Genomic DNA, 72089 nt, shown 5'->3' with positions numbered 1-72089 from the left:
TCATATACAACAATAAATAGGGACGGTCCGCTTCCGTCACCTGCTCACCTGCCGACTCCTCTAGCTCCTGCCAAAGACGCCATGCAGAAACATATCGAGACCAAGTACTGGGGTTAACAGAACACCTCACCAAATTCAACGCTGCACGGACACTAGATCCCACAACCACCGGGGCCAATCGGTCTCCAACTGCTCCGCGTCCGGCGCTAGTTCCCGAAAACGATCCCACTGGAAGCGAGACAATGCATCAGCTATTGAATTCTGAACACCCGGTACATGAACAGCACAAAACCAGACATTAAAATCCAAACAGCTGAGCACTAGATGGCGCAAAAGAGACAGAACTGGCAATGAAACAGCTGACAAGTTGTTAATACAATGCACTACACTTAAGTTGTAACAGAAGAAACGCACTTTCTTGTTCCTCAGCTCAGAGTCCCAAACCTCCAAAGCCACCACAATAGGAAACATTTCCAGCAATGCCATGTTTCTTGTCAAACCTGCATCCTTCCATGATTCCGGCCACTCTCCCACACACCATTTTCCACCGAAATAGGCCCCAAAACCATAAGAACCTGACGCGTCTGTAAACAAAACCAGATCCACATTAGAAACGACTTGATCCATCCAAACCGACCTGCCATTATAAGATTGAAGAAAATCCGCCCAAATGGACAAATCCGCCTTGTGTTCCGAATTCAATCTTACAAAATGCAACGGATGTTTAATGCCTGCTGTCGCCTGAACCAACCTACGTGAAAAAACTCTTCCCATAGGTAAAATCCTGCATGCAAAATTTAACTTACCCAAAAGAGATTGTAGTTGGCGCAGGCGCAATTTCTTTGCCCGCAAAGCCTCTTGGACACAAGACTTCAGATCTAACAATTTGTCCTCTGGCAAGCGGCATTCCATCCTGATGGAATCCAATTCAATGCCCAAAAACTTCAAAACCGTGGAGAGGCCCTCCGTTTTCTCCGGGGCCAACGGAATGCCAAAGCGAGATGCTACCTGTTCAACCGTCGTAAGCAGCAAAGAACAAACTAAGGACCCAGCTGGCCCAATACACAAAAAGTCATCTAAATAGTGCAATACGGAGTCCAAGCCGGATTCCTCCCTAACTACCCATTCAATAAAACAACTAAACTTTTCAAAGTAGGAACACGAGATCGAACATCCCATCGGTAGACAACAATCCACGTAATAATTACCGTCCCAAAAACAACCAAGTAAATGAAAACTGTCTGGGTGCACAGGAAGCAGACGAAAAGCGGACTTAATGTCCGTTTTTGCCATGAGAGATCCTTTTCCCAGCCTCCGCCCCCAGTCCACGGCCTTGTCAAAAGAAACATACGATACTGATGCCAAATCTGGATCAATACCATCATTAACTGAACTACCATGAGGATAAGACAAGTGATGGATTAACGGAAACTTGTTAGGCTCCTTTTTGGGCACAACGTCCAGAGGAGAAACACATAAACACGGCAACGGAGGTTCTAAAAAAGGACCAGCCATGCGACCCAACTTAATTTCCTTATCCAATTTTTCCTTAACAACTGCCGCATGCATCCGAGCCGAAATCAAATTCTTAGGCCGCACCGTACGTGGCACAACTGCCGACGGAATTCTGAAGCCAAAATTAAAACAATCCCTCAACACCACAGCTGCTTCCTTATCTGGATACCTACTTAGAAATGGAAGCATCCAATCTATTCTCACTGGTGTCCTCCCTTTTTGAAAAAGAGTCACTTGATTTTTTCTTTCCTTTCTTAAAGCACTTGGAATGGCTGTGACACCCTCCGCAGCCTGAACATTCGTGCTTAAACTTAGTCTGTGCCAAAACGGCATTCCCGCTCATTAAACTGCCAGCACAGCCCCTTCCTGGAGCCTGACGAGGATGCCGCCGAATTGGCAGAACCCCCGCTACTCCCAGGAAAGGACTGCGAGGCCGACTTTGGTGCTGTCATCAATCGTAACCACAAACTAATCTCCTTGTGGTCCCACCGTAAACTCGGACGGACTGCCTTTCTTTGCCTAAACTGTTCATCATACCTCAGCCAGGCCATCCCGCCATAAACACGGTAAGCTTCACTAATCGAATCTAAATAACAAAATAATGCAGAACAGTTTGTCGGGGTAAAAGAGAATATATATTTTTGTAACTTTTATACTTTTGTAACTTTTATACGCTTTTTTGCTAATGTACTAACCACCATTTTGTGTCTTATAACAATAAGCTTTCCTTGCTACGTATTACTCAAATCGAAACTTAAACTAAGACAGTTCCAGTGTTGCCAAGACTTATTTCAGAGAAACGAAACAAGATTATAAGCTGACGGCTGCAATATCTGCCCAGAGACTGAGATAAGGAGATGTGGACCAATCAGGAGTGGCCAGACACTGGACTTTCATGGCTTACCCCACCCCGGACAACCCCTATCCCCTCCCCATTATGTAGTGTATTTAGGTTTGTGTATGTAGGAATAAACACAGAACATTGCTGAGAACGTTGTCTGTAGTAGTCTTTTGAGCGTGCTCTGAGTTTGAACCAGCTTGTTGTCTGACTCATTCTTTGAATGGTTGACCCATGCTCATAGCCTTAATTTGGAGTGACTGGAGGACGAGTGGAATGTCATCACGACCCTCACAAATGGCGCCCAACGTGGGGCGTGGCTAGTGGTACGCCGCCCTCCCGGACCCATATCGCTGATTTCCCTGGTGGTGACCACGGCGGCTGAATTTGAGGCCTGATCAACCTCCATCGAACACGGTAAGTTGAGATGTATTTTATATGTCTCACTTGCCTGTGTGTCAGCCGCAGCGGTTCCTGTTGGGTTGTCAGGTTGGATCTGGGTGGGTGATCGGTCGAGTGGTGAGACCTCAGGCGTCCCGCACCACGTCCTGAACCAGCAAGTGTTAAAACGAGTGACGTCGCATGCCTGCGCGTGCTCGTGTGAACACCATCTCCTCCTCCTCCGGTCACTGAACTCTCTTTAGATAGCTGCCTCCCGTAACTGATAGTCGAGGTTTCAAAGCATTCCTGAATTGTAGTGTAAGGGAGAAAGGATCTGTGACGAATTGAGGTGTACTCTTCGTCTTATACAGAGAAACCTCATAAGGAGGGGTTCTGCTGTCAGGATCTGTGACGAATTGAGGTGTACTCTTCGTCTTATACAGAGAAACCTCATAAGGAGGGGTTCTGCTGTCAGTCAGGGTGCCATGGTGAGTCGTACTGTAAAGTCGCCATTCAAGGTTAGGAAAAAGGGATAGATGAGGGGTCTCTGTCTTATCAGTGTATTGAGGAGTACTCTACACTGACGGGTGGCGACCTGTAGACTGCACCAGTGATCTGAGTCGCGACAGATCATTGCATTCTATAAGAAAATGTTGCGTATATTCAAATTTGAAAGATCTCGTAAGTTGCGGAATGCTGCTGTGGGAGTTAAGCCAATTAGTGGAGTTACGGGAAGGCAAGAAGGCAAGAAGAATGTTAGGAATTTGTATAACATGATAAGCTTATCCAGTACAGGCAGGCTTTAGTTTTCAGTGTAGAACGAATATGTCACACAGAAATTGGGAAAGCTGGGTGAGGACTTTTGCACCAGGCTCAAGCACATCTTAGAGTAGCGAGTGATTTGAAGTCTGAAGGCTGGAAAGAGGTAGATGGTGTGGGGGGGACAGAGAATGCCGAGCCTTTGTTCGGATACATGAAAGCTGCAGACTGTGATTTGTTATGTGCCCCCAAAATGGCCGTTGCACCTTTGATGCCTGTCACTACACCGAGCCCTCAGCCACCGCCCTATAATGGTGCCAACAACAAATCACCGGAGGGGTGGACGTGTCGGGTGTGTGGAGAGCAAAACCCACCCTGGGCGGAGTTCTGCTGTGTCTCTGGGGCGGGCCGCCCATGGCACGATGCCCAGCCTGCCTCCAAGAACAATCCCACTCCACCTCCTCCCTCCAACGGCCATCTTGCTACACCTCTTACTTGTTGTGGGGGGCCCGGAAAGCCCCAATCCGGCCTATATCCACTACTAGATCCGTCCGGTGCATATTACCAGCCACCAGCACAGGTGGAAAAGCCTGCAGTCCCAGAGCACCCATCTGAAACTAATGTGACACCCTCTGCTCCAGTCCACGATGCTGAGACGCTTCCCCTGTTTCCTATGGGAGTCACCCACAACCCTGGGGATATCCTCCTCAACTCCACAGAATTTCAGGCCAGACTGCTCTCCCTCCGCCAACATACTGTTACTCAAGACGATACGGAGCCAGATGAGGGATGGGCTCAAGATACTCCAGCCCCCCCTCCTTTACCCCATACGTCTCCTATGGCATCCTCCACCCCACATCCATTACCCGTACTCCGGCCCTTGCTCCAAGCAACTGCTGAAAGAACACCACCCCCCAGCCTCTCAGAAGTTTGGGACCCCTGCCGCTCCCGTAATCTAGTAGACCCATCAGGACGCCCTGTCACTCTGTCAATAGGCTATGGTGACATCCTTACACATCGGGTGGGGGCCATAGTCAACCCTGCAAACACCTGTATGAGCCATGTTGGAGGATTGGCTTGCAAAATTTCCCTTGCTGCTGGTTCTACTCTGGCTGCAGAATGCCAGGCTCACTTAGCCGAAAACGGAGAGCTTTCACAAGGCCAGACCTTAGTCACCCGTGCGGGTAGACTGCCCGCTGATGTCATCATACATGCAGTGGGTCCTATTTATGACTCCCGGAATCCTGAAAAGTCACGTTCCACTCTCGCATCTACCATCCGTTCAGTACTCCTTCATGCAGGAAAATTGAGTCATCAGGATATGCCCAGACGCACTTTAGCGATACCACTCATATCTTCTGGAATTTTCGGCTACCCACTCGGGCCGTGCATGGAGGAACACGTACTGGCCCTCAAGGAAGGCATAGAGACCCTCCCTCATGGATTGGACTCGATACGCATTGTCTGTGTCCGTAGTCCAGCAGTTCATGTTGCTATGCCTTTGGCTCTTGAGCTACTAGTGGCAACCTCCTCCCCGACACCGATTCCCAATGCGGTTCTGTTGCCTGAAGAATCCTCCCTAGCGGCCACCCCAAACACCACCAAGGAACAAGCGACGCTGCCCGGTCCTCAACAAGTTCCTGGACCTTTAGGGATGATTAAATATCAACCCTTTACCCCAGTACAAGTAGACACTCTGGTCTCAAAGCTTCCTGATCCCGATAAATCTCCCATGCAGTATGCTAGACGCTTGGACACAACCAGAGCCATTTATGGTGCAACCTGGGCTGATTTGGCAGGTATCACATCTGTGAAGGCCAAGGAATATTTCTTGCCTACTATCGAAAAGGCCATGGATTCCACAAAAGCAGGATCCCTTAGTACGTATGAATCCGGCCTAGAATACATGAAACAGTTAAAAGCCTGGGCTCAGAATCGCTTGTCAGATCAAGCTGGGTCTGTACAAGATGTTCAACAAGACCCTGATGAATCTGTGGAAAGATATGCTGCAAGACTCAGCATGCATTTTGAGGATCTCGGATACAGTCCTCACGTCAAGACGCAGGCCGCCCTGTTGGTTCAGGCCCTAGTAGATGGCCTACAAGACGCTCTCAGAGATGAAGTCCTGAGAGTACGGCCCGAGATTCGTTCCTCTTCTTTCAACAACGCGGTGGACATCGTTAAAGCTTTCCAAAAATCAATGCTAAAAATTAAAAAGGATACTAAGCCAAAGAAGAAAACCGCTCCTGCCATGGTATATCAAGCTCAAGAAAGCTACCCACCCCTTGGCAACCAACATGGAATCAAGTGGGTAATGGTTAAAGGCACAGGTGATGATACTCCTCCCACATATAGAAAACAAGACAGAAGAGATGACAAGGGACCATCTAGAAACAGAAGACAATCTCGTGATTCTGAAGGACGAATGTTGTATTGGGAGTGTGGTAGCCTTGACCACATCCTCAGAGACTGTCCAACCCGCAGACAGTACCATGACCGGTCGTTCCGTGACGGTCCACACAACCATGGACCTTCCCGTGAACCATCTCATCCACGCCAATGACGGCTCGGTCAACCAGTGTCCACTTTCCCGGCTACGCATCTCACGGCCGCCTGTGGGACTGTCACTTTACAGGTGGACCATCAACCACTGGAGTTCCTGGTGGACACTGGGGCGGCCACATCTGTCATTTCCTCTGCACAGCTCCCTCCTTCTGTATCCCTATCACCGGATACCCTCACCTGTGTTGGGGTGGAAGGCCAACATATTTCCTCTCCACTCACAGTCCCTGTGTCTGCAGGACCGTTCACCGGAGTACTCACAAGATTCTTGGTCTCTGAAACTTGCCCTGTCAATCTGTTGGGAGCCGATCTCTTAGAGCGGATGAAGGCAACAATTACCTTCGGAAACCATGGTATGGAGCTTCTTTTGCGGGACCCTCATTCCGAACAAGGGACTGAAGACCGCTGTGTTCTTAAAGCCTTCCCTCTCATGATGATGACCATACAACCTCACACTCTTCTTGATACCTCACAGTTCCCTCACTCTCTGTGGTCCAGTGGGCCAGAGGACGTCGGCCTCCTGCAGGTTCCCCCGGTCCGAGTACACCTCAAGCCTGGACACAGGTACCCACCGTTGCCCCCTCAAGGCTGCACAAGAACAAAGCTTGGGTACCCAAATCGCTTCCCTCCTGGAATCAGGAGTCCTTGTCAGATGTGTATCTCCATGCAATACACCCCTCTTTCCTGTAAAAAAGAAAACCGTTCCGGGAGAGTCTCCAAGATACCAGTTGGTTCAGGATCTCAGAGCCGTCAATGCAGCTACCATTTTAGAAACTCCAGTGGTACCTAACCCAAACACCCTCTTGTCTCAGCTGCCTCCAACGGCCACTTTGTTTACGGTGTTAGATCTGGCCAACGCCTTCTTCAGTATACCCTTATATGAAGATTCGTGGTTTCTTTCTGCCTTCACCTTTCAAGGAGCACAGCTTACATGGACCAGGACTCCGCAAAGAGCCCAGAACTCTCCTAACCAATTCACTCATTCTATGAAGTCTATTCTGGAGCCATGGGTTCAAGAGAACCCTCAGGTCACCCTTCTACAGTATGTGGATGATCTTTTACTCTGTGGCACTGAAGAAAATTTGCCAGAGATGTCAGCATCCCTTCTCTGGTTTCTTCACTCAGCTAACTGTAAAGTCTCGAAAGGCAAAGTCCAATGGTGTCTGCCCAAGGTCATTTTCCTCGGACATTGTATATCACAAGGTGCTAGACATCTGACTGAAGAAAGAAAACAAGCCATCATGGATATCACCTTCCCAACCACCTATTCCGCTATGCAGACTTTCCTTGGCCTCATCACTTACTGCAGGCAATGGATCCCTGATGCCTCAAAGCTCATGCAACCTCTGTACGACTGTCTCAAGAATGAAGGCTCAGTTTGGCTTCATGCTGAAGATCCACGTGTTTCTCATCAACACAGACTATGTTTTGACCGCTTTAAACAGGCTGTTGTCTCTGCCCCGGCCTTGGGCTTACCAGACTATACTCAGCCATTTCACCTTTTTGTCTCGGAATCGGAAGGTCATGCCTCTGGAGTTCTAGCACAACGCTATGATCTTAAGTATCGGCCTTTGGGCTACTACTCAGCCCGCCTGGACCCTGTCGCCCGAACTGCCCCCACGTGCCTTAAGGCGGTCCACGCTGCTCACATCCTCCTTGACAAGTCAGCTGATATCATCCTTGGACATGATCTAGTTATACAGGCCGGCCATGATCTCTCAGCTGTTCTGCAACAAACATCTCCGAAACATCTAACCAACCAAAGACACCTGCGGCTGCAGTGTTCCCTATTGTTGCCCTCCAATATAACATTTACCAGATGTCTGACTATCAATCCTGCCACTTTGCTTCCACCTTCTAGGGGGGAAGGTGAAGAGGGTGAAGGTCCATTGGTGGAACCTCATGATTGTATAAAAATTTTGCAGGAAGAGACTTCTGCTCCAGAGAATATGGTGGCACATCCGTTTCGCAGACCCTCAAGGGAAGTTCCACACGGGATATGCTGTCACAACGGACCTAACAGTCCTCAAGGCTGAAGCTCTACCACCATACATGTCTGCACAAGAAGCTGAACTTGTGGCTCTCACAGAGGCCTGCCACCTGGCAGCAGGAACAAAGGCGAATATATATATACCGATTCCAGGTATGGACATGGAATTTGCAATGATTCTGGACTCTTGTGGAAGTCTAGAGCATTCATCACAGCTGCAGGTACACCAGTGAAACATGTCTCATGGATTAAGGCCCTAATGAAGGCCCTGGAACTACCCATTCAGGTTGCTGTTATCAAGGTCAAGGCTCATGGAAGACTAGAATCCAGAGAAGCCAGGGGCAACCACCTAGCTGACCAAGCAGCCAAGACTGCAGCAGTGGAGAATGTGTCATCAAAGTGGCAGAAAAAGGAAGAAGAGATGGGGGAGACCCTGCTAACCGTAGCTGTGGCGCTCACTAGAGCAAGAGCCAAAGAACAGCCGGCGGAAGACCATACAAGTCCAGCGGAGACACGAGTGGAATCCAGGGGGGTCAGGATGCCTGAAGAAAAATTGTGTGAGGAACAAAGGAAGACCCCCCACTGAAGAAGTCAAGCAATGGAAAGCGGCAGGAGCTGTGCTGGCAGGTCGCAAAGATTCAAAGGTCAACTCGACTCTTTACCAAGTGGATGGGAAGCTTTGCTTGCCTAGACGCATGTACTCAGCTGTGGCAGCATGGGCTCACGGGCCTACACACAGAGGAAAGAATCAAGCCTTGGCATGTATCAAGAAACTGTACTTTGCACACGGAATCTCTTCCACTGTGACTGCGTACTCAAAATCCTGCTCTGTCTGCGCTACCTGCAACCCAACGTGTACGGCACGGGTCCCTCTCCAACACCTGGCTAAACCAGACTACCCTTGGCAGAGAATGCAAGTCGACCATATCCAAATGCCTAAAGCAGGAAAATAGGAGTACGTTTTGGTAGCCGTGGATATGTTCTCAGCCTGGCCCGAGGCCTACCCGGTTGTCAACATGACTGCTAAAGTCACAGCCAAGAAACTGATCACCGAAATTGCCTGCAGATTTGGAGTTCCCCAAGTCATAGAATCGGATCAAGGACCAGCTTTCACAGCAAATATCTACGAAGAACTCTGGAACATGTTGGGAACAGATTTGGGCCTCCACACTCCATACCATCCTGCCAGTTCAGGCAAAGTGGAGAGAATGAATTCCACACTCAAGACCCAGCTCTTGAAAATGACCTAAGATCATCCCCTCCCCTAGCCCGACCTACTCCCTATAGTATTGTATCATATCACACACACTCCTCAGGCCAAACATGGGCTGACTCCCTATAAAATTTTGTTTGGGACCCCACCCAAGATAGGAGAGATTAGGCCCCAAGAGTTGTCTGAAACACATGATAGAGTGGTAAAATTTGTGATTGCCTTGTCTAGAGAATTGACTAACACCCGCTCTCCAGTATCTGCTTCTCTCCCAGAATCTACAGGTGATGCAGTACATGATTTCATCCCAGGCGATCTAGTGTATGTGAAGAAGTTTGTCCGGAAAGACTGCCTCCAGCCGCGGTTCGAGGGACCGTACACTGTGCTTCTCACCACCCCGACGGCTCTGAAGCTTGAGGGCAAGAGCACCTGGATTCACGCCTCCCACTGCAAGAGAGACAGAACGAGTCTATAAAAGATGACTACCTTCTTCTATATCCTTTCCATATGCTTACTGTCTGTCCCAGGGTGGACAGCTACCACACAGGGGTAGATACCTCCTTCTTCTCAGGTTGGTTGGGAGGGTTCAAGGGATTCCTCCAACAAGTTTGTCTAGTAATGGGAGGTCTACTAGTATTGGGCCTGGTGGTCCTGTGCTGCATAGTCCCCTTATAACAGGAAAGCTATAACCAATGCTGTCCCAATCTCCGGGACCTTTCTGAATCAAGAGAAGATATGGAGAAATACACTCCTTTGAACAAGCCTGACCAGCCCCCCCATGATAAAGTTTAATTGAGAGATTTAGTTTAGGGTCAGTTGGGAGAACTCCATGTGTCACCCAGGGTAGGGCTCAATTGTTCGGGGGCGTCCCATAAGGGGGCAGCTTCTAAGATGATTGGGTGAAGAAATCCACCTTCCCTCTCCCCACACATGGACAGTCTCAAAGGCCCCGAAGCAAGGGAAAGCTTAGTGTTTAGGGGGGAATGTCGGGGTAAAAGAGAATATATATTTTTGTAACTTTTATACTTTTGTAACTTTTATACGCTTTTTTGCTAATGTACTAAACACCATTTTGTGTCTTATAACAATAAGCTTTCCTTGCTACGTATTACTCAAATCGAAACTTAAACTAAGACAGTTCCAGTGTTGCCAAGACTTATTTCAGAGAAACGAAACAAGATTATAAGCTGACGGCTGCAATATCTGCCCAGAGACTGAGATAAGGAGATGTGGACCAATCAGGAGTGGCCAGACACTGGACTTTCATGGCTTACCCCGCCCCGGACAACCCCTATCCCCTCCCCATTATACCAAGCAATGTGAACTGAGGTCTAAGATGGTAGACATGCAAGAAATAGGAGCATGTTCACACTAGCAAAAAGAAGCAAAACCTACAAAAGACAAAAATATATCTCATACCCTACCATCATTATATATAAATGTAAAGCAAAGTTGCATAATAAATATAGGGTACTTAGTGAACTATTTTTGATCAAAAAAAGTATACAAGCCGTCCCACCAGCGGCAAGGTGACCCTAAATTGGGACGGTACCTATACTGCCTATATTAAAAACCTTACTGTATATCAAAGTTAAAGTAATGCATATAAAAGGGTAGACAAATAGGACCAGGTCCCAACTCCAGACCACCTAGGCCCGTGGTAAGCTACATATATACTAATCAGCTCAACAAAGGGGATGCCACACCCTTAAATTGCACAGAATGCAAACAAGACAAAAAACCAAGCAATGTGAACTGAGGTCTAAGATGGTAGACATGCAAGAAATAGGAGCATGTTCACACTAGCAAAAAGAAGCAAAACCTACAAAAGACAAAAATATATCTCATACCCTACCATCATTATATATAAATGTAAAGCAAAGTTGCATAATAAATATAGGGTACTTAGTGAACTATTTTTGATCAAAAAAAGTATACAAGCCGTCCCACCAGCGGCAAGGTGACCCTAAATTGGGACGGTACCTATACTGCCTATATTAAAAACCTTACTGTATATCAAAGTTGAAGTAATGCATATAAAAGGGTAGACAAATAGGACCAGGTCCCAACTCCAGACCACCTAGGCCCGTGGTAAGCTACATATATACTAATCAGCTCAACAAAGGGGATGCCACACCCTTAAATTGCACAGAATGCAAACAAGACAAAAAACCAAGCAATGTGAACTGAGGTCTAAGATGGTAGACATGCAAGAAATAGGAGCATGTTCACACTAGCAAAAAGAAGCAAAACCTACAAAAGACAAAAATATATCTCATACCCTACCATCATTATATATAAATGTAAAGCAAAGTTGCATAATAAATATAGGGTACTTAGTGAACTATTTTTGATCAAAAAAAGTATACAAGCCGTCCCACCAGAGCAAGGTGACCCTAAATTGGGACGGTACCTATACTGCCTATATTAAAAACCTTACTGTATATCAAAGTTGAAGTAATGCATATAAAAGGGTAGATAAATAGGACCAGGTCCCAACTCCAGACCACCTAGGCCCGTGGTAAGCTACATATATACTAATCAGCTCAACAAAGGGGATGCCACACCCTTAAATTGCACAGAATGCAAACAAGACAAAAAACCAAGCAATGTGAACTGAGGTCTAAGATGGTAGACATGCAAGAAATAGGAGCATGTTCACACTAGCAAAAAGAAGCAAAACCTACAAAAGACAAAAATATATCTCATACCCTACCATCATTATATATAAATGTAAAGCAAAGTTGCATAATAAATATAGGGTACTTAGTGAACTATTTTTGATCAAAAAAAGTATACAAGCCGTCCCACCAGCGGCAAGGTGACCCTAAATTGGGACGGTACCTATACTGCCTATATTAAAAACCTTACTGTATATCAGTCCTATTTGTCTACCCTTTTATATGCATTACTTCAACTTTGATATACAGTAAGGTTTTTAATATAGGCAGTATAGGTACCGTCCCAATTTAGGGTCACCTTGCCGCTGGTGGGACGGCTTGTATACTTTTTTTGATCAAAAATAGTTCACTAAGTACCCAATATTTATTATGCAACTTTGCTTTACATTTATATATAATGATGGTAGGGTATGAGATATATTTTTGTCTTTTGTAGGTTTTGCTTCTTTTTGCTAGTGTGAACATGCTCCTATTTCTTGCATGTCTACCATCTTAGACCTCAGTTCACATTGCTTGGTTTTTTGTCTTGTTTGCATTCTGTGCAATTTAAGGGTGTGGCATCCCCTTTGTTGAGCTGATTAGTATATATGTAGCTTACCACGGGCCTAGGTGGTCTGGAGTTGGGACCTGGTCCTATTTGTCTACCCTTTTATATGCATTACTTCAACTTTGATATACAGTAAGGTTTTTAATATAGGCAGTATAGGTACCATCCCAATTTAGGGTCACCTTGCCGCTGGTGGGACGGCTTGTATACTTTTTTTGATCAAAAATAGTTCACTAAGTACCCTATATTTATTATGCAACTTTGTTTTCCATTTATATATAATGATGGTAGGGTATGAGATATATTTTTGTCTTTTGTAGGTTTTGCTTCTTTTTGCTAGTGTGAACATGCTCCTATTTCTTGCATGTCTACCATCTTAGACCTCAGTTCACATTGCTTGGTTTTTTGTCTTGTTTGCATTCTGTGCAATTTAAGGGTGTGGCATCCCCTTTGTTGAGCTGATTAGTATATATGTAGCTTACCACGGGCCTAGGTGGTCTGGAGTTGGGACCTGGTCCTATTTGTCTACCCTTTTATATGCATTACTTCAACTTTGATATACAGTAAGGTTTTTAATATAGGCAGTATAGGTACCGTCCCAATTTAGGGTCACCTTGCCGCTGGTGGGACGGCTTGTATACTTTTTTTGATCAAAAATAGTTCACTAAGTACCCTATATTTATTATGCAACTTTGCTTTACATTTATATATAATGATGGTAGGGTATGAGATATATTTTTGTCTTTTGTAGGTTTTGCTTCTTTTTGCTAGTGTGAACATGCTCCTATTTCTTGCATGTCTACCATCTTAGACCTCAGTTCACATTGCTTGGTTTTTTGTCTTGTTTGCATTCTGTGCAATTTAAGGGTGTGGCATCCCCTTTGTTGAGCTGATTAGTATATATGTAGCTTACCACGGGCCTAGGTGGTCTGGAGTTGGGACCTGGTCCTATTTGTCTACCCTTTTATATGCATTACTTCAACTTTGATATACAGTACGGTTTTTAATATAGGCAGTATAGGTACCGTCCCAATTTAGGGTCACCTTGCCGCTGGTGGGACGGCTTGTATACTTTTTTTGATCAAAAATAGTTCACTAAGTACCCTATATTTATTATGCAACTTTGCTTTACATTTATATATAATGATGGTAGGGTATGAGATATATTTTTGTCTTTTGTAGGTTTTGCCCCTCCCCATTATGTAGTGTATTTAGGTTTGTGTATGTAGGAATAAACACAGAACATTGCTGAGAACGTTGTCTGTAGTAGTCTTTTGAGCGTGCTCTGAGTTTGAACCAGCTTGTTGTCTGACTCATTCTTTGAATGGTTGACCCATGCTCATAGCCTTAATTTGGAGTGACTGGAGGACGAGTGGAATGTCATCACGACCCTCACAAGCTCTCCAGAGTTTTCTCCCCAATGACACTCGCTAGTGTGGTAAACGCCTGCAGCCAATTTTGAAAAGTGCGAGGAATCAGACGATAACGCCTGCGCTCCTCCTCATCCTTCTTACTCTCATCTGGATTTACCCTGTCCAAATGAAACTTTTCCAATGGTAGCAAAGAAAAAATTTCCACGTACTCATCCTTCCATATTTTTTCTCACACCTCCTGCTTTAAATGAGCTCCCAAGGGGCCATCAAAGCACATATAAACCTCGCCCCTCGCTCTGTCATCCAACCGCACTGTATCCACTGGAGTCGCCGCAGTCGCTGGTGCTGCAACCGTCTCATTAGCTGCAACTGGTGCGGGAATCCCTCTACTCACAACTGCCGGGGTCTCCGCAACCGCCCCTGAACCTCCAGCACCACCCTGCCAAACTCCGCTAGGACCTGCCGCAGGTGACAAAAAACCCCGCACCTTGCTAAGAAATTCCGACACAACATCGCTCACCCGTTCACTACCCATCGCCCTGTCAGCCGCCAAGCCCCTCTGAAAATACCGCTCCCTCTGATCTACATCATCCGCATTCCCCCGAGGCGCATTTAAACCATGTGACTTACTAGGCCGACTACGAGGAAGCCTCGGAACAGCCGTTTCGTGTCCTCCGCGGCGATCGTCCCCACTCTCTTCACTGCCAGATGAAATCTGGCCCTCTTCTTCAGAGGCAGAGTCAGGCTCGGGGACATCGCCAGGTAAACCCGACGGAGTCAACCCACCGCTAGACCTGGACCTCCTATCCACAATAGCGTGCTGTCTGGGAGGAGGAGAGACTTCAGCTGCATGCCTGCAGCCCGCATCCCTAGCAGCAATCTGCCCTCTCCCATGGACATTGCACCGGTCCTCGGTGCTACCGACATCCCGGGTGGGTCGTCTCCTTGCCCCCCCGCACTGGTCTTCCCGATCTCCGCCGGGGTCCTGCTGATCCTGACGCCTGGGCCCGGTGCGGTTGCACCTGCCGTTCTTCTGGGTCAGCTCCAACTGACTGGTACTCCTTTGCTTTCCCCGCTGCATGGGCCCGGCGCGACTGTGCCTGCCGCTCACCTGAAATAGCTCCGGCTGACCTATTCACCCTCCTGCCTCCTTCTGCTCCCTAGGTCGCTGGGCCCGAAGTGGATTCCCCGGCCGTTCATATAATGTATCTCTCCCTCCCACAGCAGCAGAGGCCCTGCTCTCCTGAGCAGCCCGCACTTCCTGGATAGTGGTGCCAGATGACCGGGATGACCTCACAGGGGGGGCAGAGCCAACGACGTCACTCACCCCGGCCTCTGAACGATGCTGATGCTGAGAGATTCTTCCAGAGCGGCGTGCGGCAGATGGGGACGGGGGTTGTGCCTGTGATCCGGAGGGGTCCCTGGAGGGGCTTTGCAACCGGCGCCTGTTCCGGGGAGTCCCTTCCGGGCTGAGTCTCTCCGGCGGCCTGGACCTCCTTGCACCTCTCTGAGGTGCTGCGGGTGAAGCCACCTCTCCGGCCGTCCCTTCAGTGTTCCATCGCTGCAGCTGATCCTGGAGCCACAGCTGTCCCCTGCTCTCAGCCAAGGAACGGATCTCCTGGAAAAGAGCCTCCATTCATCTGGACCTGACGTAGATTCAGGTATGTTAACTTTTCCCGAATGGACTACCCCCACCACCCCTCACCTTATATACTCCCCACAGAGATACTTCCCACTAGCCAATCAGATAACCCCGTACTATCCCCCTGCCCCTATACTCCTTCCCTACAAATTCGCGCCCAAAACTCTATTCCTTACATTAACCCCTTACCACCCCAAATTACGGCCTAGCAGACCTCCTGAGTCATGCGGCCCTCCCCTTAAGGCCCCTATGGGGGGATGCAGTCCGGGCCATACTACCTCTGGAGTAGTCCAGGCAACACGCACTTTCATATGGACTCTCCTTCCTCTGACGTGTTGTCACATGTGGCGGGAATGGATGCACTATTTGGCATCTGGGGTTGACCGGGCAACACACGCTCTCCCTGATTGAATTTCGCTCCTCCCTCCTCTCGCATGTGACTGCACGGCGAGAAAGCGAGGTGCAGCAGGGAGCCCGCCCTGCAGGTGAGCGTGGCGTTTTTTACCGCAATCGATATCTGGTGTATAGGGCTATATACTCCTCATTCTATAAAGGGTTAACATCTCCATGTAACATTCTCATGCAATCATTTTAAATAGCATTTGATGTGTAACGTAGTGGATTAGCTGTCCAATTACATAAATACCCAGTCTCTGTCTACTCAGTATACCCTTTTGAAGAAGCTTTGAAGCGAAACGCGCGTTAGAGGGTTTACTGCAGTGAATATGAATTGCTTGCTGTCCTTTGAGACTTATTTATGTTCAATAGCACTGTTTTAAGGATTTTTCAGTCTGCTGACTGTGTGGTTATATTGAGCACTTGTTCTGTTTATAGTTATACTTTTTTCTGAGTACCACTCCTCAGCATTCTGTGTCATCCTGTTGCCACTACCCTTATGGAGTGAATCCACGGGAATATAAAATCTTTTTTCTATATATTGATCTTTGTGAACAGTTTTATTGTGCGACCATAGTATTTCTATTTGATGAACACTAGGTGGATCATACATTGTGTACTTCTGGCACTATTACTTAGGTATAAGAGTGAACTTTCACTATTTATATTACATATTTATACAGCCGAGTGGATCCCCCTTGATGTTCATTACTGTTCAGGGCATTTATATGTATATATTTGGATTCTCATCCTTTATATGTTTTTTCTTCATATTGGTCTTTAGTGGCTCCATGTGCAATTTATATTTATATTTGTAACCTGTCCAACTTTCTAGGACAAGCATGCTAATTTGCATTCATCCACCATCTCTGTAGTATCACTTTTTTAATGTTGTCTAATTGATTGTTGAATAAAGATTGACTGATTTTTGTACATGGGAATTCTCTTTTTTGGCTTTTTGTATGAGAAGATAGTATATAAGAGTGGACACTGTCCTAATACATTTGAGAAGGTTTGGAAGCTTTGGTGTGACCCATACCCTACTGATCCTACCTCTCAATTCAGTCTGGGAGATAATAGTTTTCCTTGTATTTCCCCTATAAACACTTGTGTAATGTGTATTGCTCTATTCTTTAAACTTGACTGACATGATGTGTATGGAGATGTATATAAAGAGCTAATAACAGATATGATGTTGTTGAATAATTATGTATTTTCACTCTGGAACCATTGTTATTCTTTTTTTCCTGTTATGCAATCTCTCAATTACTTGAATTAAAAAAAAAGATAATGTTGGAGAGGTGACGTCTAAGAAGGAAAAGAGATTTAGACATGGTCTATTCCAACTTGGATGGAAGACACCCCTTGCCAGAAAAAGAGCGAAAACTAACACAGGACACAAGCAGAGGTGCACATGAATGAAAGTGATCAGAGAGACATCTGCGTTTTAATTTTAAGATTACGCTAAACTCCTTTGTTTCATCAAATATTGGTGAACATCTCCTTTAATATTGGAAGTGGCTGGTGTGAATTGTCAACTCTGATCATGGACCTAAAGGAAGTTGTTCTTCATTTGTATCTGGATCCTCAGTGAAATGTAAGACATGTTTAAATAATTCTGAAGCCCCCACTACTTTCCTACCAGAATGGTTTTATACCAGGGAGTGGAACTGATTCATTTGAGGAAAGTGTTTAACAATATTAGGAGACGGAGACCACCGCTCCATCCTGGCATCAAAGGCCACAAAGACTTGTAACAGGGTGGTGTAGGATGTAGCATACCTGGCGGCGTTCTTGCATGGTGTTCCATCTCTCATCATGCAAGATCGCAAACTTCATCTCCCGCCCAGCTTCCTGGTCTGGCTTCTTTCCTTGTGCTCTGCTCTGCTCCACTTTGGCTGCATAGGGCGACGCCCGCTGAACTTCCTGTTTCTTGTACCTGCTGCGGACACGCCCCTGTTGCACCTTCAGCCTATTGCTGTCCATCTTTGGGTATTTATACCACCTTCTTCCTCTAGATGGCGCCTGAGCATTGTTTCTTGTCAGTTGGCTTTTTGAATCTGACATGCCAGGTCCTATCCTGTTTTCCTGCCTGTTTTCCAGTTCTGTGTCTGAACTGTGGTCTGTTCTTGTGAACACGCTTCTTGCCTGTTCTTTCGCCTTCTAGGGGCCGTATTCCTAGATCTGCCTGTCTGTGCCTTGCGGTATCTGTTCCCGTCTGAACAGAGTCCTGTTTGTGTCTCTGCCTTGCGGTATCTGTTCCCGTCTGAACAGAGTCCTGTTTGTGTCCCTGCCTTACGGTATCTGTTCCCGTCTGAACAGAGTCCTGTTTGTGTTCCTGCCTTGCGGTATCTGTTCCCGTCTGAACAGAGTCCTGTTTGTGTTCCTGCCTTGCGGTATCTGTTCCCGTCTGAACAGAGTCCTGTTTGTGTTCCTGCCTTGCGGTATCTGTTCCCGTCTGAACAGAGTCCTGTTTGTGTTCCTGCCTTGCTGTCTCTGTTCCCGTTCCTCTGTTCCCTGTTGTCTGTGCCTCGTTTCTACTTTAACCTTGTCTCCCTTTTCCCTCTATGTCTGTTTTCTGCGTCTTTCTGCAGAGTCTGAACCCGCTCCTAAATTCCTTCTCGTCGTCTCTGTACCTCTGTTGTGAATTTAGTGTACGCTCGCTACTTCTATGTAAGTACTGTGCGTGCTTCTGGTTCTGCCTTTCCTTCTCCGTCTGTTCTTTGTGAACAGAGTCCTATCCCCTTGCCTTGTTTACCGCTCTGCGGTGTCCGCTCTGCTCCTGCTTAGCTTGCCGCTCTTGCGGTTTCTGCTCTGCTCCTGCCTTGTTTACCGCTCTGCGGTGTCCGCTCTGCTCCTGCTTAGCTTGCCGCTTTTGCGGTTTCTGCTCTGCTCCTGCCTTGTTTACCGCTCTGCGGTGTCCGCTCTGCTCCTGCTTAGCTTGCCGCTCTTGCGGTTTCTGCTCTGCTCCTGCCTTGTTTACCGCTCTGCGGTTTCCGCTCTGCTCCTGCTTAGCTTGCCGCTCTTGCGGTTTCTACTCTGCTCCTGCCTTGTTTACCGCTCTGCGGTGTCCGCTCTGCTCCTGCTTAGCTTGCCGCTCTTGCGGTTTCTACTCTGCTCCTGCCTTGTTTACCGCTCTGTGGTGTCCGCTCTGCTCCTGCTTAACTTGCCGCTCCTCCGGTTTCTGCTCTGCTCTTATCTTGCTTACTGCTTCTGCGGTTTCCGCCCTGCCCTGCTTCTGCCCGCTGCTCCGGCAGTCCTGTCCTGCCCTGCTTGTGCTCGCTGCTCCTGCAGCCCCGTCCTGCTCTGTTCTTGCCCACCGCTTCGGGCGTTCCCTCTCTGCTGTGGTTGTCTACCGCATCTGCGGTTCTGTGACCCAGTCTGTACTGGGTCTTAACCTCTCTGTGCTCCAGCCCGTCCTTTCGGCCAGTACCTCCCTGCCTGCATACTCGCCTGTATCCACCCATCTGCATACCTGCCGTGTTTGCTTACATCCACCAGTCTGTGCCAGCCTAACCTGCCTGTTCCAGTAATCCCAGTGTGGGTCAAGCCCCGTGTCCGGAGTTTGACCTGGAGTAGCACCTGGTCCCTCTGCCCGGTTTCTCCCTGGTGCACTGGCGTCGTATGCCGTCGTGCCACCTTGGTCGGATCGGCCAGATACTTAGTCACGCCCCTCCAGGCACTCTCCGGTCCATGGTCCAGTGGAACCACAACACCCGCACATGCCAGTCAGTCCGGGCGTGTGCATAACAGCATGCTCAGGCCATGGTTCCCGTTGAGCCCCACGGCCTTCGCTCTCTGAGACGTTTTCCAGCTAATACGTGCATTAAAAATAAATAAATAATTTATTTTATTTTTTTTTCTCTAGCTGAGTTCCAGGCTAATTTCGCACCCGTCCAGATGGAGCTTTCTGCACCCATTCCTGCGGATCCGCCCCAGTACTATGGGGATCCAAAACAAAGTCGTGCATTTGTGGAGCAATGCATGCTGCACTTCAAGTTCTACCCTCTTTCTTTTCCTTCTGATTGGTCTAAAGTGGCATTTATAATTGACTACCTAGCGGGGGATGCCTTGAAGTGGGTCACCCCCCTATGGGAAGCTTGGGATCCTATCGTCCTTGACCTGCAGGCCTTCCCGGTGGCCTTCCTAATGGTCTTCGATGACCCCAACCCTGGAGTCCCTGCTGAAGCTGCACCTGCTCCCGCGGATCCACCACGGTACTACGGGGATCCAAAACAATGCCGTGCGTTTGTGTGGCAATGCTTGCTGCAGTTCCGGTTCTATGCTAATGCTTATTCTTCTGATCGGGTTAAGGTGGGATTTATAATGTCCAACCTAGCGGGTGATGCCTTGGAATGGATCAACCCCCTATGGGAAGCACAGGATCCTATCGTTCTTGACCTACAGGCCTTCCTGGTGGCCTTCCTTTTGGCTTTCGATGATCCTAACCCTGAAGCCCCTGCTGAAGCTTCACTTCCCTGTATCCCGGAGCAGCCCCGACGGGTAATGTGCATAGGTAGCGCACAAGTTCTACTGCCCGAAAAGACTGTTGCTTGCCCTGAATCCACTCAGGATGACTACACTCTCCGGAATACTGCTCCCAACCTCAAGAGGCAGTCCAGACGTGCTAGACGCAGAGGCAAGCCGTCACGCCAGGGTCTGTCCTCCCTGAGACCTCCTGACCCCAACCTTGAAGTCCCTACTGAAGCTTCATCTTCCTGTATCCCGGAGAAGCCCCAGCGGGTGATGTGCGTGGGTGGTGCACCAGTTCTCCAGCCAAAAGAGACTGCTACCCATCCAGAGTCCACACAGGAGAGCTTCCTGCACCTGGCATCAGATTCTACACCCACTTTAACCAGTGTGCATGTCCAAGGATGCTCCGAAGCTGTGTTTACCTCCGAGTCTGTACACCTCTACTACCTGGCGGAGGACCCCTTGTTGCCTCCTGAATCCTCCGGGATACCACTCGATGACAATTGGAGAGAGACTTCCCTACACCCGGTATCCGAAACTTCGTCCGCTCAGTCCTGTGGGCCTGACAATGGGTGCCTCAAAGTGGTAGTTACTCCCGAGTCTCTACACCCCTCTGACCAGGCGGAGGACCTCCAGTTGTCTCCAGAACCCTTCGGGGTGCTACCTGGTAGCGAAAGGACAGAGACTCTCCTATTCTCTGTACCTGATACCTCGCCCGCTTCTTTCAGTGAGTCCGACCTAGTGTACTCCGAAGCAGAGGTTACCCCCGAGTCTCTACACCCCTCCGACCAGGCGGAGGACCTCCAGTCGTCTCCTGAACCCTTCGGGGTGCTACCTGATAGAGAATGGACTGAGACTCTCCTTTACTCGGTACCTGATACCTCGCCCGCTTCTTCCAGTGAGTCCGACCTAGTGTATTCTGAAGCAGAGGTTACCCCCGAGTTTCTACACCCCTCCGACCAGGCGGAGGACCTCCAGTCGTCTCCTGAACCCTCCGGGGTGCTACCTGATAGCGAATAGACAGAGACTCTCCTTTACTCGGTACCTGATACCTCGCCCGCTTCTTCCAGTGAGTCTGACCTTGTGTACTCCGAAGCAGAGGTTACCCTCGAGTCTCGGTATCCCTCCAACCTGGCGGAGGACCCCCAGTTGTTTCCTGAATCCTCCGGGGTACCACCACATAACAAAGAGGCAGTGTCTTCTCTACACCTTGTACCTGATACTTTGCCCATTTCATCCTGTGAGCTTGACAAGATGTACCCCGAAGCAGAGGCTACCCCCGAGTCTCTGCACCCCTCCAACCCGGCAGAGGACCTCCAGTTGTCTCCTGAACTTTTTGGGGTGCTGCCTAAAAATAAATGTAGAGAGACTTTTTTGTGTGCTGTTTCTGGTACTTCACCCGTTTCATCTGTTGCTGAAGATGGCTGGATGGGAAGTCGCATCCTAGCCATCCAGATTATGAGACCAGTTTTGTCTCCTCCTGTGGACAATAGAAGTAATCTCCTTGAAGAGAGGGATTGGCCCCCAAATTCCCTGCGGAAGATCCTTGCAGGCCTAAAGAAGAGGGGGCGCAAGGGGGGGGGGGGTACTATAGCATACCTGGCGGCGTTCTTGCATGGTGTTCCATCTCTCATCATGCAAGATCGCAAACTTCATCTCCCGCCCAGCTTCCTGGTCTGGCTTCTTTCCTTGTGCTCTGCTCTGCTCCACTTTGGCTGCATAGGGCGACGCCCGCTGAACTTCCTGTTTCTTGTACCTGCTGCGGACACGCCCCTGTTGCACCTTCAGCCTATTGCTGTCCATCTTTGGGTATTTATACCACCTTCTTCCTCAAGATGGCGCCTGAGCATTGTTTCTTGTCAGTTGGCTTTTTGTCTCTGACATGCCAGGTCCTATCCTGTTTTCCTGCCTGTTTTCCAGTTCTGTGTCTGAACTGTGGTCTCTTCTTGTGAACACGCTTCTTGCCTGTTCTTTCGCCTTCTAGGGGCCGTATTCCTAGATCTGCCTGTCTGTGCCTTGCGGTATCTGTTCCCGTCTGAACAGAGTCCTGTTTGTGTCTCTGCCTTGCGGTATCTGTTCCCGTCTGAACAGAGTCCTGTTTGTGTCCCTGCCTTGCGGTATCTGTTCCCGTCTGAACAGAGTCCTGTTTGTGTTCCTGCCTTGCGGTATCTGTTCCCGTCTGAACAGAGTCCTGTTTGTGTTCCTGCCTTGCGGTATCTGTTCCCGTCTGAACAGAGTCCTGTTTGTGTTCCTGCCTTGCTGTCTCTGTTCCCGTTCCTCTGTTCCCTGCTGTCTGTGCCTCGTTTCTACTTTAACCTTGTCTCCCTTTTCCCTCTATGTCTGTTTTCTGCGTCTTTCTGCAGAGTCTGAACCCGCTCCTAAATTCCTTCTCGTCGTCTCTGTACCTCTGTTGTGAATTTAGTGTACGCTCGCTACTTCTATGTAAGTACTGTGCGTGCTTCTGGTTCTGCCTTTCCTTCTCCGTCTGTTCTTTGTGAACAGAGTCCTATCCCCTTGCCTTGTTTACCGCTCTGCGGTGTCCGCTCTGCTCCTGCTTAGCTTGCCGCTCTTGCGGTTTCTGCTCTGCTCCTGCCTTGTTTACCGCTCTGCGGTGTCCACTCTGCTCCTGCTTAGCTTGCCGCTCTTGCGGTTTCTGCTCTGCTCCTGCCTTGTTTACCGCTCTGCGGTGTCCGCTCTGGTCCTGCTTAGCTTGCCGCTCTTGCGGTTTCTGCTCTGCACCTGCCTTGTTTACCGCTCTGCGGTGTCCGCTCTGCTCCTGCTTAGCTTGCCGCTCTTGCGGTTTCTGCTCTGCTCCTGCCTTGTTTACCGCTCTGCGGTGTCAGCTCTGCTCCTGCTTAGCTTGCCGCTCTTGCGGTTTCTGCTCTGCTCTTGCCTTGTTTACCTCTCTTCGGGCGTTCCCTCTCTGCTGTGGTTGTCTACCGCATCTGCGGTTCTGTGACCCAGTCTGTACTGGGTCTTAACCTCTCTGTGCTCCAGCCTGTCCTTTCGGCCAGTACCTCCCTGCCTGCATACTCGCCTGTATCCACTCATCTGCATACCTGCCGTGTTTGCTTACATCCACCAGTCTGTGCCAGCCTAACCTGCCTGTTCCAGTAATCCCAGTGTGGGTCAACCCCCGTGTCCGGAGTTTGACCTGGAGTAGCACCTGGTCCCTCTGCCCGGTTTCTCGCTGGTGCCCTGGCGTCGTATGCCGTCGTGCCACCTTGGTCGGATCGGCCAGATACTTAGTCACGCCCCTCCAGGCACTCTCCGGTCCATGGTCCAGTGGAACCACAACACCCGCACATGCCAGTCAGTCCGGGCGTGTGCATAACAGCATGCTCAGGCCATGGTTCCCGTTGAGCCCCACGGCCTTCGCTCTCTGAGACGTTTTCCAGCTAATACGTGCATTAAAAATAAATAAATAATTTATTTATTTTTTTTTTCTCTAGCTGAGTTCCAGGCTAATTTCGCATCCGTCCAGATGGAGCTTTCTGCACCCATTCCTGCGGATCCGCCCCAGTACTATGGGGATCCAAAACAAAGTCGTGCATTTGTGGAGCAATGCATGCTGCACTTCAAGTTCTACCCTCTTTCTTTTCCTTCTGATTGGTCTAAAGTGGCATTTATAATTGACTACCTAGCGGGGGATGCATTGAAGTGGGTCACCCCCCTATGGGAAGCTTGGGATCCTATCGTCCTTGACCTGCAGGCCTTCCTGGTGGCCTTCCTAATGGTCTTCGATGACCCCAACCCTGGAGTCCCTGCTGAAGCTGCACCTGCTCCCGCGGATCCACCACGGTACTACGGGGATCCAAAACAATGCCGTGCGTTTGTGTGGCAATGCTTGCTGCAGTTCCGGTTCTATGCTAATGCTTATTCTTCTGATCGGGTTAAGGTGGGATTTATAATGTCCAACCTAGCGGGTGATGCCTTGGAATGGATCAACCCCCTATGGGAAGCACAGGATCCTATCATTCTTGACCTACAGGCCTTCCTGGTGGCCTTCCTTTTGGCTTTCGATGATCCTAACCCTGAAGCCCCTGCTGAAGCTTCACTTCCCTGTATCCCGGAGCAGCCCCGACGGGTAATGTGCATAGGTAGCGCACAAGTTCTACTGCCCGAAAAGACTGTTGCTTGCCCTGAATCCACTCAGGATGACTACACTCTCCGGAATACTGCTCCCAACCTCAAGAGGCAGTCCAGACGTGCTAGACGCAGAGGCAAGCCGTCACGCCAGGGTCTGTCCTCCCTGAGACCTCCTGACCCCAACCTTGAAGTCCCTACTGAAGCTTCATCTTCCTGTATCCCGGAGAAGCCCCAGCGGGTGATGTGCGTGGGTGGTGCACCAGTTCTCCAGCCAGAAGAGACTGCTACCCATCCAGAGTCCACACAGGAGAGCTTCCTGCACCTGGCATCAGATTCTACACCCACTTTAACCAGTGTGCATGTCCAAGGATGCTCCGAAGCTGTGTTTACCTCCGAGTCTGTACACCTCTACTACCTGGCGGAGGACCCCTTGTTGCCTCCTGAATCCTCCGGGATACCACTCGATGACAATTGGAGAGAGACTTCCCTACACCCGGTACCCGATACTTCGTCCGCTCAGTCCTGTGGGCCTGACAATGGGTGCCTCAAAGTGGTAGTTACTCCCGAGTCTCTACACCCCTCTGACCAGGCGGAGGACCTCCAGTTGTCTCCAGAACCCTTCGGGGTGCTACCTGGTAGCGAAAGGACAGAGACTCTCCTATTCTCTGTACCTGATACCTCGCCCGCTTCTTCCAGTGAGTCCGACCTAGTGTACTCCGAAGCAGAGGTTACCCCCGAGTCTCTACACCCCTCCGACCAGGCGGAGGACCTCCAGTCGTCTCCTGAACCCTCCGGGGTGCTACCTGATAGCGAATAGACAGAGACTCTCCTTTACTCGGTACCTGATACCTCGCCCGCTTCTTCCAGTGAGTCTGACCTTGTGTACTCCGAAGCAGAGGTTACCTTCGAGTCTCGGTATCCCTCGAACCTGGCGGAGGACCCCCAGTTGTTTCCTGAATCCTCCGGGGTACCACCACATAACAAAGAGGCAGTGTCTTCTCTACACCTTGTACCTGATACTTTGCCCATTTCATCCTGTGAGCTTGACAAGATGTACCCCGAAGCAGAGGCTACCCCCGAGTCTCTGCACCCCTCCAACCCGGCAGAGGACCTCCAGTTGTCTCCTGAACTTTTTGGGGTGCTGCCTAAAAATAAATGTAGAGAGACTTTTTTGTGTGCTGTTTCTGGTACTTCACCCGTTTCATCTATTGCTGAAGATGGCTGGATGGGAAGTCGCATCCTAGCCATCCAGATTATGAGACCAGTTTTGTCTCCTCCTGTGGACAATAGAAGTAATCTCCTTGAAGAGCGGGATTGGCCCCCAAATTCCCTGCGGAAGATCCTTGCAGGCCTGAAGAAGAGGGGGCGCAAGGGGGGGGGGGTACTATAGCATACCTGGCGGCGTTCTTGCATGGTGTTCCATCTCTCATCATGCAAGATCGCAAACTTCATCTCCCGCCCAGCTTCCTGGTCTGGCTTCTTTCCTTGTGCTCTGCTCTGCTCCACTTTGGCTGCATAGGGCGACGCCCGCTGAACTTCCTGTTTCTTGTACCTGCTGCGGAGACGCCCCTGTTGCACCTTCAGCCTATTGCTGTCCATCTTTGGGTAGTTATACCACCTTCTTCCTCAAGATGGCGCCTGAGCATTGTTTCTTGTCAGTTGGCTTTTTGTCTCTGACATGCCAGGTCCTATCCTGTTTTCCTGCCTGTTTTCCAGTTCTGTGTCTGAACTGTGGTCTGTTCTTGTGAACACGCTTCTTACCTGTTCTTTCGCCTTCTAGGGGCCGTATTCCTAGATCTGCCTGTCTGTGCCTTGCGGTATCTGTTCCCATCTGAACAGAGTCCTGTTTGTGTCTCTGCCTTGCGGTATCTGTTCCCGTCTGAACAGAGTCCTGTTTGTGTCCCTGCCTTGTGGTATCTGTTCCCGTCTGAACAGAGTCCTGTTTGTGTTCCTGCCTTGCGGTATCTGTTCCCGTCTGAACAGAGTCCTGTTTGTGTTCCTGCCTTGCGGTATCTGTTCCCGTCTGAACAGAGTCCTGTTTGTGTTCCTGCCTTGCTGTCTCTGTTCCCGTTCCTCTGTTCCCTGTTGTCTGTGCCTCGTTTCTACTTTAACCTTGTCTCCCTTTTCCCTCTATGTCTGTTTTCTGCGTCTTTCTGCAGAGTCTGAACCCGCTCCTAAATTCCTTCTCGTCGTCTCTGTACCTCTGTTGTGAATTTAGTGTACGCTCGCTACTTCTATGTAAGTACTGTGCGTGCTTCTGGTTCTGCCTTTCCTTCTCCGTCTGTTCTTTGTGAACAGAGTCCTATCCCTTTGCCTTGTTTACCGCTCTGCGGTGTCCGCTCTGCTCCTGCTTAGCTTGCCGCTCTTGCGGTTTCTGCTCTGCTCCTGCCTTGTTTACCGCTCTGCGGTGTCCGCTCTGCTCCTGCTTAGCTTGCCGCTCTTGCGGTTTCTGCTCTGCTCCTGCCTTGTTTACCGCTCTGCGGTGTCCGCTCTGGTCCTGCTTAGCTTGCCGCTCTTGCGGTTTCTGCTCTGCACCTGCCTTGTTTACCGCTCTGCGGTGTCCGCTCTGCTCCTGCTTAGCTTGCCGCTCTTGCGGTTTCTGCTCTGCTCCTGCCTTGTTTACCGCTCTGCGGTGTCAGCTCTGCTCCTGCTTAGCTTGCCGCTCTTGCGGTTTCTGCTCTGCTCTTGCCTTGTTTACCGCTCTGCGGTGTCCGCTCTGCTCCTGCTTAGCTTGCCGCTCTTGCGGTTTCTGCTCTGCTCCTGCCTTGTTTACCGCTCTGCGGTGTCCGCTCTGCTCCTGCTTAGCTTGCCGCTCTTGCGGTTTCTACTCTGCTCCTGCCTTGTTTACCGCTCTGCGGTGTCCGCTCTGCTCCTGCTTAGCTTGCCGCTCTTGCGGTTTCTACTCTGCTCCTGCCTTGTTTACCGCTCTGTGGTGTCCGCTCTGCTCCTGCTTAACTTGCCGCTCCTGTGGTTTCTGCTCTGCTCTTATCTTGCTTACTGCTTCTGCGGTTTCCGCCCTGCCCTGCTTCTGCCCGCTGCTCCGGCAGTCCTGTCCTGCCCTGCTTGTGCTCGCTGCTCCTGCAGCCCCGTCCTGCTCTGTTCTTGCCCACCGCTTCGGGCGTTCCCTCTCTGCTGTGGTTGTCTACCGCATCTGCGGTTCTGTGACCCAGTCTGTACTGGGTCTTAACCTCTCTGTGCTCCAGCCCGTCCTTTCGGCCAGTACCTCCCTGCCTGCATACTCGCCTGTATCCACTCATCTGCATACCTGCCGTGTTTGCTTACATCCACCAGTCTGTGCCAGCCTAACCTGCCTGTTCCAGTAATCCCAGTGTGGGTCAACCCCCGTGTCCGGAGTTTGACCTGGAGTAGCACCTGGTCCCTCTGCCCGGTTTCTCGCTGGTGCCCTGGCATCGTATGCCGTCGTGCCACCTTGGTCGGATCGGCCAGATACTTAGTCACGCCCCTACAGGCACTCTCCGGTCCATGGTCCAGTGGAACCACAACACCCGCACACGCCAGTCAGTCCGGGCGTGTGCATAACATAGGAGTTCTTGTGGAGGGTACTCAAGATGTTTGGGTTCAGGGAGAATTTTATCAGGTGGATCAAACTATTATACCATTCACCCCAAGCCAGAGGTACAAAATGGTGATGCCCCCTCTCTTATCTTCTCACTGTATTTTCCTTGAGGAAATTAGTGGTTTTGGCATGAGTGGAGAGGGGGAAAGATATTGATCTATGCAGATGATATTCTGCTGATTTTTTTAGAGATGGGGAAATCTTTCCTGTGGACCATAGAGGTGACCGTGTCTTTTGGTGCCCACTTTGGCTTGGATAGCAACTGTAGTATATGGGTTTTATTACTGAAAAAATCAGAAAAGCGTGAAGAGATTTACAGACTTTAGTAAAAAGATGGCTTTGAATATTTAGGGATAAATATCACATGGGAGCTTGTGAGTTTTGTATCGCTTAACATTATATTGTTCATTAGGAAATTAAAATAGATGTTGATGTGGATGCTGCTGCCGATATCTAATGTGGATAGAATAACCCTGATTAAGATGATGGTCTCTCGCCTCTAGTTCGTTATGTCCTCAGCGTCTGCCCGGTATGGGTAAATGAGAAAATTTTTAAATAAACAGAAACTCTTCTGAATGACCTGATTTGTTGGCGAGAGAGGGTGAGAATAAAAGTAACTATCTTCTGAAGTCTCAGACAGAAGGAGGCTTGGCCGTCCCTTATTTCCACAGATATTTCTGGGAAGCCCAATTACTTAAATTTCAGGAATTCTGATTTTGAAAGATTTTTACTAAATAAGAAAAAAGGGGATTTTGTAACATTTATGAATTTTTGAAATCAGGGATTTTTTTTCAGGGGAATCTAGGAGATGACAAATGTTTTATTCTTGCAATTATACTTGATTATTTAAAGAAGATATTAAATATTAACACGTCAATTGGATAATATAAATATATATAGGATAATATAAATATATATAAAATTGTTAAGATACAGGGTTTTGGAAGAGAAAAGGTTGCATTTGGTTAAACATTTAATCCATGAAGATGAGTTGTTGCCATTTAATGTGATGAAGACACAGTTTAGCTTAAGTAAAGTGCACGATTTTAGATATTGTCAAATTCAACAAGCGATGAAGAGTATGAAGGAATCAAATAGAGGAATGGATTATTTTTTGATTGGTTGCCATTTAAAAAAGAATCTATCTAATATTAATTAACTTATATATTTTCTATAATATAATAAATATAATATTAATAAAAAAATAACCATGATTCCTTATATATTTAATATTTAAGAAGAAGATTAGTTGAGAAAGTAAAGAGTAAATATTGCAGAGGCTCAATATATATAAAAACAAAAGTGGGATGTCAATTAATCAAACTATAAATTAATCCAATTGATCCATTGGTTCTATTATTTTCACCAGGTATTATACAGAATGGAGAAGATAGCTGACAATACTTGTAAGTTGTGTAAGAAACAAGGGCAGAATTGATACATTTATCATAGGGTATAAAGATATAGAGGGGAAACTGGGGACTTATATCTCCATTGAGGTCAAATCAACAATTGTAACCTGCTCTCTGGAACGGAAGAGATGAAATGAGGAAGGAGAGTTCGTAAGTAGGCGACTTTATACAGCAAGAGTGGATTTGGTTAGGAAATGGATAGGGAAAAAAATTGAATACTACAGAATGGAAGAATTTTTTTCAGAGAGTAATAAAATACAAGAGGGCGTGGCTTTGCTCCTCAGAGAATTTAAAAAATTGGGAGAAGATTTTGCAAAAAATGTAGCATAGAGCATTAAAACTCTTGGGAGAGGGATAATCAATCGCCTATTTTCTTCGGGGTTTCTTTGTTTTTTTAAATCTTGTTTTTTGTCGACTTTTTTGATTATTATTTTTTTTCTGAACAATTCAAAAAAGGGCAGGAGTTAGGGAATTAGAAGGATTGTTGTTTTTTTCTGGATTTATGTTTTGTATTTCTGCAGTACGTTTTGTAGATTTAAATAAAGTTAAATAAAAAAACAAACAATCGCATCATTCCGATGATGCCACAATGACTGGACGATATAGAACGCCCCGTCATCCAGAGTTCCGCTGAGGGATTTTGGAGGCGTTTGTGGAGAGAGGAGTGTTGTAATTGATTTTTGCAAATATGATGAGAAAAAAGCGATTTAAGCGCATTATAGTTCTCTCTGACACCGAGGACAGCAGTGATGATGACGATTTCCATCAGGTGAGCGTCATTTTTATATTTTTAAATAATGAGAATACATTTGGGATAAAAAGCCCAGAAAAAGAAATGGTGGCACCAAAAATAGAGCTCCAGGAAGAGGCATGATGGGGTGATAGTTTGGATCATGTTTCCAGAGTAATGACTGCCTTTAGTTGTGGTATTTGTGTCAACATGTCCATGTACAGGGTACATAATAATATTGTATGAAGACACGTAAATGTCACCACCGCCCCTATCCATATCCTAACCATAAGTGTCCCGCACACCCGTCCTACTCTGCACATGAAGTAAGCGCAGGCCAATGGTAACTATATTCATATAGGCATCTACCTGTAAGTCAGTGAAAAATGGAGGAAGATTATAAATTAGAGATGTTCATGCTCATAGATTCTATCTGACATGTTTGACAATTTTTCAGTATCATCCACGAAAGAAGCCAATACCGAGGTCTCCACGCCAGGTTATCATCAGTGGCTTCAATTCGGGCCCGACTCCGAATTTACCAGGTACTGTGCTCCGATCCAGTAACAGCTCTGATATATTGATGTGTCATTATAGTCATTGGGTGCAGCTCATTGTGGTCAGGGCTTGGATTTATCTCTATTGTACGTCTAAGGTAATGAGTTCATATTAAACATTTCTTTTCAGCATTTGGTCAGGAATATTTATACAGGTGTTATAAAGTCAGACAGAAATGAGATTTGGGGATTTCTTCTCATGGTGGCCATGTACAGGGCAGGTTACTGTACCTGAATGTGGTGTTTTGCCCCATGTACATATAGGGGTACACTTTTATTTCTTTTGACAATATTCTAATAAGAGATTTATGTTGTGTTGCCCCCACAACATTGAATTTTCTGTACTGTCACAGATCAGTTTCCAAGTGTAACAATTAAAGGCAAATTATAAATGGGTCTGTGCATTTTTAAATTAAAGATACATTAAAGGGGTAATCCTATTTTAGATAAGCTTTATGGGTGTGAGTCCTATGTCTGGGACACTTCCATAGTGGCAGAACAACATTTATTTTCAGCATTTGGTCAGGAACATTATTCATGCATTCGCTCTATAGTCGGTCAGGCTTGGGATTCGGGGATTTCTTCTCATGGTGGCCATGCACAGTTCAGGTTACTTTAGCTGAATGTGGTCTATTTCCCAATCTACATATAGGGGTACACTGAATACTGTATTAGGATTTATTTCTTTGATGTTCCTCTGTCGTTGTTATTACAATATTCTAATAAGAGATTTATGTTGTGTTGCCCCCACAGATCTGATTTTACCACCTTCAGATATTGATCCGGACAGTACCACCTGGTAAGACTCACATCTCCTCCATTACTAGATACCTGATGGGGAATAATGATTAATGGTGGCTCATATTCTGTTACATTTATGTCACAGCTCCGATGATGACATCATTGTTATCACTGACGATGACGATTCCAATACTGGAGAATCTTCCACATATCATGGTAAGTCATCATTTCTAGATACAACCAGGGTTATGTTATTGTAGAAAGAACAATGTTTTTTTGTACTGTCAGTTTCCAAATCTAACAACTAAACGCAAATTACAGTTGGGTCTGTACCTTTAACCCCTTAGGGACTGGTCAATTTGTAGTCTACTTATGTCTTTTCCTCTCCTTCTTCCTTGAGACTTATCTGTTTTTATATTTCCATCCACATTAACATATAATGGGTTGTTTTTAGTGCAATGAGATGTTCTTCTCAATGGCACAATTCACATTACCATACAATGTATTGCAAAATGCAAAAAAATTCCAAGTAAGGGAAAACTGAAAAAAAAAACAAAAACGGATTTTTTGGAGGGTTTTTGATTTTTAAGGTCTTCATTGCACAGTAAAATGAACCTGGAAATATGATTCTCCAGGCCAGTATGATTATGTCCATACCAAACTTGCAAAGTTTTTCTTTTTAAGTGTGAAAAACAATTCTGATATTATTAATAAATATATTTGATTTTGTCGCCATTTTCTGAGATCTGTAACATTTTTATTTTGCTATTGATGGAGGCGTATGAGGGCTTGTTCTTTTATAAGGCGGCTCGATGTTTTTATTGATAATATTATGGGGTGGATGTGACATTTAAATTGCTTCTTATTGCATTTTTTGAGTAGTTCCAGAGAGAAAAAAAAACACAATTCTGGCATTTTGATTTAGATGTATTTTCACTTTACAGCATTTATTATGTTTTCTCTCTAGCATGGATCTGCATTCTGACCTGTCTGATTACAAATTTTCCTTCTTCCATATTTCTGTACAGATAATTTACCATCTGATAGTGAGAAGAGCTCCGCTACAGAGGAGAGGTGAGTTATGCCGGATGCATCTACCTCTGTGGAAAACCATGAACTAGGTCAGATGTTTCCTTTGGATTTATTTCTGATTCCTTATCTTTCCCAGGACACCACTATGTAACATCCCCGGCTGTTTCCTGGAAGACATTATTTCTCCATCTTCCATCTACGTTACCCACTTTCAGGTAACAAAGGAGAAGCTGGTGGAGCGACTGTACCATCTATACAACAGGACAGTCTTCGAGAATAAGGTATCTTATTATCGGTATCTGGGCGACACATGAGTTATCCATTATCTCCACCTTCAAACAATCATTTCTATCATTCTAAGTTTCTGAAGAGCACCCTAACTCCCTTGTCATGGTTCTGAAATCTCAGGCAAAACTCACTTAGTTTGGTAAATGCCATCACCTTCTTCTTATCTGTGGGATGAGTGGAGACCTTACATGATCCATCATGCAGACATATAGAGATTAGCAACTTTTTGTAGTTCACAGGATTTTACATTTACATATAAAAACCAATTTGTTGACATCTGGACATTTTAGGAAAGGTTTATTTTTATTTTTTTTCTCACATGTTGGACTTCTCAGTAGACCCCATGTCCCATACAAGGAGACTAGTGCTGTAAATCACACAGTAGAGTTGGGTATTTTGTTAGAATGGGGTCAAAGAGTTTACAGATTTAGTGGAATTTGTTTCCTCTATTTTAGCTCCCGAGGAAAATGGACGTAGTCTGGAATAAGAGGCTGACATCAGCATCCGGTCAATGCCGTCACAAGTTGGAGAACAACCACCGTTCCTCAGTTATTGAGCTTTCCGATAAGGTCTTGGATTCTTCCGGTAGGTTTCATATCACGTCTATCCTGCAGCTTTATGAGACAACCTCTATAGGTTGCAAAACTGCTACTTGTGATGTAATACATCTTATAAATTCATCGTACATGCTGTCATGGGAAAAACTAAGTACACCCTCTTTGGAATCTAATGTTTTACATATTAGGACAAAATCAAAAAAGCATCAGGTCCTTAGAAGATCTTAAAAGTAAGAAAATACAAAAAGAAGGGCAAAATGCAAAAGCAGTGTGTGATAAATTAAGTACACCCTTGCTGCAGCTTCAAGTTATTATTGCTAAAGATCATTCTAAAAGCTAGTGATTCATGGGGTGTACTTATTTTTCACTCTCTGCTTCTGCATTTTGAAGTAGTTATTGGTAAATAAGTAATGGCACGTTGTGACTTTTCATGTGTTTTTCATCTCAGGATGTATTTACCTAATTTGAAGACGTTTTAAGGACCAGATATTTTATATTATATCCTGAATCCTGATATGTAAAACCAAAGAGTTCAAGCAGGGTGTACTTAGATTTTCTTATGCCTGTATAAACTCTTTTTTAGTGCGACTACGATCCACACTTGCGCACGAGATGTGCCATGCTGCCTGTTGGATAATCGACGGTGAAGGCAGAGATAACCATGGTCCGTTATGGCAGACTTATACCAGAAGGGTAAATGACATCCATCCCGAGCTGCCGGAAGTGACGATGTGTCACAGCTATACCATCAGCTATAAGTACAACTACCAGTGCTCCCTGTGTGATAACAAGTAAGTAGATTTGATGATTCATCGCGTCATGAAACACAATCACCGTGCAGAGACGTCAGGGCGGTTCTGTTGGTATAAGGCTTTTATACTTTACTACTATCAGAGCGGACTGACGTCTGGGGACTGTAGGGCTTAGGATGCTACATGTTATATTTTCTGTGCTGGGGCCAGTCCTTAATATATTGGTTTCAATTTGTTCTTTTTAACATGATCCATGGTATTAACCAACGTTCATTCCAGTCTGGTAACCAATATTTCTCTTATCTTTGTAGACTTGGACGTTTTCAAAGAATAGCTGATAATAAATCTTATTGCCGCCGGTGTGGAGGCCGATTACGTCAATTGTCCATCAGCTAAACATGTAACTATTCCTCAGAATATTTAGTCTCTAATTTTGTTTCTTTATAATTTAAAGTTCAGATACTTTTATATATTTTCCCCTGAGTAGCGAGACAATGAGTATTTGTGCTCATCACCAGCACCAGCGATTAGCAGCAAACATTCAGAATCCATCCTCATAGGTTACCATATTAATACTGGATACATTTCCATAACTTGCTGGATATGGAACGATTGATAATTTCCATCAATTATCTACAATGCTTTTGAAATCCTTTCATAATTTCAAGCTTAGTTGGATGTAATTATGTTTCTTTATATTTTCAGGTTCACTATTTGAACTATTTGAACATTGAGATTTGTCTAAATATCATCATCTCATCTACCTAAGATGAAGGTAAGAAAGAAGCCTCCACTATCATCAACAATCAGTAATAAGCTATTTTTAAAATATTGAGAATCTTAAGTCTCTAATTTAGTCTCTTATTGCTGGATATCATTTAAAGTGTAACTACTTTTATATATTTTGCTTTTCTTTCACCACGTAGGGAGACAATCAGCATACGTCTTCATCACGAGCAGCTAACAACAAACATTCAGAATCCACCTATCCTGATTCACACAAAGCTTCCAACATGTATTTTCCAGGTAAATATTTTGTTTTTCCTCCATGACTTCTCTTTAGTTTGTTTTATTTGATAACCGGTATATATTCAAAAATTTTTAAAAAACATGTATTTTAATTGTTTTCAGATTAATGAGAAACGCGTCTTATTGTTTCTATACAGGCATGAGACATCTTGTTAGAAAGAGGTGAAGACCTGCACCCACCTGCGCTGACAACATGATCAGAAGCAGTTTCCAAGACCTGGAGAATCTCTACATGTGTTTTTTCAGAGCTGCCCAGCAATGGATATGATGGATATGGTGTGGAACATTTGAACATTGTTTTTTTTTTTACATTTAAATATAAAAAACATAAAAAAAAAAAATATATAATTCTTTCTAGTTTTGGATTTTTGTTCTGGAAAGCGATGGTTTTTGCTAAACATATTACAATCAATATAAACCTAAAGAACTTCAACTTGGGTTACTACAACTATCACTGTCATTCATCCCTCCTTTTCGAGTTACCTTGCTTGAATTGTATGTATTTTTTTATTATTTTCTAATAAATATATCTTTTAATCATGTGGGGATGTCATTCATTTTGGTTTATATTTATTTTGTCAAAGTGTTTTCCCAGTTACTGCTATGTGGATCCAGTTTAGGATTTTTTCCTTGTTGGATATTACAATCAATACTGTCTACGTGTGTTATTCATCCATCATCTGCCTCTAACAGCGAAGCTCCGTCTCCGTCTGTTAAATGCTGCTGTCAGTCTGTGACAGCAGCATTTAATGCGCGCCGGCAGGGGGGCTCACTATTCTAGGCGCCCAATGGCACCCCGAGACGTTATCATGGCGCGTCAATGGGTTGCCATCATGGTCGGGAGTCTGCTGAAGACCCGCATGCCGGTCATGATACAAAAGTTCAAATCACCTGTTTTCCCCCATTAAAAATGATGAAATATAAAAAAATACACATATTTGATATCACTGCGATCATCAAAGTCCATCTATCAATGTATAGAATAAATTATTCCAATCAGTAAATGGCAAGAAGAAAATCAAAACGCCAAAATAGCATTTTTTCAGCCATCGCAACAGCACAAAAAAATGTAATCAAAACATCCTATCCACCCCAAAGTTATATCACTAAAAACAATGTCTCGGAGTACAAGAAACCAGACCTCGCACAGACCCAAGTCCTGAAAAAAGAAAATGCTGCAGTGCATACAGCTTGAGGCTGATGTTGATGTTCCGGAAATGGAGGGTGAGGAGAAGGTGCAGGAACTGCTGTAGAAGGTGGGGGCAACCCTGATTGAACCAGGGCCCGCAATCCTCGGTGTCGGTAGCACATGTTCCGTCCCTGGGATGACTGGGTCCCTACTTCCATAATATTTACCCAGTGTGCCGTCAGGGAAATGTAGTGTCCCTGGCCACAAGAACTTGTCCACATGTCCGTGGTAAGGTGGACCTTCCCAGTAACTGCATTGTGAGGGCACGGGTAATGTTATGGGACTTGTGCTCGTGTAAGGCGGGGACAGCATACCAGGAGAAATAGCGGCAGTTGGGGACCAAGTACCGAGGGACAGCCGCCATGAGGTTGCGGAAAGCTTCCGTCTCCACAAGCCTAAAAGACAACATTTCCAGTGCAAGCAGTCTGGAAATGTGGCAGTTTAGTATTTTGGCCTGTATGTGAGTGGTTGCGTATTTGTGCTTGCGTTCCAAGGACTGGGGTAGGGACAAACACTTGGTTGCAAGTGCAGGTGGGAGGCAACTTCGCCTGCATCATGGATAGGGGATTTGATAGAAGAAGATGCGCAATCAGCTGTAGATTTGGTGCAGGCTGAATAGGATACTATCCCCCGTAAGGATATAGATAACAGCCGTACTCAAAGGTAATTTGCAAAGGTGGAAACAGTTTATTCAAATATATACATTCACCACACCGTTGAAAACCAACAAGGAGGAGCTTAAAGCGATATGCCATGACGTTTCGACCAAAAGTGGTCTTTTTCAAACATCGTTATAAGAGAAATATAGAAGCATTAATCGCATATAAAAGCACCTGAAGGGTTAATAAACTTCTGGAATGTGGTTTTGAGCACCTTGAGGGGTGCAGTTTTTAGGAGGGTGTCACTTTCGGGTATTTTCTGTCACATAGGCCTTTCAGTCACTTCAAAGGTGATGTGGTTCCTTTCAAACAAGTTAAAAGTTTTATTGGAAAAATTAGAAATTGCTGATAAACCTTTAACCCTTCTAACTTTTTAACAAAAATAAATTGTTTAAAAAATTATGCAGAAGTAAAGTAGACATATGGGAAATGTTAGGGAAATTAGGGAAACTATTTTGTGTGATATAACTCTCTGGTTTAAGAGCATAAAATTCAAAGTTTGAAAATTGCTGAAGTTTCAAAATTTTTCACCAAATTTCTGATATCTTCACAAATAGATGCAAAAAATATTGACCTAAATTTACCGCTAACATAAAGTACAATATGTCACAAAAAAACATAGGGTTGGAGTATAATAATGACTTTGTGGAAGAGCAATGGAATAAAAACAAGCACAAAGATATAAGGGGTAAAAAGAAGATTTTATTTATAGATGGGGATTATTTTATATTATAATATCATGTATGTGTAAATTATTCATCTATCAGACTAATCCTATTTATGGGTCGTGTTGATCCAGAGGAAGGTGAAAACCCCCTGTGAGGAATAGGCTAATTGTCCTCATATCAGGGGGGAAAATTCCTTCCTGACCCCAAATAAAGAATGGCGGTCAGAATAAATCCCAGGATCAAAGGCTGATACCGAACCTGTGAAATGTAAGTGCAAATTAAAAACAAACAGAAACAAATGATTTTTGCATGTGTGCACTAATTTATGTCTATATTTGGCTTAGCTAACATTTTTTTTAACTAATATTTTATTTCATACCTTATTCTTATACTCTCAAAGAATGTACCCACTTATTAACCTCTCACACTAAATGTATGTAGGGGCCGTGTTGATCCAGAGGAAGGCGAAAACCCCCTGTGAGGAATAAGCCAATTGTCCTCATATCAGGGGGGAAAATTCCTTCCTGACCCCAAATATGGCGATCAGAACGAATCCCAAGATCAAAGGCCGATACCTGACCTGTGTAATGTACCTAACCTGTGTAATGTACCTAAGCTGTGTAATGTACCTGACCTGTGTAATGTACCTAAGATGTGTAATGTACCTGACCTGTGTAATGTACCTGACCTGTGTAATGTACCTAACCTGTGTAATGTACCTAAGCTGTGTAATGTACCTGACCTGTGTAATGTACCTAACCTGTGTAATGTACCTAAGCTGTGTAATGTACCTAACCTGTGTAATGTACCTAAGCTGTTTAATGTACCTAAGCTGTGTAATGTACCTGACCTGTGTAATGTACCTAACCTGTGTAATGTACCTGACCTGTGTAATGTACCTAAGCTGTGTAATGTACCTAAGCTGTGTAATGTACCTGACCTGTGTAATGTACCTAAGCTGTGTCATTTTCTAAGTAACAAAAATTATTTACTAGTACTAATTATCATTTATATTTGAATAAACTAATTTTTCTTTTTAACTAAGAAAATGTTATTTTATTTTTTATAATTTCTTTTCTTTTGTGTGAATCTACTTATTAATTTATGATACTAAACTTATGTAAGGCCGTGTAGATCCAGAGGAAGACGAAAACCCCTATGAAGAATGGGCCAATTATCCTCATATTAGGGGGAAAAATTCCTTCCTGACCGCGAATATGGCGATCAGATTAAATCCCGATCAAAAGCCGAACTATGTCCTACATCTATGTGCCAAAATTACTGTGTGCACTGTGTGTGCCTATACTAATCATGTAGTGTGTGTAGCTATACTGATCATGTAGTGTGTGTGCCTATACTGATCATGTAGTGTGTGTGCCTATACTTATCATGTAGTGTGTGTGCCTATACTGATCATGTAGTGTGTGTGCCTATACTTATCATGCAGTGTCTGCCTATACTGATCATGTAGTGTGTGCCCCTATATTGATCATGTAGTGTGTGCCCCTATACTGATCATGTAGTGTGTGTGCCTATACTGATCATGTAGTGTGAGCCCCTATACTGATCATGTAGTGTGTGTGCCTATACTGATCATGTAGTGTGTGTGCCTATACTGATCATGTAGTGTGTGTGCCTATACTTATCATGCAGTGTGTGTGCCTATACTGATCATGTAGTGTGTGTGCCTATACTGATCATGTAGTGTGTGTGCCTATACTTATCATGCAGTGTCTGCCTATACTTATCATGTAGTGTGTGTGCCTATACTTATCATGTAGTGTGTGTGCCTATATTGATCATGCAGTGTGTGCCCCTATACTGATCATGTAGTGTGTGTGCCTATACTTATCATGCAGTGTCTGCCTATACTGATCATGTAGTGTGTGTGCCTATACTGATCATGCAGTGTGTGTGTGACGCGCCCCTGGGCCTGTGTCGCGCAGCGTTGCGCACGCGGGAGCCTACCCGGATCCGGATCAGATAGGAGTAGTAGTCTCGTGGCGGTGACCCGGTCCGTGCCCAGGGAGTCAAACTGAGCGGCAGAGTTTAGCAGAAGATGGTACGGTGTTCGACTACGCCACCCGTTGAACGCGGCTATGAAGCCGCCGCTGCAGGGCAGACCGCTGAGGCCGGTGGTAAGGTTGTGCAGCGTAGCTGGTAGAACCCCCAACGGGAGGGGTATGGCCTCAGGGCAGCCTACGTGTTTGAAGGGGGTAGCAGGAACCACTCAGAGACGGTGCGGTGTAGTTCTGGGTCTTTACTGGTGACAAGGTAGACCCTCCCGGAGTACTAGCTAGCGATCGGGGCCTGGTCAGTCCGTGAGCTTATGGGATCTCCCCTGGCCAGGCGGAGTTGTAGGCCTCCCCAACTAATCGTACTCTTCTGGCTACCTTGCTAGAGGCGGGTAAAAGTAGCCCACGTCCCTGAGTGTACCGTGTGGTGCTCACCCGTATGGCCGGTGACTCGGGGCCTTTTGGTAGCTTCCGCTCCACGTCGCGGTGCTGGTCCCTTGCGTGTGACCGTGCCTTCGGGTTTCTTGGCCAGAGGACCTGAAATCCCCTGCCGGGCGGTTTCTGCTGCTGGGTAAGGATTAGTCCCCACAGCCTCGGACTCCGGGTCCAGTAAGAACTCTTCAATCAGGGCGAGCTCTACAGCTTCCAGCCCCTGATTCTCTTTTAGCACAGCTCCCACAGAGCTCCTGATCTTTCTTGTTCCTAAAGCTGCTCCACTACAGACCAGACTGTGTCTCTGTCTGTGTTCTCTGCTCTTTCTCCTCTAACCCTGCCTCAGCCCTAGTTTTATATAGGGGAAGTTCTTCCCCTCCCAGGACTGGGCAGGAGGTGTGGCATGCATAGGATGTCTGACCAGGAAACCTCCCACCTGCTCACAGACGTAATATTGCTATTACTGTGGAAACCAGACGCCTGGGGTGCCACATTCCCCCCTAGTGAAATTTAGTACTCCGGGACTAAACATGTTTTTGTAAAACATAACAAGTAAAAACAGAAACAGTACAATAAAGAAAAACACATTAGGATGGTCACGGCATGTCCGCAACCGGGTGCAGTCTTTGAAGAAAACAAAGGTGTCCATTTCACCAAGAGACCGGGAGCCGTAACCAGGTAGGGGTCTGTCCTGCCCCGAGTCCTTAACAGTCTTTGGTCCATTCCTGGGTTACGCTCCAACATATGTCCAAAGGATTCCGGATAATCCCTAAACGACACCTATAAAATAACTAAAAATACACAATTATTTACAAGTAACAATAAACAGGTAAATACAAATAAACAGCTTAAACACTTAGATCCTCCAACGTACGGGTAACTGGCCTTTAGTGACCCTAGTGGACCTACGGAGCTAACTGAATGGTCCTGAGCTACGGGGTGCAGGAGCTGTCAAAGATAAACTGGGCAGCTGTCTACGGGCTCTTTGGCTCACTAGGGTACGGCAGGCTCACTATAAGCAGAGGGTTGATCCTCCTGGTCTGCTTCTGTGGGGTCTTCTGCCTCCTGGACCGGCTGCTCTTCCAGCTCTACCTGTCTCTCCGTAGGTACTTGAGATGCTGGTTGGAGGAAGGTGAGGACGGGTACCACAACGGCGCCATTGACTTGAGTCCAAGACCGAGGGAAGTCTCCGAGCACAGTACTGACCATCTCCTCCCTTCCCTCTACGGGTTGAGGATTTTCTTGATCTTCTTCAGGGTTTTGTAACTGCTCGGGACACTTCTTCAGATGATCTCGGGATACAATGGCTGTGGTTTCTCCTCCGTCCTTACTGATTATGCAGACTTTCGGGTTCTCATGGCTCGAGGGCAGTACGGTGTACGGGTCCTTCTCCCACTGGTCGTCCAACTTGTGGAGGCGTCTCTTCCTCTTCAAGACCTGCTCTCCAGGTACCAGGGGAACAGCGGGAGCATACTGGTTGTAAGTCTTCTCCTGTCTTTCTCTAGCTTGACAGAGACTTCGCTCCACGCTCTCCTGTACTTTCCGGTACTGCTGCTGTCTTTCTGTGTCCCAGTCTGCTTCTGGTGAAGTGTCCTCGGGTGTCAGGACTCCCATCTCCAGATCAACAGGAAGCTTACCAGGTCTTGCTCTCATTAGGTAAGCCGGGGTACAGTTGGTAGAACCTACCGGGATGTGGTTGTATAGGTCCACCAGATCAGGCAGTTTCTCAGGCCACAGACTGCGTTCTTCCAGGGGCAATGTTTTCAGAAGATCTATCACCACCTGGTTCATTTTCTCGCAGAGCCTGGTGACGATGGACTGCAGGGGAGTCTTCTGGCTGGCACGGTCCTTCCTTCTTAGGTTGCATGGGCCACAGTCTCTGCACCACCTCTCGATGGTTCCTCTCATGCCTACCCAGTGGAACCGCGCACGCAGCAGGAACTCCAGCTTCTTCCATCCAAAGTGCCCAGCTCCGTTGTGGTATGCCTCCAGCACCATAGCCGCGTCTCTTCTTGGCACCACTACTTGCCAGATCAGTTCATGCGTCCGGGAGTTAACCATTCTGCGGCACAACTTCCCCTTATAAAGGAACAGTCGACTCTTCTCAATCCACAGTTGCTTGGCCTCCTCCGGAGCGTCTGGGTCAAGGCGGGCATCTGGCTGAGTCAGCATCTCCTTCACCAGTCGGACGGCGGGGTCACTGTCTTGCGTTTCCGCCCAGTTGTAATGAGGTAAGGGGTTGAACGTAGCGGATTGCTTACTCCTTACACGGTGGGAATACTGGATAGTCCCATGCCGGTGGAACGCGGGAAGTTCAACTTCTTCCAGTTCCTCTGGATCTTCCCCCACGTCCGGTAGGTTTGGCATTCTGGACAAGGCATCCGCATTGGTATTGGAGCGTCATGCTCGGTATTTGATTGTGAACTCAAAGTTGGACAGGCGGGCCATCCATCTCTGCTCCAGGGCACCGAGTCTTGCTCTGTCCAGGTGTGTCAACGGGTTGTTATCCGTGTACACAGTAAACCGGGAAGAGGCGAGGTAGTGCTTAAAGCGTTCGGTGACTGCCCACACCACTGCCAGGAACTCTAGCTTGAATGAGCTGTAATTCTCAGGGTTTCTTTCGGTGGGTCGCAGTTTTCGGCTGGCGTAAGCAATTACCCGTTCTTTCCCCTGCTGGATCTGGGACAGTACGGCTCCTAGCCCGATGTTACTTGCATCGGTGTAGAGGATAAAGGGCTGGCTGTAATCAGGGTACGCCAGGATTTCATCCCCCGTGAGGGCCATCTTCAGCTGGCGGAAGGACTCTTCTTCCAGCTTCTCCCATCTGAAGGGCGGCTTCTGGTTCTTGGCCTTCCTGGACTGACCTATCAGGAGGTCCTGCATAGGAGCTGCCTTTTTGGTGAAACCGGGAATGAATCTTCGGTAGTAGCCTACCAACCCGAGGAACTGCCTCACTTCCTTTACGCTGGAGGGGCTTGGCCATTCCTTAATTGCGGTGATCTTATCAGGGTCGGGAGCCACTCCGTCAGCACTCACCACGTGTCCCAGGTACTGCACTTTTGGTTTTAGCAGGTGACACTTCGACGGTTTCACCTTTAGGCCGTAGTTTGCCAGGGCTTCGAACACTTCTGCCAGGTGTTTCAGGTGGTCCTCGTAGGTCTTGGAGTAGACGATGACATTGTCCAGGTATAACAGGACCGTCTCGAAGTTTCGGTGTCCCAGACAGCATTCCATCAACCGTTGGAAGGTTCCTGGTGCGTTGCAGAGTCCGAACGGCATGCAGGTAAACTCGCTAAGTCCCATCGGGGTGGTGAATGCGGTCTTCTCCCGGTCCACCTCTGCTACAGGAACCTGCCAGTACCCGCTAGTGAGATCCAAAGTAGAGAAGAAGTTAGCAGATCTTAAAGCAGCCAAAGACTCCTCTATCCTTGGTAAGGGGTACGCATCTTTGTGTGTGATACGGTTGATTTTCCGGTAATCTACACACATCCTCATGGTGTTGTCTTTCTTTTTAACCAAGACTAGTGGAGCTGCCCAGGGGCTACAGCTATCCCTGATTACCCCAGCCTCCTTCATGTCTCTAAGCATCCCCTTGGCGTGTTGGTAGTGTGCAGGGGGTACGGGTCGGTATCTCTCCTTTATGGGAGGATGGTCTCCCGTGGGGATGTGGTGTTCTACCCCCTGTAACGGGTCCGGGAGGCGGAACCTCTGAGCTACTATACAAGGGGGCGGCCCTTGTAAGGGAGCGGGTGGCAGTCTCTGGGTGAACGGACAGGGAGTTACGGCAAGTGATCAGGGCAGTCTCTGGGTAAGGGGTAGGTACGACCTGTGATGGCAGAGCCTCCGGGTAGGCTAGCAGGCAGATGGTAGATGTGTGCTCCCAGGTGAGCAAGCGAGAGTCTCTGGAATAGCAGGTGGTCACGGCACGTGACGGCGGAACCTCCGGGCTGGCAGGCAGGTAGGTAACGGAGAAGCGCTCCCAGGTGAGCGGGCAAGAGTCTCTGGAATAGCTGGTGGTCACCGCACGTGACAACGGGACCTCCGGGCTGGCAAGTAGGCAGGTAACGGAGATGCGCTCCCAGGTGAGCGGGCAAGAGTCTCTGAGATAGCTGGTGGTCACAGCACGTGACAACGGAGCCTCCGGGCTGGCAAGCAGGCAGATAACGGAGAAGCGCTCCCAGGTGAGCGGGCAAGCTGGTCCATAGACAGACTGACCGGAGTAGTAAGGCAGACCGTCGGACCTCAGGCAAGCAGGCAGGTAGCTGATATGCGCTCCCAGGTGAGCGGGCAGGCTGGTCCTTTAGACAGACTGACAGGAGTAGTAAGGCAGACCGTCGGACCTCAGACTGGCAGACAGGTAACAAGTATTCAGGCAGGAATCAGGCAGGTAACTAGCAGGAAACTGGCAGGAAACTGGCAGGTAACTGGCAGGTAACTGGCAACGGGACCTGAGGGCTGAAGCACAGGTGAGACACAGGTGCAAACAACATTGCTCGGGCACCTCCATTTTGGAGGAGGTGCCTTATATATGATGAAGTCCTCCGGCCATTGGCCGGGGACTCCTTAGGACGGCGCGCGCGGCCCCTTTAAGAGGAGGGGAGCGCGCGCGCGCGCGCCCTAAGCACAGGGGCCGGGAAGGAGCGCGCGCTGAGAGCAGAGCGGGAGGAGGACGCCGGGAAGGAGTGCGCGCTGACAGCAGAGCGGGGAGAGGACGCCGGGCACGGAGCAGAGCGGTGAGGGGAGCAGCGTCCCTGCCTAGCAGAGGGCAGGGACGCCAGCGCTACAGTACCCCCCCCTTTAGGCCCCCCCTTTTTTAGGCCAGACAGAAATTTAGCTAGGATGAGAGGGGCATGGATGTTCTCCCGGGGCTCCCACGTTCTCTCCTCAGGACCAAACCCCTTCCAATCTACCAGAAAAAAGGTCTTTCCTCTTACCCTTTTGGTGGCAAGAATGTTCTCTACCTCAAACTCGTCCTCAGCAGAAACCGGAGCAGGAGGCGTACCTGTAGACTTGGAAAAAGAGTTAAGCACTACAGGTTTGAGGAGAGACACATGGAAGGAGTTAGGGATCCGTAAGTTGGCCGGGAGTTTCAATTTATAGGCCACCGGGTTGATCTGACTGATGACCTCCAGTGGGCCGATGAACCGAGGCCCTAACTTATAGGAAGGGATCTTGAGCCGGACATATTTGGACGAGAGCCAGACTTTATCCCCAGGGCGGAATTGAGGAGGGTCCAGACGTTTTTTGTCAGCGTGTCTTTTCATACGCTCGGATGACAGAAGGAGTGCGGACCGGGTACTCTCCCATATGGAGGAAAATTTGTTAACAAGAGATTCCGCAGCCGGATTGTCCGCCGAGGTGGAGACGGGAAACGGGATCCGAGGATGCTGACCGTAGACTACAAAAAACGGGGATTTGGAGGAAGACTCGCTCTCGTGATTGTTGTACGAGAATTCGGCCCATGGCAGGAGATCCACCCAGTCAGAATGGTGGGCATTAACGAAGTGCCGAAGGTAACTGGTCAGGTTCTGATTGATCCGCTCCACTTGACCATTAGACTGTGGGTGGTAAGCGGAGGAGAAGTCCAGGGTGACGTCCAGCAATTTACAAGTGGCTCTCCAGAAACGGGAAGTGAACTGTACCCCACGATCCGACACGATGTGACGGGGCAGGCCATGAAGACGGAAGATGTGGCGGATAAAGTCTTTAGCCAGCTCGGGTGCAGACGGAAGACCTGGCAGTGGAATGAAGTGAGCCATCTTGGAGAAGCGGTCAGCGACCACCCAAATGACCGTACAACCGGCAGAGACGGGTAGATCAGTAATGAAGTCCATCGCTATATGCTGCCAGGGGGCAGCAGGTACTGGCAGAGGTAGGAGGCGGCCGGCCGGCAGGTGTCTCGGAACTTTGTTGCGGGCGCAGGACACACAGGCAGAAACAAAGTCTATTACATCCTTGTGCAGGTTAGGCCACCAGTAGTGCCGGGTAATAAGCTGGAGGGTCTTTTTCTGACCGGCGTGACCAGCTAGTTTAGACGAATGACCCCAGTGTAGGATCTTCTCCCGATCAGGTACTGGTACGAACGTCTTACCAGGAGGAAGACGATTTAGACTCACGGGAGCCACCTGCATTACTCTGGCGGGATCGATGATATGTTTCGGATCCTCCTCGAGATCAGACACCAGAAAGGACCGAGACAAGGCGTCCGCCTTGACGTTTTTGTCAGCCGGGCGAAAATGAAGGACAAAATCAAAACGAGCAAAAAACAAGGACCACCGGGCTTGGCGCGGGTTAAGTCTCTGGGCATGCTGGAGGTAAGCCAAGTTCTTGTGGTCAGTGTAAATTATTACCGGGTGAAGAGCCCCCTCGAGCAGGTAACGCCACTCCTCCAATGCCAGTTTGATGGCCAATAACTCTCGGTCTCCTTTGGAATAGTTGCGCTCAGAGGAGGAGAAGAGTTTAGAGAAGAAGCCACAAGTTACCATCCTCCCGGAAGATGATTTTTGAGTAAGTACCGCTCCGGCTCCAGAGGAGGAGGCGTCAACTTCCAGGAAGAACTGTTTGTTGCCATCTGGGCGATGCAGCACCGGGGCGGAAGAGAAGGCCTGTTTAAGGGAAAGAAAGGCCTCCTCTGCTTCGGGTGGCCACTCTTTGGGATTAGTACCTTTACGGGTGAGCGCAGAAATTGGGGCCGTCCGGGAAGAGAAGTGTGGTATGAAGAGGCGGTAGTAGTTGGCGAAGCCCAGGAATCGCTGAATGGCCTTCAACCCCTCCGGTCGGGGCCATTTCTCGATGGCAGACAGTTTCTCAGGATCCATTTGTAGGCCGGTCTGAGAGATAATGTAGCCCAGAAACGGAAGCGAGGTCTGCTCAAAGAGGCACTTCTCAAATTTAGCGTAGAGATGGTTCTGCCTTAGCCTGAGCAGGACCTGACGAACGTCCCTCCGGTGAGTCTGGAGATCCGGAGAGAAGACCAAGATGTCGTCCAGGTACACCACTACGCAGGAGTAGAGAAGGTCCCGGAAGATGTCATTGACCAACTCTTGAAAGACGGCAGGAGCGTTACAGAGACCAAAGGGCATTACCAGGTATTCATAGTGGCCGTCCCGGGTGTTGAATGCCGTCTTCCATTCATCCCCCTGACGAATACGAACCAGGTTGTACGCCCCACGAAGGTCCAGTTTGGTGAAGATCCTAGCCCCCCTCAGGCGATCAAATAATTCTGGAATGAGCGGAAGGGGGTACTTATTCTTCACCGTGATCAGGTTTAGGCCTCTATAGTCTATACAGGGACGGAGAGAGCCGTCCTTCTTTTTGACGAAAAAGAAGCCTGCTCCCGCCGGGGAGGTAGATTTCCGGATGAATCCTCTGGCCAGATTCTCCTCAATATATTCGGACATTGACCGGGTCTCAGCAGCGGATAAAGGATAGATACGCCCACGGGGAGGAGTAGTACCGGGTAGCAGATCGATGGGACAGTCGTATGGTCTATGTGGTGGTAATGTCTCTGCCTCCTTTTTATTAAAGACATCTGCATAAGACCAAAAAGGAATCGGAAGTCCAGGTAGATTAGCTGGGGTAGGAGAGGGACGGACGGGATGGACGGGAACCAGGCAGGTTTTATGACAGTCTTGTCCCCAGCGAAGGACCTCTCCGGTTTGCCAGTCTAGCACCCGAGCCAGGGCAGACCTAGCAAGAGGGCGTGAGAGAGTCCAGGCAGAACATGAAAGGAGATACTTTCAGAATGCAGCATTCCCACCTGCAGGGTAATGGATTCGGTGATGAGTTGAATGGGGCGAGGTAAGAGGCCCCCATCCACGGCAGCGACAGACAAGGGTACAGCCAGAGGTTTGGTAGGGATGCGGTATTTCTCAACCAGGGACTGTGAAATAAGGTTCCCGGCTGCTCCAGAGTCAAGTTGGGCTAGTTTGAAATAACGGTTCTCCCCGTAGATGATCGAAACTGACAACAGCAGGGATGGAGAGGATTTATTCTTGTCTAGGTGGACCTCTCTGAGCGAACCTAGACACAGGCGTTTCCCGACCTCTCCGGGCAGGCACGGATCCGGTGCTCCTTACTGCCACAGTAGAAGCAGCTCCCCTCGGCACGGCGTGAGTCCTGACGGGTTTTGACCATCTTGGTCTGGTCGACCTGCATAGGCTCAGGAGAGTGTACCTGGGGAGAGATGGAGGGAATGACGGGTTTCTGGAAAGTAGGAGCTAAACGTGGAATCCTTCTCTCACGGGTGACCTCTTTGGCACGCTCCTGGAACCGTAGGTCAATCCGGGTGGCAAGGGTTATTAGATCATCGAGAGAGGTAGGAATGTCCCGACCAGCAAGTTCATCTTTAATACGACCGGACAGACCCTCCCAGAAGACGGATACCAGAGCGTCGTTATCCCAGGCCAGCTCCGAGGCAAGGGTGCGGAACCGTATGGCATATTGGCCCACGGTGAGACCCTCCTGACGGAGGCGTAGCAGAGAGGATGCGGATGAGGTCTTCCGTCCGGGTTCGTCGAAGACTTTCCGGAAAGCCGAGAGAAAAGCAGGCAAGTTGGACACCAGGGGGTCTCCTCTCTCCCATAGAGGATTGAGCCAGGCCAGGGCCTCCCCGGTGAGATGGGACATGATAAAGGCAATTTTGGCCCGGTCGGAATTAAACTGATGGGACAAAAGTTCAAAGTGCAGGGTGCACTGATTTATGAAGCCCCGAGCCTGGACGGGGTCGCCTCCGAAGCGAGGAGGTGCAGAAAGCCGGGGTCCGGGGTAGGATACCATAGTATTAGTGGGCAGCGGAGCTGCCGGATTGCAAGATATGGCACTGGCGGAAGTTGTTGGTGGATCAGACAGAGTGTTCAGGCGAGTATTAACATTCCGCAGGTGACCCAGGATGGCCTCCTGTTGGGACCTCTGACGGGACAGTTCAAGACGGAGGTCCGAGAGCGAGGGAGCTTGGGTGCCACCGGGTTCCATGGCCCGAGCAAACTGTAACGGGTCCGGGAGGCGGAACCTCTGAGCTACTATACAAGGGGGCGGCCCTTGTAAGGGAGCGGGTGGCAGTCTCTGGGTGAACGGACAGGGAGTTACGGCAAGTGATCAGGGCAGTCTGTGGGTAAGGGGTAGGTACGACCTGTGATGGCAGAGCCTCCGGGTAGGCTAGCAGGCAGATGGTAGATGTGTGCTCCCAGGTGAGCAAGCGAGAGTCTCTGGAATAGCAGGTGGTCACGGCACGTGACGGCGGAACCTCCGGGCTGGCAGGCAGGTAGGTAACGGAGAAGCGCTCCCAGGTGAGCGGGCAAGAGTCTCTGGAATAGCTGGTGGTCACCGCACGTGACAACGGGACCTCCGGGCTGGCAAGTAGGCAGGTAACGGAGATGCGCTCCCAGGTGAGCGGGCAAGAGTCTCTGAGATAGCTGGTGGTCACAGCACGTGACAACGGAGCCTCCGGGCTGGCAAGCAGGCAGATAACGGAGAAGCGCTCCCAGGTGAGCGGGCAAGCTGGTCCATAGACAGACTGACCGGAGTAGTAAGGCAGACCGTCGGACCTCAGGCAAGCAGGCAGGTAGCTGATATGCGCTCCCAGGTGAGCGGGCAGGCTGGTCCTTTAGACAGACTGACAGGAGTAGTAAGGCAGACCGTCGGACCTCAGACTGGCAGACAGGTAACAAGTATTCAGGCAGGAATCAGGCAGGTAACTAGCAGGAAACTGGCAGGAAACTGGCAGGTAACTGGCAGGTAACTGGCAACGGGACCTGAGGGCTGAAGCACAGGTGAGACACAGGTGCAAACAACATTGCTCGGGCACCTCCATTTTGGAGGAGGTGCCTTATATATGATGAAGTCCTCCGGCCATTGGCCGGGGACTCCTTAGGACGGCGCGCGCGGCCCCTTTAAGAGGAGGGGAGCGCGCGCGCGCGCGCCCTAAGCACAGGGGCCGGGAAGGAGCGCGCGCTGAGAGCAGAGCGGGAGGAGGACGCCGGGAAGGAGTGCGCGCTGACAGCAGAGCGGGGAGAGGACGCCGGGCACGGAGCAGAGCGGTGAGGGGAGCAGCGTCCCTGCCTAGCAGAGGGCAGGGACGCCAGCGCTACACCCCCTTTACTCGCCCGAAGTCTAACGGGTGTTTACTAAACACTCTCTCATACTCTTGAACCACCCGATAGACTCCTTGTTTCTGGTGTGAGGGAGTGGAGTCAGTACCCAGATGTAGTTGCTGACACCAGTCCTCCATTGGTTTGTTAGAGCCGTTACCTTCCTCTGGTTGAGATGGAGGCAAGGGTTCCACGGCCTGTACAGCATTCTGGTTTATGGTGAACAATTTAGCTAGCGTGGCATACCGGGGCAGGTGTACTTCTCTCTTCCCGATGTTTATTATGCGAACGGGCACCCTCCCATGGCGTACGTCAACCACCCCCCGTGCTGTCAAAATGGTGGGCCTACTGTCTGAGTAGACGGGTCCTACCATTGCTTGGTAGTCTCTACCTCTTAGACCAATAGCTGCCCGGCACCAAATCATCATTTCACTTTTTGGGGGCATGGAAATAGGGAAAGGGTCACACATTCTCACGCTACCAATCTCACCACCGGAGAGTTCCACCTGTTGCCGCCGCATCAGTGCCCGGATCTCTTTTTGGAGCACTCGCTGCTGGCCGGAGCTGGCGTTCTTGGCAACCTGCTGTAAAATGAAAATCACTTCTGCAAGACAATTTTCCATCACATTAGTTCCTAGAGTTATCTTTGGGTGACTCTCACGCTTGTCAATGTCTACAATGATCAGTCCCTGTGCTGCCAGATCGACTCTACCGATTTTAATGGTCATCTCTTTGAATCCGATCTGTGGCACGGGTTGACCATTGCTGGCGATGATACTCAAGTCATCGTCAGGGTAGCGGGTTATATCCGAGTCATTCCAGTACTGCTTGAAGAGCACGTACGGGATGGTGGTGACCTGTGACCCGGTGTCAAGTAGGGCACTCATAGGAATGCCATCCAGTACCACAGGCAAGACTGGACGTCCTCCCACGTATTTGTCACGCCAGTTTGATGGGCCTGGTGATCTTATTCCTAGGGGTTGGCCCTCTACCCCAGGTTGTGCCAGTTTAAAGGACAGTACCTTGCCATATGTCCGGGTTGATTGCAGCGGCGGCAGATGGGTTGTCCGTCCTCGTTGTATCGGTCGCTGGGCCTTCCTCTGGCCGGTGGGGTCCTCCTTGGTCGACGCCACGGGATATCCTCCGGTCCGAATGCCAGCTGGATCTTCCCTGGAGCAGCAACCTGTAAAGACTGCACAGTTCGGGTTAGCGCAGCAACGCTTTTAGCTAGCTCTTGGACCTGATGGTGCAGGTCTGGAGCCGGGTCATTGTTCAAAGCCTGCGCATCAGCTCCCACAGGCCCTGCCGACAAGGGCACCGCCTCCTGGTGGTAAGCGGTAGTAGGGCGCCTGTGGGTCACAACGCCACCCGGTGCCGGTTCTCGGAGCACCTGGATGGCTCTGTCCTTGAACTGTGCAAAGTCCAGATGAGGATCCTGTAAGGCCATTGCCCGCAACTGGGTTCGGTGGGCATTGCAATATAGTCCCTCTATAAATTGTTCGGTCAACAGCCTGTCCTCGTTTCCCACGCCGTCAGGGTCGGTCTGCTTAATGGCTCTCAGGGCCTCTTGTAGGTTTAGTGCATAGTCCCTTATATTCTCATGTGCTCGCTGTTTGCACCCGTAGAATCTAAGCTTAATCTCGGCTGAGGTGCGGGTATCAAAGGTGTCCTTCAGCCGGGTTAATATCCCTGCGACAGTCCTCCTCCCAGGTGGCCAGGACTTTACCTCCCTTTGGGCTGCCCCGGTTAGTTGGGCCACCAGGATGCTCACTTTTTGCTCTTCTGTGAGGGGGTACACCTGGAAGAGGCTATCCAGCTTTTCTCTAAAGTCATTCAGGGTATGTGACTCCCCTGAGTACTGGGGTAGCCAGGCTGCCCCCGGGATATAGGGCATCGTGAAAGGCATGACCGCTGCAGCGGTGGCGCTGGCGGTGGCTGTGGCAGTGAAGCTCTCCTCCGTATCCGACATCCTCCTCCCCCCTAGTGGACCGTGGCCTACCTTGCGATGATCCTCTTCCGTAGGCCGCGGCTCCGCAGTGGATCGTCAGGGTCGAGGACCTTCCGTCGCGCTCCTGTGACGTCGGCGTCTGCTGGGCTCCTTCCAGGACCTTACGCAACGTCCGGACGTGAGGCGGGGCTTCAGTTCTCGCGCGCTTTCGGAGTCCACGCCCCTCTTCTTCCCGCGCGGCGTCTTCAAGATGGCGTCCAACGGCGGGAAAACTCCACGGATGGCGGGAAGAAGGCAGAAGATGGCGTCCAACGGCGGGAAAACTCCACGGATGGCGGGAAGAAGGTAGAAGATGGCGTCGGATGGCGGGAATCTTCTCCACAGGTAAGTTTAAAAGTCTCTTTTTCAGGCACGCAGTACCCGGTGGTTGCGGGCACGGAATCCTGCCGACTACGCCAAAGTTGACGCGCCCCTGGGCCTGTGTCGCGCAGCGTTGCGCACGCGGGAGCCTACCCGGATCCGGATCAGATAGGAGTAGTAGTCTCGTGGCGGTGACCCGGTCCGTGCCCAGGGAGTCAAACTGAGCGGCAGAGTTTAGCAGAAGATGGTACGGTGTTCGACTACGCCACCCGTTGAACGTGGCTATGAAGCCGCCGCTGCAGGGCAGACCGCTGAGGCCGGTGGTAAGGTTGTGCAGTGTAGCTGGTAGAACCCCCAACGGGAGGGGTATGGCCTCAGGGCAGCCGACGTGTTTGAAGGGGGTAGCAGGAACCACTCAGAGACGGTGCGGTGTAGTTCTGGGTCTTTACTGGTGACAAGGTAGACCCTCCCGGAGTACTAGCTAGCGATCGGGGCCTGGTCAGTCCGTGAGCTTATGGGATCTCCCCTGGCCAGGCGGAGTTGTAGGCCTCCCCAACTAATCGTACTCTTCTGGCTACCTTGCTAGAGGCGGGTAAAAGTAGCCCACGTCCCTGAGTGTACCGTGTGGTGCTCACCCGTATGGCCGGTGACTCGGGGCCTTTTGGTAGCTTCTGCTCCACGTCGCGGTGCTGGTCCCTTGCGTGTGACCGTGACTTTGGGTTTCTTGGCCAGAGGACCTGAAATCCCCTGCCGGGCAGTTTCTGCTGCTGGGTAAGGATTAGTCCCCACAGCCTCGGACTCCGGGTCCGGTAAGAACTCTTCAATCAGGGCGAGCTCTACAGCTTCCAGCCCCTGATTCTCTTTTAGCACAGCTCCCACAGAGCTCCTTATCTTTCTTGTTCCTAAAGCTGCTCCACTACAGACCAGAATGTGTCTCTGTCTGTGTTCTCTGCTCTTTCTCCTCTAACCCTGCCTCAGCCCTAGTTTTATATAGGGGAAGTTCTTCCCCTCCCAGGACTGGGCAGGAGGTGTGGCATGCATAGGATGTCTGACCAGGAAACCTCCCACCTGCTCACAGACGTAATATTGCTATTACTGTGGAAACCAGACCCCTGGGGTGCCACATGTGCCTATACAGATCATGCAGTGTGTGCCCCTATACTGATCATGTAGTGTGGGTGATGTGATGGGTGCGATACTTACCAGGCCTGTGCTAAGGTGAGTTCAGGGATAATGGCCGCTCTGTGTACATTCTGCTGCTCCGCTGCCCCAGGATGATTTTTCCTGAACTCACCAGATGGAAACTTAACACAGGCCGCTCCTGGGGTAGAAGATCTTCGGGCTGGAGGGATGTCAAATTCCAGCCCAGGATTGGAGGAGGCCAGGTCAAGGGTCAGGGGCAGCAAAACAATGGCAGTGGACCAGCATGAAGATGTTATAGAGAGAGCTGATGGTGAAGGGCAGCCGAGGTGACGTACAGCAGCAGAGACGAGGTACGGGTCAGGAGGCATGGAGTTCTGGGCAGTTGGCACGGACTCATCCTGCAAGACATAAGAGGAAGACATGAAATATTCTGTCTACCGCATCTTCTGTTATTAGGGGAATGGTCTTTATAATGAACCATTCCGCTATGTAACATTTGATACAATGTACTGATATAATAGGTGTCCTGTCTGTACAGCGGTCACTCACCAGATGGTCATGGAATCTTTCACAGTCCAGATCTTTTCATCCACCTAAGAAAAACAGAGACATAAAGCCATTAGCAGAAAATGTAAAAAAAGACAAGATGGATGATGATTACCACAATGTGAGAACACCTAATGGGAGTTATTCCCAGATGAAAAGATCCTTACCGGGCCCAGTTTGATGACACGTACGTAAATCCGGCCACGGGGTGAAGGACTGTATGCTCCGGCCACTGCAGATGATGGCTCTCCAGAATTGGCCTGAATGGTGTAAATGGCGGCTCTGCACTCCTTTTCTCCAGTTCCTCCCAGCCAATGGTGGTAAAAAACGGATGTTCTCGCTCACACCCAGGTGCGTCTGAGGGTCTTTGCGCAGCAGCTTCTTGATGAGATGTTTCACGTCAGCATCAAGCCAAGATGGAAATTTTGGCTTTTCGTTGATGATAGCTTTGAAAGCCGTTTGCTTGACGGGGCCGTTGTAAAATGGGAATCGTCCTGCTGCCATCCTGGATACCACGATCCCCAGGCTCCACCAGTCCACTGCTGCACCGTATGGTTTTCTACGAAACACCTCAGGGGCCATGTAGTGGAAAGTGCCTGTCACTCCAGACTTGTTTTTGGAGGAGGTGACGCCATCTTGGTCAAGTCCTAGATCGATTATACGGATGTGGCCATCTGCATCCAACATGATGTTTTCCGGCTTTATGTCTCTGCAATGAAAGAAGAAAATAAAATTGGAAATCTGTCCAGTGATACAAGAGATGGAAAATGGATCACTACAAGACCAGGTAGAATAGGGGGCAGGACAGCAGGAATGCTGAGGGTCATATCTCCAGAATGTAAAGGAGACAGAGAGAAGGAGGAACGTTCTGCTTACCGGTGGACGATGTTGTGTCCATGGAGGAACTGGAGGCCACATACAATCTCTGCTGTGTAGAATCTGACGGAGAGAACAGAGTGTAGTATCAATGTCATCAAACCCTTCTCTAGCAATTCCCAAATATCCTGGCACCCCACTGCCTGCATCCAGCACCCTAAACATATGCCCTGCCAGTGCTTCCTTAGCTACACCCAGACCTCAGTTTTTTTCCATCTCCTTAGTTCTCCTTTAGGTACATTTTCCGTTTTCTCACCTCACATTGCCGATGTTCAGGCAGTAGCACATCCTGATCAAGTCCTCCAGGCTGCCACCGAACAGATACTCCGTGATGAAATATGCCCTCTGCAGAGACTGGTGTGCAGCATAGAGGTGGCATAAGAATGGGCAGTCTCTGGCCTCCAGGAGTATCCGCCGCTCTCGCATAATGGTGTCCTCATTGTCCTCTTTTTTGGTAATCATTGATGTTACGGCCGGGGACTGATGCCAGGACTACCTGAAAAAGACAAATGAAGAATACTTGGAAGGTGTCTGCAGGAAGCGGAAGGGATCTGGATTTTCTACTAAGGCACATGATAAAACTGAGTGGTTTCTCAATCTGCTGGTAACCAGGACCATGTAGAGGAGCAAATCTATGCGCATAATGTACTGCCTACTCCAGGGATGGGCTATGGAAAGGTGATAAAAAATAGTCAGCATTTTTATTTCATAAATCAATAATACACATGAAAATAAGCAATGTGTAATAAATCTAATCACAGAAATCTGCTTTTTTTCTCTACCAGGACTGATTTTTCATTTTCTAAAATTCCCAATTTTCGGTTAAAATCTGTATTCAGTGATAAAAGATTGTTGCTTTACTGAGAAAGGAGGCGACAGTTGGTACTGATAATATTCTATGCAGAAGAGAAGTGGAAGGAGGAGGGAGGAATTCTGCCTTTAGCTCCTCCCTCTCCCCCTTTACATAGAATATTATCAGCACCAACTGTCATCTCCTATCTCAGTAACGTAACAATCTGTCTTCACTAAATACAGATTTTACACGAAAATAGAGACTTTGAAAATGAAAAATCAATCTTGGTGGAGAAAGAAGCAGATTTCTCAAATAATATTTATTATGTTGCTTATTTTCATGTGTGCTGTTAATGAAATAAAAATTAAAACAACAGCGACTCTTTAAAGGGTTTTCCACTGTTACCATATGGGAATAAACATAACAAGCATTAGTGGAGGCTTTGAGTTGGCATTAGTGTGGTCTGAATATCATTGTCTATTAAGGTTTAATAAAAAAACAGAGAGCAACGTATGTACAATATGGCCGCCTGATAGGAGCCAATATTGATGATGACATGGAAAAAAACAATGTCCCCTGCTCCCTACAGCTGTGACCCCTGAGATCAACCATCCAGTGTAGAAGAATACCACGTTATAGCAGCACTAGACCTAACTATGGAGATGACTTATGTCATCTCACAGAACACTACAATGTGCAACAACAAAGCATGACATGGCTGATAACAGAGAACAATACATGAGGATATAATAAAAACTTCAGGTTTAAAATGAATATAAAATATGTAGGACTTACTTTGCCAAAGGCGCCCCTACCCAAGACCTGGTGGATGTCGAAGCGGCTGATGTTAAGCCTGACATAGGGGCTGGATGATCCAGGGTCTCCGCTGCATCCAGGTGTTGACTCCTCCAATCCATTGTTGGCTTCTCTCCTCTTCTTCGTGATCTTCTTGAATCCGGTCACGCTGTCCTCTTCTCTCTTCCTCTTCTTCTCCTCGCTCTGTTCTCCATGTCTAGTAGACGCCATTTGCAAAAATATCTTCCAAAATCTTCCAAACCGCAAACCTCCGTCCGATCGCTTCAGCCGACAGATGAAAGTAAACGGCAGTTGGTCGTGTGCAGGTGAGGTCAGAGGTGATGGAACCTCAGGTGGCACCTGCCAGGCAGCAGGTCATGGACCTGCTCTGCTCTATACACTGATGTGGGCATCATGGGTGACAGTTTAGAGTCCAGAGGAACGGCAGAGAACTTCATTTCGACTTCTAGTGTTTTTTTTTATTATTACTCTATTAATCCCTTCATGCAGGAGGCAGGCGACGCCAGTAGAAACTTCAACTGGATGTGCGTCCCTATATGACTATGGGAATGCATTATACTAATATACAGTATATGACTATGGGAGTGCATTACACTAATATATATGACTATGGGGGGGCATTATACTAATATATATTTATTTATTTATTATTTATTACTATAGCGCCATTTATTCCATGGCACTTTACATGTGATAGGAATATACATAGCAAAAACATTTACATAATCTTAACAAAACGAGTCAGCGACTGGTACAGGAGGAGCGAGGACCCTGCCCGCGAGGGCTCACATTCTACAAGGGATGGGTGAGGATACAGTAGGTGGGGGTAGAGGAGGTCATGCAGTAATGTGGTGGAGTGATGGTTACTGCAGGTTGTAGGCTTGTCGGAAGAGGTAGGTCTTCAGGTTTCTTTTGAAGGCTTCCATGGTAGGCGAGAGTCTGATGTGTTGGGGTACAGAGTTCCAGAGTAGGGGGGATGCACGGGAGAAATCTTGTATGCGATTGTGGGAAGAGGAGATAAGAGGGGAGTAGAGAAGGAGATCTTATGAGGATCGGAGGTTGCGTGCAGGTAAGTACCAGGAGACTAGGTCACAGATGTATGGAGGAGACAGGTTGTGGACGGCTTTGTATGCCATGGTTAGGGTTTTGAACTGGAGTCTCTGGGCAATGGGGAGCCAGTCATATATATGACTATGGAGGTGCATTATTCTAATGAATATGACTATGGAGGTGCACTATACTACTATGTATGGGTAGGTGTCTTTTGCACTTTTTGTACCTTCCCTTTCCCCATTCGGGGAACTTTCAGCCCTTGGGTTAGTGTCTTTACTACTTTTTTGATGTTTTATTATTCAGCCTTATGTGTATCCACTTGCATTGCCTTTTGCCCACTATTGCTTCTAGATTTTGTATAGATTATGGTGTACTGTAGCAATATTTTTTGCTCCCCTGTTCATGTCTTGAGTGGTTGGGTGTGCTTAGTGTTTACTACTTGCTGTACATCATATCTTGTATTTTAATTATGCCTACCTGAGGCCTGTTTTTGGGGGGGTTTTCTGCTCCTTTTGCACACATCATGATTCATGTTTCCTCTTATGGATCCTATATGTATCTTTTAATGTATTTATACCAATAATAAAATTTCTTTTCTATTTGCATTTTGTAAAGCTCCATTCCTGTCTTTTGTTGTCCATGTGTTTTGGAGCTATGTTGCTGGTTTGACACGTGTGTGCTTGTGGATTTCCATGGGCACTGGCGTGCCTCCAGCAATAATGTTTTTGGGTTTGATTTTGCTACTATGTATGACTACAGGGGTGCATTATACTAATATATATGACTATGCGGGTGCATTATACCAATATATATGACTATGCGGGTGCATAATACTACTATGTATGACTATGGTGGTGCATTATACTAATATATATGACTATAGGGGTGCATTTTACTACTATATATGATTATGGGATGCATTATACTAATACAGTATATATGATTATAGGGTGCATTATACTAATATATATGACTATGTGGGTGCATTATATTACTATATATGACTATGGTGGTGCATTATACTACTATGTATGAATATGTGGAAGCATTATACTACTATTTATGACTATGATGGTGCATCATACTACTGTATTTGAATATGGGGTGCATTCTTATATATGACTATGGGGTGAATTATATTACTGTATATGACTATGGGGGTGCATTATACTGCCAAAGTATAACTACAGGGTCAATTATACTGCTTTATATGACTATGGGGGTTCATTATACTACTATATTTGACTATGGAGTGAATTATACTACTATATATGACTATGGGGGTGCAATATACTACTATGAATGACTATGGGGTGCATTATACTAGTATGTATGACTATGATGGTGCATTATACTACTATATATGACTATATATGACTATGGGGGTGCATTATCCTACTATGAATGACTATAGGCATGCATTATACTACTATATATGACTATGGGGAGCATTAGTAGGACAATGATCCAAAACACACCAGCAAGTCCACCTCTAAATGGCTTAAGAAAAACAAAATTAAGACTTTGGAGTGGCCTAGTCAAAGTCCTGACCTTAATCAGACTGATGCTGTGGCATGACTTTAAAAAGGCGGTTCATGCTCGGAAACTCTCCAGTGTGGGTGAATTACAAAACTTTTGCGAAGATGAGTGGGCCAAGATTCCTCCAGAGAAATCCTCATTGTAAAAGACTCATTGCCAGTTATCGCAAACTCTTGATTGCAGTTGTTGCTGCTAAGGGTGGGACACATGATGGAGCAGTCCCTTATATAGAGGTCCTGACTGGCACTGGTATAAGGCTCTCTGGTTGGTGCTGTTCTGCCATTTGCACCATGTAATGAGCATGTGGCTGGCTGTAGATGGTGATGTTATGTAGTCACAGTAGTATTATTACATGTGTACTAAGCATGAAGGGTGTTATATGTGCTCTGACACAGAATATACTATGTATGAAGACAGGAATATGGTGAGATTGGGGAAGTATATAATAAAGCCATCAGTGATATATATAATACAGGTTGTACCGTTACCAATGGCCGATCACATGTGATATACAGTAATCCCACCACAACCCCAGGGAAGGACGGGTCACTGCTGTGCTTTTTACCTTATTATAACTCAGCTCTGGGGTCACTGAAATCTTCTTTCTCTTTATAGTGTCGCTTTTATTACTATTATTTACATATAACCCAAACAAAACAATAAAACCCCCATGAATGAGTGACCCCATTATTAATGCTCCTTTGTGCATTTGTATCACATTCACAGGCACTGAATACACTGTATGATTTACTGCTGCAGTCAGCCATTAGTTATATACAGGTAGATTGTCACCGTAATTGTAATTCAGGTCCTGTCTCTCTCCATCTATAAATATATAGACTCCCAACATGTTTCGCCGGCTCTCAGGCATCATCAGGAGGATGGGGCATAAAGGAGTAATCTGTTGCCGCTCACTTCCACATTAGGAGGTTTGCAGTGCAGATGACTAATGACTGTTACGGATCCGGGTGGTGGAAACTCTGTGCTGCGGTGCAAGGAGGGACCAGAGGGGCGTGACTAGGTATCAACTCGGACTGACCAAGGTCGCACGGCGGCTCAATCGACTCCGTGAACCAGGGAAGGACCGAGCAGAGGGACCATGTGTTACTCTGGGCCAGTCCTTGTATGAGAGCAGGTGACTTCCACGGGTCAGAAGGCAGGGACTGACCTGTACAGCGGACGAGCACGGCAGGCAGGCTGACGGGTGATCCGGGTAGACGGACTGGTAGACACCACGGGTAACTGGCAAGAGCCTCCAGGTAGGCTGGCTGGTAGGCAGGTAACTGGCAGGTAACTGGTACGTTCTCCGGGTAGGCAGGCAAGCCTGGCTCATAGACAGATTGGCGGGTTTGGACCGTAGGCAGACCGTCGGGCTGGAGAGTGTACTTGGCTGGCTTAGACAGGTAGTCAGGCTGGCGGACTGGACTGGTAGTCAGGCTGGCGGACTGGACTGGTAGTCAGGCTGGCGGACAGGACTGGTAGTCAGGCTGGCGGCCTGGACTGGTAGTCAGACTAGCAGTGGGACCTGAGGGCTGAAGCAGGGTTTATAACACAAAGCTACAACCTTGCACGGGCACCTCCATTTTGGAGGAGGTGCCTTTTATATGAGAGGTCCTCCCGCCATTGGCGGGGACTCCTTTGGATGGCGCGCATGGCCCCTTTAAGAAGGAGGGAGCACGGGCGCACCTTAAGCACAGTGCTAGGGAAGCTGAGTGTGCCGGCAGCAGCAGCAGGAGGGCCGGAAGATGACGGGCCCGGAGCGCGGCGGTAAGGGGGACGACGTCTCTACCTGTAAGGGGGCAGAGACGCCGATGCTACAATGACGTCACATCCACACAGACCTGCCAGGACGTAGCACAATCAGCAGATCTCATGCTCATGTACCAGTCTAATATATAGAACAGGACGTGATTCTTACTCACTTGGCTGCGCACACCTCACTCCACAGGCTGCACTTGATATTTTACACTTCTGTGCTGAATAGACACAGACATGGGTGCAGGAGAGTTTGGTTTCCACTGTCGTCAGTGTTGTATGTGTGGCGCCCCTGAGGGTTCGACCGCCACAGGGATGCTGCACTTCTTTAATGGAGTGTGGTGTTCCTCCTCTGAGGTAAGACCAGTGTGATAGTCGTGACCCAAACCTTGCATCCAACACCACACTTCTCCACCAGAGGGAGCTAATATGTACTAGGTGCTGCTCCCCTGGTTACAGGGAGACTGGGGAACCAAGAGTTAGGGGAACCAGTTAGTGGATGAGGGTGGAGGACTTACAAGTTAGTTACACTTTAAATTTCATATTTAATAAAAAGCCATCTTTGGTCTTGGTCGTCGTCTTCGGCTGTACTGTGCTGTCAAATACTGTGTGTAATGTGACCTCCCTCCGGGAGCGCAGATCCTGTGTGGGCCTGCACCGGCAAGGGACACAGCCCTCGTACCCCGGCCTTGGGACGAGGGGCAGGTTGTAGACCAGGAATGTCTCAACCCGGCCAATGACCAGGACCAAGAAGGCCCGGAGCTTAAGAGTGTGGCTCCACAGCAAATGGATCCCAGGCAGGATGCAGACGGAGCGGTGTACGCCACCTGTCCTCGCCATGCTGATATATTCAGAGGGACTCCGGCTGCAAGAGGGGTACCGGCCCCCGACACCCGACCTTGCTACTCTACGTCCTGGACGGGAAAGCCCGGTTAGGCCCAGAGGATCCCACAGGGTATCGGACGGAGCGGAGCTGCCACCCGTGCCCTTGTTCTGAGAGGAGTTCAGAGGGAGTCCCAGCCTACTTGCACACACACGGACAGGAAAGGATTCGGTCTGTAGTTCAGGAACACTCTGCAGTAGGGTCCCGACTGAATGCTGGACTTACTCGGAGGTTGTCGGACCCCCGTCCATGGTGACGGCAGGACTCCGCGAGGAGCAGGGAGTCGCCTTCCTTCTGCCATCTCTAAAGTGAGTAAAGCCTTGGAAGTTCACCCCTACGGCCTCCGGACTGTTTATTCTGCGCCACACCGCACGACGCGGCGCCCGTCTCCCTCTACTACTACCCCCATCCTCCTGTCCCTCTGCCGTGAGCCCACGCTCCGCCTGTGGGGAGTAGTAAGAACTCTGGCAGCCGTAAAACCAGGCCTCAGCGGACTGTAGCGGCGCTGGTGGCCCTTCACCAGGCACCACAGGTGGCGTAGTCGTTAATCAGCCACTCAACCCGGATGAGCCCACACCATCTCTTTTTAATGTGATGGCCCTGAGCATGGGTCGGGTCCGGGCCACGGCTGCACCCCATCTCTTCATCATAGGACCCGACACCGAGTCCCCCATCACCCAGGGTAAACACAGGCTTTTTCGAGTAAGAGGACGTCACATATGATTGTATGAGAAAGTGTGCCGGCTGCTCGTTACCTTATTGAACACAGTTATAGGGATGCACAGTGATGGCCGTACCCCATCTGCGTCAGTTCAAGTGTCCCTGATGGGCGTTCTCTGGCCCGTGGATGAGATTATATCTGGTAAATATTCAGCCAGTGGAGTCCAACTCTCCTAACTTGAGTGACTCTCAATGTCTTTGATAGGACAGGTTAACTCCTTCACGACATATGACATAGTTACGTCATAAGTTGTGTCACTGCATTTGATGCGGGCTCCAGCGCTGAGCATGCATCTTTTTCTGCAGATGATAGTTCATTTAATCAGCCATCATGTGCCTTTAACAGCCGCAGGTGGAGCGGAGAATTATATTGCCAGATCATTTTTCCATATAATGAATATGATAAATAAAAAAAGTAAAAAACAATTGTTAAATTGCACTTTTTTTTGCAATTTCTTCCTGTTTCCAGTACATCACATGATAAAATAAATTATTTTTTTGAAAAGTACAACTCGTTCCTCAAAATACAAGCCCTCATACGGCTAAGTAGACAGAAAAATAAAAAATTTACATGAGTCTTGGAAGAAGGGGAGAAAAAAACGAAAAAACTGCTCAAAAATGTACCTGAACCTTTTTGGTTATTACCTCCATGCTTTACACCAAACACTGGACTGAGTTACAGGGGTCTTTACTACTGACATCTCCTTCTGAATGCCCCTATTGTGCTGAATAAAATAAGAAAAAAGCACATTTTCTGCCGGACTGATACTGCTTCTCTGCCCCGAGCGCCGTGTCCCCGGCAATCTTGCGTCATTGTGCCACATAAGCGCTGCAGTCAATCAGCGGCCGTCAGTCCTGTTAGATGCCATTTAGGAAGGTCTTGCCCATGAAGTGATTGTCTCCACTCACATTGTTGGTCCATGTGTGGAATATCTGGACATTGGCTATACTGGGCGCGGGTGCGGTCTGTGGTGCAGAGAGCACAGGTCGGTATAATACGCTCGTCTGAACGAGGCCCAATAAAAATGGATTGTAAAGAACTGAAAATATTTTTAATGTTCTGCTCACATCACATTTGTATCAGAAAAACGCTATTTACATGGGCCTGGAGAAGAAGATTCCCATTGTTCTAGAATAAGACATAGAGGCGACTATGACCTTTACTACATAGGTGTAAGGGGTAAAAGGAACATTGTATTTACAGATGGGGAGAATATAAAGACTGAGAATATTGAATGTAATAATGTTCTCTATATTCCTGTTCAGTTATATTATATTCAGTGCCGGACCACCCATCTTTACATTCTGACCAATATCATTTGGCTCTTCTGATTTTCGGACACTTGGGTCCACATTATCTATAACAATATACATATCCTCAGGCACAGAGATGGCACTATTACTATATGGGAGCACGGAGCCAGGACTAATACTATTCAGAGTCACAAGGGGGTCTTATTACTCTATACAAACAAAGAGGGGGCACTATTGCTACATGGAGCCACAGAGAGGGTACTAGTACTATATGAGGGCACAGAGAGGGCACTAGTACTATACAGGGGCACAAAGAGGAAAATAGTACTATACAGGGGCACAGAGAGGGCACTAGCACCATGTGGGGGCACAGAGAGGGCACTAGTACTATATGGGGACACAGAGAGGGCACTAGTACTAGATGGGGGCACAGAGATGGCACTAATACTATACGGGAGCACAAAGAGGGCACTAGCACCATGTGGGGGCACAGAGAGAGCACTAGTACTATATGGGGACACAGAGAGTGCACTAGTACTATATAGGGGCACAGAGAGGGCACTAGTACTATACGGGAGCACAAAGAGGGCACTAGCACCATGTGAGGGCACAGAGAGGGCACTAATACTATATGGAGGCACAGAGAGGGCACTAGTACTATATGGGGGCATAGAGAGGGCATTAGTACTATATGGGGGCACAGAGAGGGCACTAATACTATACGGGAGCACAAAGAGGGCACTAGCACCATGTGGGGGCACAGAGAGGGCACTAGTACTATATGGGGACACAGAGAGGGCACTAGTACTATATGGGGGCACAGAGAGGGCATTAGTACTATATGGGGGCACAGAGAGGGCACTAGTATTATATGGCGGCACAGAGAGGGTATTAGTACTATATGACGGCACAGAGAGGGCACTAGTACTATATGGGGATGCTGAGGGGGCACTATTACTATATGGGGGCACAGAGAGGGCACTAGCATTATATAGGGGCACAGAGAGGGCACTAGTACTATATGGAAGCACAGAGAGGGCACTAATACTATAAGGAGGCACAGAGAGGGCACTAGTACTATATGGGGGCATAGAGAGGGCATTAGTACTATATGGGGGCACAGAGAGGGCACTAGTACAATACGGGGGCACAAAGAGGACAATAGTACTATACAGGGGCACAGAGAGGGCACTAGCACCATGTGGGGGCACAGAGAGGGCACTAGTACTATATGGGGACAAAGAGAGGGCACTAGTACTATATGGGGACACAGAGATGGCACTAATACTATACGGGAGCACAAAGAGGGCACTAGCACCATGTGGGGGCACAGAGAGGGCACTAGTACTATATGGGGACACAGAGAGTGCACTAGTACTATATAGGGGCACAGAGAGGGCACTAGTACTATACGGGAGCACAAAGAGGGCACTAGCACCATGTGGGGGCACAGAGAGGGCACTAATACTATATGGAGACACAGAGAGGGCACTAGTACTATATGGGGGCATAGAGAGGGCATTAGTACTATATGGGGGCACAGAGAGGGCACTAATACTATACGGGAGCACAAAGAGGGCACTAGCACCATATGGGGGCACAGAGAGGGCACTAGTACTATATGGGGACACAGAGAGGGCACTAGTACTATATGGGGGCACAGAGAGGGCATTAGTACTATATGGGGGCACAGAGAGAGCACTAGTATTATATGGCGGCACAGAGAGGGTATTAGTACTATATGAGGGCACAGAGAGGGCACTAGTACTATATGGGGTTGCAGAGGGGGCACTATTACTATATGGGGGCACAGAGAGGGCACTAGCATTATATAGGGGCAAAGAGAGGGCACTAGTACTATATGGAAGCACAGAGAGGGCACTAATACTATAAGGAGGCACAGAGAGGGCACTAGTACTATATGGGGGCATAGAGAGGGCATTAGTACTATATGGGGGCATAGAGAGGGCATTAGTACTATATGGGGGCACAGAGAGGGCACTAGTACTATATGAGGGCACAGAGGGCACTAGTACTATATGAGGGCACAGAGGGCACTAGTACTATATGGGGGCACAGAGAGGGCATTAGTACTATATGGGGGCACAGAGAGGGCACTAGTATTATATGGCGGCACAGAGAGGGTATTAGTACTATATGAGGGCACAGAGAGGGCACTAGTACTATATGGGGATGCAGAGGGGGCACTATTACTATATGGGGGCACAGAGAGGGCACTAGCATTATATAGGGGCACAGAGAGGGCACTAGTACTATATGGAAGCACAGAGAGGGCACTAATACTATAAGGAGGCACAGAGAGGGCACTAGTACTATATGGGGGCATAGAGGGGACACTAGTACTATATAGGGGCACTAGTACTATATGAAGGCAAAGAATGGGCACTGGTACTATATGGGGGCAGAGAGAGTGCACTAGTAATATATGGGGGCACAGAGAGGGCACTAGTTCTATATGGGGGCACAGAGAGGGCACTAGTACTATATGGGTGCACAGAGACAGCACTAGTACTATATGAGGGCTCAGAGAGGGCACTAGTACTATATGGGGGCACAGAGAGGGCACTAGTACTATATGGAGGCACAGAGAGGGCGCTAGTACTATATGGAGGCACAGAGAGGGCACTAGTACTATATGGGGGCACAGAGAAGGCACTAGTACTTTATGGGTACGCAGAGGGGCACTATTACTATATGGGGGCACAGAGAGAGCAATAGTACTATATGGGGGCACAGAGAGGGCACTAGTACTATATGGGGGCACAGAGAGGGCACTAGTACTGTATGGAGGCACAGAGAGCACTAGTACTATATGGAGGCACAGAGAGAGCACTAGTACTATATGGGGGCACAGAGAGGGCACTAGTACTATATGGAGGCACAGAGAGGGCGCTAGTACTATATGGAGGCACAGAGAGGGCACTAGTACTATATGGGGGCACAGAGAAGGCACTAGTACTTTATGGGTACGCAGAGGGGCACTATTACTATATGGGGGCACAGAGAGAGCAATAGTACTATATGGGGGCACAGAGAGGGCACTAGTACTATATGGGGGCACAGAGAGGGCACTAGTACTGTATGGAGGCACAGAGAGCACTAGTACTATATGGAGGCACAGAGAGAGCACTAGTACTATATGGAGGCACAGAGAGAGCACTAGTACTATATGGGGGCACAGAGAGGGCACTAGTACTGTATGGAGGCACAGAGGGCACTAGTGCTATATGGGGGCACAGAGATGGCACTAGTGGAGAGCACTACTCCTATAGGGAGGTACAGACGGGCCATATTATTATATAGAATCACTGATGAGGTCACAGAGGAGACTTGATAAGATATTTAGTGTAAAGATGGGAGTAAAATGCGTGAAATGATAATGTGACAATGTAGCTTAAGGTAACTTAATTGCACCACCAAACTGTTACAAAATAAACACACTATAAAAAGACTAAACATTACCACTATACTCCATCCTTATGGTGTTAGATCTCAGTTCTGCCAAGCATATAAGAGGTCTCACAGTCATACATAGTCATACAGTTATATTAAGTGACTTAATGTTCACCTTCTTTCTAGTTGGAGCCATTCACTTTTCTTATCTTTTCCATCTGGTCCAGACCACCATTACGACTTCTTCTAGCCTCAACTCATCTGTAGCGATTTCAACACAGACATGTTTGACTTCTCACATTTCCACCACCTTATCCATCTATTTTGATATCACTAATTTTTTACTGTTGCCCCATTTTCCCCTTTACTGCACTTGCAGTGAAGCGCAGTGACCCAAAGTGCAAACAGTGCGTTTTTGGTGCGTTTTGTCTGCACAGAAATGGGCCAAAAATGCATTGTAAACCTTCTCCCATGGTTTCCTATGACATTTTGCAAGTTCTTTGATCAGAATTTATCCTGACTGAATTTCATGTGCAGAAAAAGAAGCAGCATGTCCATTCTTTTTGCGTTTTTGCCTGCATTTTTCCTATACAATGCACTGGAAAAACGCATGGCAAATCTGCAGGCAAAACCACATAAAAAAACACATGAAAACGCATCAAAAAGCTGCGTATTTATCTCAGCGTTTTTGCTGCCAATAGATGCAGGAACGCTGCAGAAATTTTCCTGATCGTGCGCACATAGCCAATACATCAAAACTTACTAGAAATAGCAACTGAAAGAGATCTACACAGATAGTGCCACAGAAACCAACAGTGCCAGACAGATGGTGCCCCTAAAAGTAATTGTGCCCAACAGATGGTAATAGTGAACCTCAGAGTGAGTACCCTAAAGAGTAAAAGTGTCATACAAATGCACAAATGCACAAAGCATGGGAAACAAACAAGGAGAATTGGAACTACTAACGCAGGAAAAGAAAAATGATGTCATTGGAATCACTGAAACTTGGTGGGACGATACACATGATTGGAACACAAGGCTAAAAGGATACAACTTATTTGCAAGAAATAGACTTGATAAACGAGGAGGAGGTGTCGCATTGTACGTTAGAAAAGCGTATATCTGCACAGAGATTGAAGCAGAGACTGGGAGTTCTGTGGAAACTGTTTGGGCAAGAATACAAGGAGAGAACAACAGAAAGGACACCATTGTAGGCATTTACTACAGGCCACCTGGGCAAACTGAAGATATGAATGAACTCTTTATGTATCAAATGACCAAGTTCTCCAAAAAATATGACGTAGTGGTCATGGGAGATTTCAACTATCCAGACATTTGTTGGGAATCTCTCTCAAGTAATGCTAACAGGTCAAGCAAATTCTTATCCTCTCTTGCTGACAACTTTATCTTCCAAAAGGTAAGAGAGAAAACAAGGGGATCTGCTACTTTGGATCTAATCCTTATAAACAGGGAGGAAATGGTTGAGGAGGTAAAAGTGGCTGGGGCGCTAGGAGGCAGCGATCATGCTATTATAGAATTTTGGATAACTAGAGGAGGAAGACATGTGAAGACTGAAACTTCAAGGTTAGATTTCAGAAAGGCAGATTTTAAGCGACTCAGAAAGAGAATAGGAGGGATCCAATGGCTGGATATCCTTAAGGACAAAAATGTCCTGGAAGGATGGGAAATTTTAAAAAATGAGATTCTCAAAGCACAATCGTTAACAATCCCAAAAAGTAGGAAAAATGGGAAGCATTTAAGGAAACCAGGATGGATGAACACAGAAATTAAACACATGCTAAAAATAAAGAAAGAAATGTTTATCAAATGGAAAGAGGGAGGCATATCTAAAGAAGATTATAATGCAGTCTGCAGATCCTGTAGGGCACGTATCAGGTTAGCTAAAGCTGACAATGAATTAAGGCTTACAAGAGATGTCAAAAGCAATAAAAAAGGATTTTGGGGGTATGTCAAAAGTAAAAGAAAAGTCAAAGATGCTATAGGATTTTTACAGGATGAAAATGGTGAAATGTTAAGAAAGGATGTTGAGAAGGCAGAACTTTTTAATTCCTATTTTGCATCAGTTTTCTCTCAGAAAGAAAATGTAACATCAACTGATCTTCACTGTCCTATTAAAGGAATAGAAGAATCCACCTTATTTGTAAACAGAAAGATTGTGAGGGAATATTTAGCTAACATAAATGAGTTCAAGTCTCCAGGTCCAGATAAATTACACCCCAGAGTACTGAAGGAGATCGTAGAAGAAATTTTAGAACCACTCTCCATAATCTTTGAAAATTCTTGGAGAACAGAGAAGTCCCAGAAGACTGGAGAAGAGCAAATGTTGTTCCTATCATCAAAAAGGGGAAGAAGGTGGACCAGGGAACTATAGGCCGGTGAGTCTGACTTCTATACCAGGAAAGATCTTTGAACAAATTATTAAACAACATGTATGTAAGTACCTGGATAAGAATGAAGTGATTAACCAGAGTCAGCATGGGTTTGTAACTAAAAAGTCATGTCAGACTAACTTAATTTCCTTCTATGACAGAATCACTGACTGGGTGGATCAGGGAAATGCTGTAGATATAGTATATCTTGACTTCAGCAAAGAATTTGACAAAGTATCTCACACCATCCTTATTGAAAAAATGACCAAGTATGGAATGGACAAGGCAACTGTTAGGTGGATTCATAACTGGCTTAGTGATCGGACTCAAAGAGTGGTCGTAAATGGCTTCACATCCAGTTGGATGAATGTCTCAAGTGGGGTACCACAGGGCTCTGTCCTGGGACCTGTATTGTTCAAGATCTTTATCAATGATTTAGATGAAGGAATTGAGGGTAAACTGATTAAATTTGCTGATGACACAAAGCTAGGAGGGATAGCTAACACCAGAGAAGAGAGAGAGAGGATTCAAAAAGACCTACATAAACTGGAGCAGTGGGCTGCAACTAACAGAATGTTTTTTTATCAGGGAAAAATGCAAAGTACAACATCTTGGCAATAAAAATGCAAAAAGCATATACAGAATGGGAGGAATACAGCTAAGCAACAGCACATGTGAAAAAGACTTAGGTATACTAATAGATCATAGACTGAACATGAGTCAACAGTGTGATGCAGCAGCAAAAAAGGCAAATACTATTCTGGGATGTATTAACAGAAGCATAGAGTCTAGATCACGTGAAGTCATTTTCACACTTTACTCCTCTTTGGTCAGACCTCATCTGGAATACTGTGTCCAGTTTTGGGCACCACATTTAAAAAAAGACATTGACTAACTGGAGCAAGTTCAGAGAAGAGCGACCAGAATGGTGACCGGTCTGCAAACCATGTCCTATAAGGAACGGTTACAGAATTTGGGAATGTTAAGCTTGCAAAAAAGAAGACTGAGAGGAGACTTAATAGCTGTCTACAAATATCTCAAGGGCTGTCACATTATAGAAGGATCATCTTTATTCTCATTTGCACAAGGAAAGACTAGAAGCAATGGGATGAAACTGAATGGGAGGAGACAGATTAGATATTATAAAAAACTTTTTGACAGTTATTGTGATCAATGAGTGGAACAGGCTGCCACGAGAGGTGGTGAGTTCCCCTTCAATGGACGTCTTCAAACAGAGGCTGGACAGACATCTATCTGAGATGATTTAGTGAATCCTGCTTTGAGCAGGAGGTTGGACCAGATGACCCAGGAGGTCCCTTCCAACTCTACCATTCTATGATTCTATGATCATTTGTACCCTACACAATAATAGTCTTATCAAATTACTCAATAATGCTCCATGGGGAAACTATAATGTTTGGGGGAAAGCGCTGTGGAGGCACCAAAATCCATGAGGAATCACTGTGGGTGGTTACTGTGAGAGGGAAATCATTGTTGGGGCCCTGTAGAGGTGGCACTGTGAAGGCATCATACTATGTAGAGGATTGCACTATGGGGCACCATACTCTGTGAAGGGGCACAGCGGGGGCAGGGGACACACTACATATTGTACAGCAGAGTAAAAATTCTCCTCTTAGCATTTTTTAGGAATATTTTTAGCCAAACTGGAGTATGTAATTTACAATATTTCAGATTTGCAACACTAAGGAATACACAATGTTACAAGCGTATGATTTATGCCCGGAAACATAGCGATCTTATAACAATGACTGAGGCGATTCTAAACCGATATTGCCTTGTATGCTAAATATAATAATCAGAACGAGTGCAGTGGACTTTATTCATGGAGATTGCCGTTCCCTGCTGGAGAGAGGTTCCAATATTTAAAGGGAAATTATCATTTTAAGTAACTTTTAAGAATAAGCTGCCGTGTGTGTACATTTTGGAATATCACTATACCTGGTCATTTTTTTTTTACTTTTATCCTGTATTTTCACCAGTTTTCGCCTCTATAGGAGAAGAATTCCTGCGTTGTCTCTTTGGTTGCAGACAGCAGGGTCGGCTCCAGGCTTTCGTAGGCCCCGGGCGAAAGAGTCACAGTGGGCCCCTTTAACCCTTTCGCAACCTTGGGTTTTGTCGTTTTTGCTTTTTCATTTTTTGCTCCCCATGTTCCCAGAGCCATAGCGTTTTTATTGTTTGGTCAATATGGCCATGTGAGGGCTTATTTTTTGCAGGACGAGTTGTACTTTTCAACGTCATTACTAGTTTTACCATATCATGTACGGGAAAACGGGAAAAAAATTCCAAGTGCGGTAAAATTGCAAAAAAAGCGCAATACCACAGTTGTTTTTTTTTTTCATTTTTTTACCCCGTTCACTGAATGCTAAAACTGACTTGCCATTCTTATTCTACAGGTC

The sequence above is a fragment of the Phyllobates terribilis genome, unplaced genomic scaffold (assembly GCF_046119375.1).
Source record: "Phyllobates terribilis strain yellow unplaced genomic scaffold, ASM4611937v1 Scaffold_3__8_contigs__length_932513732, whole genome shotgun sequence".
Taxonomy (NCBI): Eukaryota; Metazoa; Chordata; class Amphibia; order Anura; family Dendrobatidae; genus Phyllobates; species Phyllobates terribilis.
The sequence above is the reverse complement of the archived record's forward strand: the minus strand, read 5'-3'. Positions refer to the sequence as shown.